The sequence below is a fragment of the Dipodomys merriami genome, unplaced genomic scaffold (assembly GCF_024711535.1).
Source record: "Dipodomys merriami isolate MVZ:Mamm:240054 unplaced genomic scaffold, mDipMer1.0.p SCAF_25, whole genome shotgun sequence".
In the NCBI taxonomy this organism is placed as follows: Eukaryota; Metazoa; Chordata; class Mammalia; order Rodentia; family Heteromyidae; genus Dipodomys; species Dipodomys merriami.
Genome location: NW_027203937.1, coordinates 20028374 through 20080789, shown reverse-complemented (window position 1 = coordinate 20080789; position 52416 = coordinate 20028374). Strand labels below are relative to the sequence as shown.

At 43.1% G+C, this 52416-nt stretch overlaps 2 protein-coding genes across 3 annotated transcripts; both read left to right on the top strand.

Annotated features, from left to right (window-relative positions):
• Window positions 1–1286: 1286 nt before the first annotated feature.
• LOC138836465 (tripartite motif-containing protein 5-like) lies at window positions 1287–18844 on the top strand. Of its 2 annotated transcripts, none has more exons than XM_070035174.1 (8): window positions 1287–1431; window positions 7529–8005; window positions 8959–9054; window positions 9581–9808; window positions 13961–13983; window positions 16561–16661; window positions 16921–16947; window positions 17190–18844. In XM_070035174.1, the coding sequence occupies exons 2-8, from the start codon at window positions 7589–7591 to the stop codon at window positions 17804–17806; spliced, it is 1509 nt and encodes a 502-aa protein (XP_069891275.1). In that variant the 5' UTR covers window positions 1287–1431; window positions 7529–7588; the 3' UTR covers window positions 17807–18844. The 2 variants fall into 2 exon arrangements, with proteins under 2 accessions (XP_069891275.1, XP_069891274.1); XM_070035173.1 differs by having other exon boundaries at window positions 9578–9808.
• A 10098-nt stretch (window positions 18845–28942) lies between these two features.
• LOC138836464 (tripartite motif-containing protein 5-like) lies at window positions 28943–47148 on the top strand. Its single transcript, XM_070035171.1, has 8 exons — window positions 28943–29094; window positions 34167–34641; window positions 35637–35732; window positions 36193–36423; window positions 42476–42498; window positions 44934–45034; window positions 45165–45191; window positions 45421–47148. The coding sequence occupies exons 2-8, from the start codon at window positions 34228–34230 to the stop codon at window positions 46143–46145; spliced, it is 1617 nt and encodes a 538-aa protein (XP_069891272.1). The 5' UTR covers window positions 28943–29094; window positions 34167–34227; the 3' UTR covers window positions 46146–47148.
• Window positions 47149–52416: the final 5268 nt, after the last annotated feature.

Genomic DNA, 52416 nt, shown 5'->3' with positions numbered 1-52416 from the left:
GTATGAGCTGACCTTGTCCGCATCTGTTGTTTGTGCAGTAAGAGCAAGCCGACCCTATCTGTAAGAAAAGAAAAACAATTTCCAAAAAACAGCCAAAAAGCAAGGTTGAGACAGGCCAGGTGGAGGTGTCCAATCAGTAAAAAGCACATATGTAACCCTTTTGTTTTAACCAATAAGAGTAAGATTAGCTACATGCTTACGGTTAGTTTATAATTTGTGGTTTTGCCCCATAAAAGCTAGCCTGTAAGACTAGGTGTCCTTGCTCTCTCCATAGACAGACAGTCCTGACCAGTTAGTTTAATTCTCTTGCTTGGCTGAAATAAAAGCTTTGCTTAACTTTTACTTTGTGTCAGCCTTTGGTCACAAATTGTATCATTAGTTCACCCCTTCCCCTTTCCACAGTTTAGCCTGCTCTCTTCCTAGGCAAATGCTAGGTAGGCCCACATAGTAAAGGCAGTAAATAATCAGCTACCAATTCCCTTTACCTTCAGATGGCACTTCTCTGGGGCAGCTACCACCATATAAGGCAACAAGAGCCCCTTAGAGTGACCTTCAGGTCTGGGCAGCTGCAGGACCCCTTATCTACTACTTGGGCAGCAGCCATAAATTCTAGTCTACCATGATGAAGTCCCTGGCCCACACATCCACGCTGGGGTCTTTGCCTCCTAGGCCCTTCTAGCCCCTCCTAAACCTCCTAGGTTATAGAAGTCACCTCAGACAATAGCTGGCGCTTCTTCTCACTTCTCCCTTGTGAGAAAGGGTCTAGTGGCCCCTTTCCTGGCAATAAATCTTTCTTTGTTCTCTGTACCTGGATGTCTGCGTGGTTTGTTGGCAAAGTCTAATAATCTTTCACTCAGCAAGATGGACTCCTTGCTCTTTGTGTTTTTCCAAGAAAACATTCCCAGCAAGATACAAAATACAGTGAAAGGAAGAGCAAAGTTACGAATAGTAACTATGTATATTTTTATTTGGGTCCTGTGGGAGAGAAAGTCAGTAAGAGATTTTTCTGTTTCCAGCTTTATAGCCGTTTAAGGGGAAGGTTTTACTCAACTGCTGAGCTTGCTGCCTCCTTCCTGTGAGTGTGGACAAAAACAACGGACAGAGAGGTACCAGAGCTGGCTGGGACTATCTTCTTAGTGGATCCCACCTGTGCACTGAACCAGACACCAACACCATAGAACTAGTCAAGCTGTGGCATTCAAGGGCCCAGGGTAGACACAGCTCATTGGTCCACAGTTTCTCTTCCTCTTCCTTCCCCGCCCTCCTGGGTGGAGTTTAGTTGTGCAGTGCTGGGGGATCACTAGGGACACTGGCTTCCTAGCATGCCTTTTCCCTCCTCTCCATCCATCTCCCTTGGCTTCCGAAAGTGCACTGAACAGTTGAAGCAGGACAGAGTTTGGGAACCTGGAGAAGAAAGGCACTGAAGTTTGGGTGAGTTTAATTATTTGTCAGGCCAGCTGCTTTGAAGGAAGAGGGAGCCCAGCCCACGGACTTCCTGCTGAGAGCGCAGACTGAGCAGTGCCTGTGGAGGGGAGGCCTAGGGAAAAGAGAGGGTTAAAGGTGGCCAAAGGCTGCTTCCTGAAGGGACAGTTAAAGTTACCTCCCCTTCCCTGATGCAGTCTGATTCTTCATCTGTCATTCGAATTTGTTCCTTAGTAAAAGGTACCAGAGCAGTCTCTTTTCCAGAAACAGATCATCCCTTCCTGCAGCAAACCCGGGCCTAGCCAAGCCCAAAGGATCTTTGGAAAGGCATGCATGAAACACAGCCTTATCTAGGAATTTATTACAGGTGGTGGTGTAGACCAAGCTGTCAAATAAATAATCACATAAATGAAATTCAGGGAAATTTCAAAATCAGAGGTTTTTAATTCCTGCTCAGTATCAGTCCAGGTTTAAAAATCAGTTCTGTTTAAATTGCTAGAGGAATTGTTCAATGTTTCCCTGGCCTTGCTCTTGTGAAAATGTGCATCTCCCCCCAGAAAGTAAATGGTGCCCTAAGAGCAAAGCTGAAATCAGTGTCCTTCATGTAAGTGATGTGAAACTTAGATTTGGCTTTTAGGGAAGTTGGGTAGCCTTTGTGGGAGGACCCACACGGCTTCCCATAAACAGCAAGGAAGAAGATGTAGTTTATGGTGAGAAGTAAGAAGGTGTACAGTAGAAATTTTGTGATGGTCATGTGACTAGTCCATGCAGTCTAGTTATGGATGCTTGAACTTACTGTACCTAGGGTGTAGGTAAGTGAGTAACTTCAGTGCTGAGGACTTGGTTAGCAAAGGTCTACTATCCATGTACTGCCTTTATGCTGTCTTGATTACTGATAACACAGAGGAGCTAGATAGACTTGTCTGCCTGCTTATCTGTCTATTCTAATCTATCTACCTCCTCCAGGCTTAAAGTCTAGGCCAAGCTTGTTTGCTCCTTTTTTGACTCACAACTGGCCCTATTGTGGTGGAGCCTTTTCTCCTGTCTTTGCTGATTAATTAGAGATAAAGTCTTGAAGATTTTTATGCCTGGGTGGGCTGTTTCTGAATGTGATCCTTAGATGTCAGCTTTCAGGCAGGATCAACCTGAGCCTGACTTGATACTCTCTGCTTTATTACAGAGTATAATAAAGCCCATGGCTGACTCTACCCCCACTGAATCTACTCCTCCAGCTTTTTGCTGGTTATTTTGTAAGCAGAAACTCCCAAATTTTCTTGCCAGGACTGAATTCCAACCAAGAACCTCTAGTCTCAGCCTTCTAACAATTCAGTCCCTTTATTTGGTAGTGGGTCTGTTGAGCTTTTACTCTTCCTAGTTCTTTTTTTTTTTTTTTTGCCAGTCCTGGGGCTTGAACTCAGGGCCTGGGCACTGTCCCTGAGCTTCTTTTGCTCTAGGCTAGCACTCTACCACTTGAGCCACAGCACCACTTCTGACTTTTTCTGTGAATGTGGTACTGTAGAATCAAACCCAGGGCTTCATGCATGCAAAGCAAGCACTCTACCACTAAGCCACATTCCCAGTCCCCTAGTTCATTTTTTTAAATATATATTTTAACGTAATCTATCCATTTCCTCTATGTCCCTTACAATCCCTGTGTCTGCTTTTGAGTCTTCTCTTTCCTTCCCTTCTTCCTTCCTTCCTTCCTTCCTTCCTTCCTTCCTTCCTTCCTTTCTTTCTTTCTTTCTTTCTTTCTTTCTTTCTTTCTTTCTTTCCTTCTTTCTCTTTCTTTTCTACTTAAAAAATTGAGTTTTGCTTTGTTTTGCTTAAAAGGAAATTTTGTTGACTAAATTGTCCTATGATCTTTCTTTTGTCTGATTGAAGTCTTTTTATTTCCTTTTTCATTTTTATGTAAGGACTAGACTTTGTCTAGGGCTTTGCATTCTTACTTGGCTTTTTTCAGCTCACCTGGCATTCTACTATTTGAGTCACATCTCTAGCCCTATCTGATGTGTTTCTATTCTGGTTTTTGTCAGATTTTTCTTCTACTGATATTTGGTTCATCTTGTTTCTAGTTCATTTTACACAGGGAGTGCCATTTTTAATCCCCTTTCCAAAGACTTTCTCTCCTAACTTCTTTTTGCTTTATAATCAGTGTTTTTTAATTTGCATTTAAAACAATCCTTAGAAAACCTTTTAACTAAAGTTTCTCTTTAATACAGTGTAACAATCCCTTGAGACATTTGGTTACTCCAAAATCTTTGTAGTCTAAGCTTAAACCCACCCATTTACCTTATTTGTAGTTTAAGTTTAAACCCACCTATTTTTTTCTCACACTATATTGACAATTTTTTATCTTGAGCATGTTCACACACACACACACACACACACACTTGTAAACAAAGATTTTAAAGCATGCAAAATTAAATATTGGCCACACATTTTCTGGAATTAAATATTTTACAGTTAACCAAGATCTGAGACAAAACTTTTTAACACATCACCTTAGCATCCCCCAGCCCCATTTTTCCAAGGCTTGCTTGTGTTAGCAAGGTACATTAACTAGGTACATTATCAATTGACATTTGAATACCTTCAGTTGGAGGAAGGTTGGATGGGGGTCACTGAAGCTAAATGTTTAGTCCACCAGGTTGCCTGCCTCTTGTCTTTTACTCAATACTGACTTGAGCACTTTACATACCAATTTACACTGAGCCCAAGATGAACCTAGGGTCAGACTGAAGCTGCCTATGCCCTGACTCCAACTGCCTTGCTGAGCAGGCTGCAGCTTCAGCCAGATTGCTAGAACTCTGACTTCCTCCCATAGAGACACCGAAAACAAGGATCCACATTACAAACTGGTACCAATCTTAAGAAAACAGAAGATAGGACAAAGATAGACAAAACTGAAGGCTGAGTTGGGGCCTAGTGGGCCCCCAGCTTAGCTGTAACCAGATCTCTCTACTGTATGAGAGCATGCTGAGCAGGCTCTGACCCACACATCTCCCACCTCAGATCCTACAGAAACCTCTACAGGATGAGAGTCTGCTGAGTGGGCCCTTCCCACTCAGCAAACCTCAACAGCACCTATTCTCATGTACAATAGGGAAGAAGGCAGGTCTCCAGCATGCTCCCCTTACCATTCCATTTCCAGACCGATCAATCCCCAGAAAATAGAAAAACAGACCAACAGAGGCCAACTCTGGAGGTCTCCCAACTCCAAAAATATTTATATGGCATATCTGGTGTCTATGAGCTGATTGTCAGAGCAGCAGAAAGACCATGGATCCCTGAGACATCTCAGGGAGTGCCTCCCCTGTGGGGGTTTCCATCCTGTGGCAGCCAGCTTGCAGGGACCCAAGCACACTCTTCGGCACTGGGGATCTTGCTGATTGGGATCCTGGATGAGACTCCAAATGTAGGAGTCTTTATTGGAAAGCCAGTGATTACAAGTGGACTCTTGTCACAAAGCCCTGAAGCCCCATGAATACACTTAACACTGGTAGAAAGCAAAGCCAGGACCGTAGTAAAGCAAAATAAAAAGAGCAGAAAAATAATACCAACAAACCAAATCAACTCCAATTGTGAGCTGAAGTGGGATGCCATGGTTATCAGAGGAGAAACAGGAGACACTAGACTGAGGCATGGTGTAATGGCCCTTGAACTAGTCTGGGCCTAAATAGTGTCAGGGTTGGGGGCAGGGTCACAAGAAATCAAAAGTCTTACATGTTTAAAGCACAGGACTGACAAGTTCAGTAGCCTGCCCCTGCCTCTAGGAATTCAGGCACACCCAACACCTGGGAAGTGGGACTTTACCTTCCTCCACAATGAAGACCAGATGGTGCCAGTTAAACCCTATCAACCACCATGTGGCCAAGATGGCACCAGTTATATCCAGCATCCCCCCCGCCCCTTCATTCCCCACTGGTTTTATGCACATGAAATCAAAGCACTGATTTCTCAGTGAGAGAGCTGTATTGGACCTTTAGGACCATGAGCCTGACCAAGTTACTTTCACCAAAGTTTCCGGGAAGGAGTTGACAGATGCGTGACACAAAAGTGTTAGTTTCAGCAGATCTGAAAGTGGCCTTTCACCAGAAATCAGTGATGTGTGTTGGAGCCAGGCAGGGGTCTCATCTACTTTCACCATGGTGGGGATGGTCAGAATGATGACATAGAGTCCCTTGCAGATGGCTGCCAGCTGTCCTTGATAAACTATTTAACATAAACAATCTCCATGTTGGAAAGGATGGGCTGGACCCAGGCTGGGAGCAGCAGTGTCTCAGGCAGCATCGTTCAGGCCAATTGCACACCTCTTGCTGAGTTGCCTGCAGGTTAACCTAAGGCAGAAGCCTGGTTTTAATGAAATCTCCCAGTATTTTCTTGGCTGCTTCCTGAGTACATAGGCATGGCAGGCTGGGGCCCCATTGGTTTTTCAGGACAGCTTCTTACTACAGAATTCCCTTTTGATACCTGGGATAATGTACCAGGGTGACCATTTTTTTAAACTAGACTTCCTCCAATAAGGCTAGGATTTGCTCACAGATAGAAGGCTTGGGCCTGTAACACTATTTTTCTATGCCTATTCCTCTAATTTATCCTGCCTCATCTTTCCAAAAATGACTTTGGTCCCTTGATCTTAAGGGACAGTTGATGGGTGAAGATCTATCTTCTATAACTTCTTCAAGCTGACTCAGGGGAACTGGCCCTACCTATTTTACCAAGGGGTTGCCAGGATCAGATGTCATTAGGAGTAGTGGGACACCATGCCTTGATTCTTGTGTTTCCTGTCTCCTAGGAGACATGGCATTCCACTTCAGTTAAACAAGGATTTTGCTTGTCAGGGGGCAGGGGGCTACTCCTTTGTGGTCCTGAGTCTTGAACTCAGATCAAGATCTGGTGCTGTGCCTGAACTTTGCTCAAGGCTGATCTACTTCTTGAGCCACAGCTCCAGCTCCAGTCCCAGGTTTTTATTGGCTAGTTGGATATAAGACAAATGGACTTTTCTTCAAACCTTTTTTTTTCCTTTTTTTTTTTTTTTGGTCAGTGTTGGGGTCTGAACTCTGGGCCTAGGCTCTGTCCCTCAGCTCTTCAGCTGAAGACTAGCACTCTACCACTTGAGCCACAGCACTACTTCTGGCTTTTTCTGCTTATGTGGTGCTGAGGAATGGAACCCAGGGATGCATGCATGCAAGGCAAGCGCTCTACCACTCAGCCACCTTCCCAGCCTCTGGCTTCAAATCTTGATCCCCAAATTTCAACTTCCTGAGTAGATAGAATATAGGCTTGAGCCACTTGCGCCTGACAATTTATTTTTTATTTTTTATTTTTTTGTCAGTCATGGGGGCTGAACTCTGGGCCTTGGGGCACTGTCCCTCAGCTCTTCAGCTCAAGGCTAGCGCTCTACTACTTGAGTCACAGCGCCACTTCTGGTTTTTTTTTCTGCCTATGTGGTGCTGAGGAATCAAACCCAGGGCCTCATTCATGCGAGGCAAGAACTCTACCACTGAGCCAACTTCCCAGCCCTGACAATTTAATTATAAGGTCTATTTCTAATGTTTAGTAAAACTAAGGAAAAGGCAACCATTACATATAGGACATTTATAGTATGTATAGCATGAATTAGTAGTAAAGTATTTAAAATTATTAAAAGTATTTAAAATTATTAAAAGTATTTAAAAATTTGTTTTACCATGTCACCAAACATTTTAAATGTTCTTTCTGTTTTCTTTTCCGTGTGTGTGTATGTGTGTGTGTGTGTGTGTGTGTGTGTGTGTGTGTGTGTGTGTGTTTATGTGTATGTGTGTGCTGATACTGGGGCTTGAAGTCAGGACCTTGCACTATTATTTGGCATTTTCACTTAAAGCTAATCCTCTACCACTTGAGCCATATATCTACTTCCAGCTTTCTGCTGATTAATTGGAAATAAATATATCTCAGATTGTTGTACCTTGGCTAGCTTCAAACTATGATTCTCAGAATCTAGCCTCCTATATAGATAATATCACAGCTCCTTTTTCTTCTGCTGCTTTCAATATTTTAGTTTTGACTCACCCATGATTGGCCTAACTTTCTAATTTTCTCCCTTATTATCTTGCCAATCATGCAGGAATCTCCGCAGAAGGAATCTCAGAAGTCAAGAAAAACAGTGACAGAAAAACAGACATCAATGGCTTTAGCAGTCTTGACCAACATAAAGGAAGAGGTGACCTGCCCCATCTGTCTGGAGCTCATGATAGAACCCATGAGCATAGACTGTGGACACAGCTTCTGCCAATCCTGTATCACATTAAATGATGATTCTACCATAGGCCCAAGAGGGGAGACCAACTGTCCTGTGTGTCGAATCCCTTACACCGTTGAGAACCTCCGGCCTAATAGACATGTGGCCAACATAGTGCACAGTCTCAAGGAAGCTAGGTTGATCCTAGAGGAAGAGAATGTGCATCACTGTGCAGAGCATGGTGTGAAACTCCAGCTCTTCTGTAAGGATGATGGGAAGGTGATTTGCTGGCTTTGTGAGAGATCTTTACAGCACCGTGGTCACCACACATACCTCTTAGAGGAGGTTGCCCAGGAATACCAGGTAAGAAATTGGAGATGAGAGAGGACAGAGCACAAAATAGTCTTGGAGGGAAATCTCCACTGAGCCGGCATTCATTGCAGTTTATATACATCACTATCCTAGAACTGCGAAGTGTGACTCATTTCTAATCTGTGGAGACTTTCTCAGGCCTAAAGGACATGTCTGTACAATCCACTGACTTACAAGAAAATGAGCCTAAGTATAAACTCTTGATAGCAGCAAATATTTCTCTACTATATCCTCCATAGATGGAGAGTTGGTGACCAACTAAGTTCCTTTTAGTGGAGCAGCAAATGAAATGAATTGAGATGTAGATTATTTTCCCTGATGCAGGACCAGAATCCTCTTCTGTTACAAAAAGAATTAATTTATCCAGGTGCTAATAGCTCATGGCTACAAAATAGCTACTCAGGAGGCTGAGATCTGAGAATCATCATATCCATGATACTCTTAGTTCCATTGAATCGGCAAAAAGCTGGAAGTGAAGGTGTGACTCATGTGGTTAGAAGACCAGCTTTGAGCAGGGGGACCAGGGGGAAAGCTAAGCCAGAGCAAGAATCCCTGAGTTCAAACTCCTAGACTGGCACAAAACAAAACAACAACAACAACACAGAATCAGTCTAGCTGGGGGTGATTACTTGCCTGTAGCCTATGGAGACTGAAGCAGGAAGATTCAGAGTTTTAGGCCAGCCTGGGCTACAAAGAGAGGTTGAGGCCAACTGGGGGCTACCTAGTGAAACTGTCTCAAAACAAGCAAACAGAAAGGATCATTCTGTTGTTGGTAAGAGGGTTGTTATTCATTACCTGAGACAGACTTAAAGAAGACTTTTGCCACCTCACTTTTTCTTCTTTAGGTAAACTCTAGTCTACCTGATTTCTTCCAGGTGATCCCTTATCTAGAAGCCGAGAAAGTTCATACAGTGACTCTCCTGTGGTTCCTTTCTTGTTCACAGAACAAGCTCCTGGTAGCTGTGAAGAAGATGAAGAAGAAGAAGGAAGAATCTGAGAAGTGGAAAGCTGAACTCCAAGAAGAGAAAATTTTATGGAAGGCAGGAAAGACACTTCCTGAGGGAATTAGCCAAAAGTCTGGGTGGGACATTGGGGTGGAGCTCCCTTCCTCTCTATTCCCAGAGAGTTGATAAGGCCCAAAGTCATTTGATTAGTCTTCTTCTTCCTTTCCCATGTGGGGTGGGGGCTGCAGAGTGAGGAAGTAGAAATGAGTCCCTGGTTTTTGAGGGAGCTGGACACAAGGAAGACCTCTGGTGAGAATGGCTGCTTGATCCTGTGCTCCATTCCTATGACTGATATTTCGCAGGGGATTATGCCTCTGTCTTCAGTTCAGGAATGGAATAAGAGTAACACCTGTAGTTAGTTGAAAGAGTCCTGGACACAGGGTAACTCTGGGAGAGCTAAGTCACACCCAAGCTTCCCATTTATGTCTTAGACTTGGTAGGCCTTAATAATATTGATTGAAAGTTCCTGGTTTGAAATGTCACAAAGGGAAAGCAATTCCCAGGGATTCTCCAGCCTTAGCTGATAAACTGAATGTCTCACTCTTTCTCTACCTTGAAGAAGCACATACAGGTCAAGAGAGAAAACGTTTGGGCCAAGTTTGAAAAACTGAGAGGCATCTTGGCTTCGGAGGAGGCAAAAGAGCTGCAAAGGCTGAAGGAAGATGATGAAAGTGTTTTGAATAGTCTGGAAAAGTCTGAAAATGAACTGGCCCAGAGAAATGAGTTGGTAACAGAGCTCATCTCAGAGCTAGAGCATCGGTTACATGGATCAAGGATGGAGATGCTGCAGGTAAGTCATTAAAATAGTCGGAGATTTGGGGGAAATATATAACTCATGCTTTATCTGTTGCTATATTTGTTCTAATGAAGACTGTAAATTCTTGGGTCACTTTCAGATGTTATGGGAATAATGAATATACATTTCAAAAAAGAAAACAATCTCATGTTTAGTAATTTCTCAAGTTCAGGAAAAATGCTGAATCTTGGAAGATATATCCAGCAATAGGCTCTTGTTCTCTGTAATCTAGTATTAAGCATTTTTAAAACACTGTGTGTGTGTGTGTGTGTGTGTGTGTGTGTGTGTGTGTGTGTGTGTGCGTGTGCGTGTGCGTGTGTGCGCACACTCGCGCGTACTGGGACTTGAGTTCAAGGGCTCTCCCTCTTGCTTTTCTCTTTTTGGGGGGGAGGGGGTCCTGTCATGGGGCTCGAACTCTGGGCCTGTGCACCGTCCCTGAGTTCTTCAGCTCAATGCTAATGCTCTACCACTGGAGCTACAACTTTACTTCTAGTTTGTTTGGAGTTTAATGGAGATAGGAGTGTTATATAGACTTTTCTGCCCATGTTAGCTTTGAACTGTGATCCTCAGATCTCAGCCTCCTAAGAAGCTAGGATTATAGGCATTAGCTACTGGCACCCAGCTTTGCTCTTGCTTTGCTCTGCTTCACTCAAAGCTGGTGCACTATCACTTGAGCCACCTTTCTACTTCTTACTTTCTTTTTCTGATTAATTGGAGAAAAGAGACTGTTGGACTCAATTGCCCAGGCTGGCTCTGAACCTCAATCCTCAGTTTTATACTCAGCCTTGCACTTGGAGTCAGGGCTGTCCCACTTCAGTCACACTCTTTTCTCCTGTAGCTATTTTTCTGGTAGGGTCTTTTCTTTTCCCCCAAGGTCATACTGAAGTCATTATCTTCTTACTTCAGGGTAATTCTACCTCTAGCCCTCTTCATAGGTGATACCACAGGTTCATAGCACCATACCTAGCCTATTTGTTTAGATGAGGTCTGCATTCCAACCATCAAAATCCTCTTAATTTTTTTTCCCAGAGAATCTGGAGCCTTTTTTTTGGGGGGGGGGTCCACTTGTGGGTCCTGAACTCTGGGCCTGGACGCTGTCCCTCAGCTCTTCAGTTCAAGGCTAGTGCTCTACCACTTGAGCCACAACAACACTTCCGGCTTTTTTCTTTTTGCTTACGTGGTGCTGAGGAATCGAACCCAGGGCCTCATGCATGCAAGGCAAGCGCTCTACCACTGAGCCACCTTCCCAGTCCAAGATCCTCTTAATTTGTACTTTTTGAATAACTAGAATTAAAGGTTAAACACAAAGTCTTGTTTGTGTATCTTCTTTCAAGAAAATTCCACTGAGGTCCTTTATCCATTTTATGACAGGCAAGTGCCTTGCAAGACCATAGTTTTTCCTAAAAATTGGAAAAGACTTTCTCCTTTTTTTTCTTTTTTTGTCAGTTGTGGGGCTTGAAATCTAGGCCTGGAAGCTGTCCCTCACTTAGCATTTCAGCTCAAGGCGAGCACTCTACCACTTGAGCCACAGCACCACTTCCAGTTTTTTGGTGGTTAATTGGAGATAAGAGTCTCACAGCCTTTCCTGCCTGGGCTGGATTTGAATCACAATCCTCAGATCTCAGCTTCCTGAGTAGCTAGGATTACAGGTGTGAGCCACTGGCACCCGGCTCTAGAATTTCTCCCTTCTGATAGGAAAGCCACATGCCCTTCATTTATTAGGAATACTCAATATAAACAAAAGGAAATGCAATTTAGAAAAGGACATAGAAGAGATCCTAAGGATAAATTTAACCTTCCAAATTTGGCTATGATTGAAGTTGTATTTCCATCCCCTCAGTTTTATTTTGTTAGTTGTGGGCCTTGAACTCAAGGCCTAGATGCAGTCAATGAGCTTTTCTACTCAATGCTAGTGTTCATTACATTAAGCTACAGCTCTACTTCTGTTTTTCTAGTGGTTAATTGGCAACAAGATTCTCACAGACTTTCCTGCCCATGCTGACACTGAAACTTCATCCTTAGATCTCAGCCTCCTGAGTAGCTAGGATTGTAGGCATGAGCCACCAGTTCCCAGTCCAAAATTCTTTTTTGTTGTTGTTGGTGGTGGTTGTGGGGCTTGAACTCTGGGCCTGGGCTCTGTCCTTCAGCTCTTTAGCTCAGGCTAGCACTCTACCACTTGAGCACAGCACCACTTTTGGTTTTCTAAGTGATTTATTGGAGATAAGAGTCTCACAGACTTTCCTGCCCTGGCTGGCTTTGAACCTGGCTTTGAACCATGATCCTCAGATCTCAGCCTCCTGAGTAGCTAAGATTATAGGCATGAGCCACTAGCACTTGGCCCAAAATTCTTTGAAGTATTGAATTCAGTTTTGTTTATTTTTTGTTATATGCAACACAAAAATGCAACTATAAAAATAAAAACTTGGGGGTTGAGAAATTGGCTCAGTGCTAGAGTGCTTGCCTTACATGCATGAGGCTCTGGGTTCGATTCCTCAGTACCACATAAACAGAAAAAAGCCAGAAGTGGCACTGTGGCTCAAGTGGTAGGGCACTAGCCTTGAGTTGAAGAGCTGAGGGACAGTGCCCAGGCCCAGAGTTCAGGCTCCACGACCAACACAGAAAAAAAAAAAAATAGAACTTGGCTGGGAATGTGGCTTAGTGGTAGAGTGCTTACCTAGCATGCATTAAGCCCTGGATTCCATTCCTCAGTACCACATAATCAGAGAAAGCCAGAAGTGGTTCTGTGACTCAAGTGGTAGAATGCTAGCTTTGATCAAAAGCTCAGGGACAGTATCCAGGCCCTGAGTTCAAGCCCCAGGACTGGCAAAAGAAAGAAAAGAAAAAAATCACAGCATGTGTGTGTTTTTGCACACACATGTATGCACATGTAGTGCAAACCAGATATTGACCTAGTTTTTCTTTATTTAAGAAACCAAACACATAGTCATTTATCTGATCATGTAAATAAGATGATAGTTGTGATGGTTAGACAAAAAAAAAAAAATAGAAAGATTAGATGGTTGGAAAAAATAAAGAAACAGCTGGGCGTCAGTAGCTCATGCCTGTAATCCTAGCTACTCAGGAGGCTGAGATCTGAGGATCACAGTTCAAAGCCAGCCCGGGCAGGAAAGTCCATGAGACTCTAATGTCCAATAAACCACTAGAAAACTGGAAGTGGCACTGTGGCTCAAGTGGTAGAGCACTTGCCTTGAGCTGAAGAGCGCAGGGACAGCATCCAAGCCCTGAGTTCAAGCCCCGTGACCAACAACAAAAAAAGGAAACAAACTAAATCAGGCTGGTAGAGACTAGAGTTCAGGAATAATATAATTTTTACAAAAATGGTTGAGTTATATTGGCCACATAATGAGAATGGGGTATATAAGAGATAAGAAAGCCAGACATGGTGCCAGGCGCTGGTGGCTCACGCCTGTAATCCTAGCTACTCAGGAGGCTGAGATCTGAGGATCACGGTTCAAAGCCAGCCTGGGCAGGAGAGACCGTGAGACTCCTATCTCCAATAAACTACCAGAAAACCGGAAGTGACGCTGTAGCTCAAGTGGTAGAGCGCTCGCCTTGAGCTGAAGAGCTGAGGGACAGCGCCCAGGCCCAGAGTTCAAGCCCCATGACCGACAAAAAAAAAAAAAAAGAAAGCCAGACATGGTGGTAAATGCCTAAAATTCTAGCAGTGGAGATGTAGAGGCAAGAGTTTAGATTAACTAAAGGAAGTCAGTTTGGTTGGTGTTAAATTATCAGACACCTAGAGTTTATGATACTTGTGGTGATTTCATTATGAAATATATGAAACTTTGTTGAAGTGAAAACTCAATAAAATAAATTTCTCAAAGAATTTCATATATATGTACATTGGGTCAATTATAGAAGAGACACAATTCATCTTTGATTCACTAAGGCCTACTGATACTAGGCAGACTACAGTGTGTCAGGTGTTTAGCTGTGTATAGTATGGTATAATTGAAACCATCACAGATAAGCTATGGGATAACTGTCTTTAGACTGTAGTCTTTACGTTTTTGTAAAAAATCATATCTAATACCAGAACAGTAAGGGCTAGTGAGAACTTGATGAAGCTTGATAAGATGGGAAAATTGAATCGTTCTTAAATCATGTTCTCTACTTTCTCCCTAGGATGTTAATGAAATCACAAAAAGGTATGTGTGCGATACCAGGATGGTCCTTTGTTTGGTGAGACAAGATTTATAGCTACTAGAATGATCTAACGGTCAATTAGAATATAACATCTTCCAGGCAAATTTGCTTACAATACTGTCTTTAAGTACTGGTTGCAAATCAAGATTTGGGTGCTTTTTGACTATTGAGGGATAAATTAGATCCTCTGGTAAGGAATCTGGGTTGAGAGGAATTAGAATGTGGGTCAGGAGTGGTATTGAGGATAAGGTGAGACAATAGCAGACCCTACTGTAAACATAATCATTTGCGACGGACCAGCTCGGCCGGAGCACTGGGACCCACGGGACAGGGATCTTGGGATAGGTGGGCAAGGAGTCGGCGAAGTGACAGACACAGACTCAAAAGAGTTGCATCTGAGTGTATCTTTATTGAGGAGAATTAACATTTTTATACAGTGTGTGATTGCGACATTGATTCTTTGTTTATTTAAGCACGTAATCAGTTTTTAAGAAAAGCAAAGCATTAATGGGTTACATGGAAATTAATGACATCCCACCAACTGTTTAAGCTAAGTGGTGCGAGACAAGTCTAGCATATTGTTTAATACAACACGTCATCTATTCAGCCTTTTTATGTTTAATAATTAACAAACCTAAGATAGGGCTGTACTTATATTGTACTCTTTTTATTTTTTCCATACATTTTTAAGTCCCTTTGTAACCATCCTAAAAACCACTCCCAGGTTGACTCAGGCATTCTCCGTTTTCTATGATTTCGATCCCAATATTTTTTCACATGAATTTCTAATTGTTATTTTAAACTATTTGTTGTTGTTTTGATAATAAATACCATAATGGTCTAGATCTACCTAATCTTTGCATAAAATCTAATGAATACCAAGATACCCTTTTTCCTTTTACATTAATCCATCTATTTCCATCTTTATAAACTCCTGTATAAGGCAATGGTTCATCGGTCGGCTCAGGAAATGTGATGCCACTAACTTTATATTTTGTGGGAAACCACTATCTATTCCCTATAACATAAGGTGGACCAAACTTAGTCATAACTGTTGGGGGAATCTTTCTTTTCCTTTTATTATCAGGGGTCCCTTTTTCTAGAACTCTCTGTGCTCCGGGGATAACTCCTTCTGGTTTAGTTTAAATCATTAATTCTGCCCGTTGCAACATATCTGGAAATTTCAAATTTCTATATTTACTATGAGTGAGCCACAAAACTGCTTTCAAAAATGGAGGGATATCTGGTGGCAGAGTCACATCAGGCAACATTGTTTCAGGAACTTTGTTTACATCTAGTCTTTTGTTTTTGTTCTTCATTATTAGAAGAAGGGGTAGTTACTGGACTAGAAAGGAACATTGTACCTTTTCCATGGACCAAGAAGAGAACAATAAGGATAAAAATAGAGGCAATAAAGGTGCAGCCAAGTATATAGGAAGCCTTGAAGCAGCACCCCCTTCCTGCAGGCATGCTTCCTTGAAGCTTATGCTTTGCCTGGCCTGATCTCTCACGCAGACTCCACAGGAGGTGGCGTGGCAATCATTTATTCATCTTATGTGCCTATATTAGCCCTGGTCCTAGATCTGACAGATGCTTTGTTTAGTTTATATGGAACAAATCTTCTTGGTTTTGTACCTAGAATTGTCCACCGCCAAACTTCCAATATGTTTGTATATTTCTCCTGAAAACAAAATGACTAGTTACATATTTGTTCTGAAAACCAGTCATCTTGACCTGTAGGAACAGGGTTTGGGCTCTGGTGCAAATGGTCCATTGGGCTCACAGACTTTAGAGAAATGATGGAAGGTGTCCCTATTAAGGATGCACAGCTACCTGGCAGCATCACCATCTCTCCTCAGTCGTAGATTTCAGAGCAGCATTGTTTCCATGGTTGTTTTTTGTGGGGTTTTTTTGTCGATCATGGGCCTTGAACTCTGGGCCTGGGTGCTGGCCCTGAGCTCTTCAACTCAAGGCTAGTACTCTACCACTTGAGCCACAGCGCCACTTCTGGCTTTTTCTGCTTATGTGGTGCTGAGGAATCGAACCCAGGGCCTCATGCATGCAAGGCAAGCACTCTACTACTGAGCCACCTTCCCAGCCCTGCTTCTGTGTTTCTGAACCCTGAAGGCTAAACTGTTCTCCAAGAGCCTCTGTAATGGGCAACTGGCTTTGAAGTTCTTGGATTCCTCCACATGTGATTTTTACACCTCCTATGCCTGGAATTATCCAGGATGATCCAGTTTTGCCAACATATTTTCTGCCTATTTTCCTAGGAACCAAGATTCATGGCAGTATGTATTTTTTTCTCCTAGGTATCCAAGTTTTGTTGTGATTTAAAAACCATGAGTGGGGCTGGTAAAGTAGCTTCAGGAAGTTTAATGTCTTCCCTATGTCCCACAGAAAGTACGCAGGAAGGTGAACATGAGTGATTTATTATGACTTTACCCATAGTCTATCCTTTCTTTTCTCAGGACCCCAAGGTAGGTACATAAGTGTCAGAAGGGTAAAAGAACAGGTAGGTTGGTGGCAATGAAGGTTATAAAGTCTGAGTTGTGGAAATTCATTCTTTTCATCCGTAGATGTGATATCTTGACAATGGAGAAGCCAATAACTTTCCCCAAGGAAGAACGGAGATTGTACCAAGCTCCCGACCTGACAGGAATGCTGCAAGAGTTTCAAGGTGAGGATAGATGGGTGAGAGTCAGATTGTGGGAGTCGAGCTGTGGTGGGGGCTAAATGCAGAACAGTATGTGGCTGATGGATATGGAGGGTGAATGCTGTGTTGATGATGTGATCACATGTCATAGGGAATGGCCATTCACCCACTTACCATGTCATGACCCTGTCTTAGTTCCTCTCCTTCCCCTGACCTGGGCAAGAAATGGATTCCAGAAGACTCTTTTCCTTACATTTAATAGTATAAATTCTTGTCATTTCAGAGCTGACAGATGCCCACCGTTATTGGGGTAAGGAGCAAAGTGTGTTACCATCTATCAGTGTTTGTTTTTCTGCTGGGTCTCATATTTTCAGACTCATATTTCTGTTGACTATATATGAAGAGAAGCTTTTGTTGTGGTCCACCTTTCCTTCTAACTTCAAAGTGCTTCCCGGTTCTCTGTTACATTCTTGTTATAAGTCTGCTTATAACATCATAAAAAAAAGCTACATTCTATCTCTCACTCAAACCTGTCATTTTTTTTTTCTACAGTTCATGTGACAATAAATGAGAACAATCATCGGGAAATGGTCATTTCTAAAGATCAGAGACAGATAAGATATAAAGAGCACTATTATTTTTCAGACTCACGAGGTTTCCATGTAGGTCAACTTTACTCACCTGGGGCCCTGGGGCTCCCTTTGATCACATCAGGGAAACATTACTGGGAAGTAGATTTGTCTAAGAAAGCATCCTGGCTCCTGGGGTTAAGTGATGGAAGACACTTTACTGGGCCTAATAAATCATCCTGCTGCATGGGGTTACAAAGTGTCCAATACTTCTCTTCCGTGGCAAAATTTAACGTTGAGAAAGAAAAACATTATCAACGCAAAAATGGCTACTGGATTATTGGGATGGAAAACAAGTATGAATATATGGCTTTTGAGCCAAGTCCTACTACCTATAATTCCTTAACCTCGAAGTTCTTCCCACCTACTCCTTTGAAGCGTGTTGGGGTTTTTCTAGATTATGAAGCTGGCACGGTCTCATTTTATAATGTTACATACCATGGGCTTCTAATCTATAAATTCACTAAGTGTTGCTTTACCACTGAAGTCTTTCCATATTTCAACCCTTTACAATGTTCAGAACCCATGATGCTATGCTGATCAAACTCTGTGCATGGCTCCTGGCCCTCTTGTGTGTTTTATGCATCTGAGCCTTTAGGTACACTTGAACCATCTTTTCCTCCCAACTCCAGTCTATTTGATTCAAATAGACTCATAAATCTTTCCTTGTGGTATATTCTTCCTGATATCTTGCTTGCTTGCGAGACAGTCTTATGCCATCTCTCCTAATAGTCCCAAGGAGAAATGACTGAATTCTCATTCAGGAAGAGCAGTATTGATGGAATACCCCTTCCAACTCTGTACAGCCCCTTTTCTCTCTGCTACTGACAGAAGATGGAGAATTGCTTATGCTTTTGCAGACTATGTATAGGAGTCACTCCCTAAGGAGTAAGCCCTTAGAAGTGTCTTAGCTTTACCCTGGTACTTCTTATTAATCAAGGAGCTAAGAAGAAAGTGTCAAAATAGGCAGCTGGGATTAATTTAGTCAAATCTCATATTTAGGCCAAAGTTACTGCCATCAAGAATTGCCCATGGGCTGGGAAGGTGGCTCAGTGGTAGAGTGCCTGCCTTGCATGCATGAGGCCCTGGGTTCCATTCCTCAGCACCACATAAGCAAAAAGAAAAAAGCCGGAAGTGGTGCTGTGGCTCAAGTGGTAGAGCGCTAGCCTTGAGCTGAAGAGCTCAAGGGACAGCGCCCAGGCCCAGATTTCAGGCCCCACAACCAGACCCCCCCAAAAAAATGCCATAAAGAATTGTCCAGATCTGATAAGTACCTGGCTCATTTTTTTTCTTTTCTACATTTAGATTTTTTTTGTAATCCTAATATAGCCACGTATTGATCCCTATCAACTAAACTACATTGTATTGTATTCAGATGACCATTTGTATAAAAAAATACTGATAGCAGTAATGATGAAAAGGCTTAATTTATGCAGTATGGTAAAAATTTAAAAAAGAATGTTCTCAGTAACATGTTTTGTCTGGCATAGAAGGAAGTAACTCAAATATGATGTCTATTAATTTTTGTCTTTTGTTCACATTCATTAAGCTAAACATTAAAAATGTCTAACAGTTCATTTCCAAGATTATTACTTCATTTGTTTTGCAATAGAAAAATGAAGTCATTGTTTTTCTTTTGTTTTCAACTAATTGTAAATAAATCATTTAGTAAAATTCTTGCTCTTAAATTTATAGATGTCCAGGATTTTTTTTTGTGAGAGTTCTGTAACAATTCCATCTCATTGGAAAATTTTATATTTCTATAATATGCATTGTGTACAGTGGTACAGCTAGAATCATAAGTACATTTTTGGGATTTCTCTGCAGTCATATTGTGTTGTTAGCTTTAGGCTCCTGAAATAAAAACACAACGTAGTTGACAAGTGTGGAAGAAAAAGTCTGCTGTTTTCCTTTAGTAGGAGGGCTGGAATTCTTTTTTTTTTTTTTGTCTGTTGTGGGTCCTGAACTCTGGGCCTGGGCACTGTCCCTCAGCTCTTCAGCTCAAGGCTAGTGCTCTACCATTTGAGCCACAGTGCCACTTATGGCTTTTTCTGCTTATGTGGTGCTAAGGAATTGAACTCAGGGCTTCATGCATGCAAGGCAAGCACTCTACCACTGAGCCACCTTCCCAGCCCTGGAATTCTTTTTTGACATATTTGTTTCCAGTTCTATTTTTTTTTTTTTTTTTTTTTTTTTGTCTGTTGTGGGTCCTGAAATCTGGATCTCGGCCCTGTCCCTCAGCTCTTCAGCTCAAGGCTAGCACTCTACCACTTGAGCCACAGTGCCATTTGTGCCTTTTTCTGCTTATGTGGTGCTGAGGAATCCTCCCAGGGCTTCAGGCATGCAAGGCAAGCACTCTACCACTGAGCCACCTTCCCAGCCCTGGAATTCTTTTTTGACATATTTGTTTCCAGTTCTTTTTTGTGTGTGTGTGTGTGTGTGGTTGTGGGGCCGGAACCCTGGGCCTGGGCCCTGTCCCTCAGCTCTTCAGCTTAAGGCTAGCGTTCTATCACTTGAGCCACAGTGCCACTTACGTTTTTTTTTCTGCTTATGTGGTGCTGAGGAATTGAACCCAGGGCCTCATGCATGGAGGCAAGCACTCATCACTGATCCACCTTCCCAGCCCTTGTCTAATTCTCTGATGGATAAACATTGCATCAGCTTTTTTTTGTAGCCACCTGAGTTTCACTAACTAGCCAATGTTGCTGGTAATGTGATTCTTTTGCTTTGATTGCTGTTCTAAAGATTTGGAACATAGGCAATTTTGCATCAGTGGCTATGGAGGGGTACAGAGGGTGTGTGTGTGTGTGTGTGTGTGTGTGTGTGTGTGTGTGTGTGTGTGTGTGTGTGTGTGTGTGTGTGTGTGTGTGTGTGTGTGTGTGTGTGTGTGTGTGTGTGTGTGTGTGTGTGTGTGAAGATTTGGAACATAGGCAATTTTGCATCAGTGGCTATGGAGGGGTACAGAGGGGTGTGTGTGTGTGTGTGTGTGTGTGTGTGTCAATTTCCTAATCCTCATCTACAGTTCAGATTTATCAAGGATTGTTGATCATGGGCCTGTGAGAAAAGGTTGGATTGGAGGTATTTGTGTTGACAAAGAAGTTGACTAGATTACTGTCGATCACTAGAGTCAAGGTCATGAATGTCACCAAGTCCCTCTTCCCAAATATTGTTTCATCCTTACCAGATTGCTGCAGTTTTACCACAGTGTGCTAACTCTTGAAACCTGTGCAGTCCAGGCCTGCCAGACTGCCAGTCACCACAATTCAGACAGATAGTCTCAGAAAGCCAACAGGAAACACACATCTGTCCTACCATGTAATTTATGTGTACTGTCTATCCTATAATGCATGTTGCATGCTTGTCACCCAAAATATATGTTGTTATCATTATAGCTCACTTAATGGAAGGTTATGCTGCTCTAAAACTCTCCTAAAATATAGTTCTTTGTTTCTTTCTTCAACACAATCTAAGCTAGTGTTTATGAATTAAAAGAGAAATTAAGGGATGGTAGGGGAAATATAAAGGAGGATGTAACAATGCTCGATAGGAAATGGACTCATTACCTTGCTCATGTACAGTATCTTTACAATAAAAATATATATTAAAAAATTATTTGTTGTTGTAAATTAGCTTTGTTTTCTGCCCATTTTGTATTGTCTGTGTTGTAGTTTATACTGTTGATACCATTTCTGATTTATAAAATTGTCTTCTTTAATTTTAATTTTGTCAAGGTGATGTACAGACGGGTTATAGTTACATACGTAGTTGTCTTATAAGGTTTTGCAGGTTTTACAAAGTTTAAAAAGTGTTCAATTGTAGATAAGTTATTGTGGCTTAAAGAATTATGCCACTAAGGAAAAAGCTTCTAGATTTATTGAGCTTTGAGTTCTGCCTAAGCATGCTTGACAGGGCCAAACCAAATGATTTCGTGTACTTTATATTACCTGCACACTGAATGTCCCCTATTCCTACCTAGAGTCTCAATTAAATCGCTTTGAGGTCCAATTAAGAGACTCACTGCTTTAATAATCATGAGTTTTACAATGTAGAGGACTAACTACAAACCCCTTCTTGAGAATGCTCTGACATCAGCAGCCACCAAGACAGCAAGTAATAGTAGGAGCAGAAGCAGCCAAAGCACCCACATCCTGAGCAATGCCAGCAAAGCCCAGGCTAGGCCTGGACTCCATTCATACCAGCCTTCCCTGCATAGCACCCTAAACAGATCCCCACCTGGGCCAATGCTCCACCCTGCTATCCATTCCTTCTCTCCTCCCCAGAAAACATGTGTTCAAATCCTACCTGGTGGCCTCTATTACTCAATCAGAATTCTGTTCCCTCTGCTCTTGCCTGTGCCCTGCCTATATCCAGTGTCTATGTACCACGGTAGAACAAATTCCTTCATAAGTACCTCTGTTGCAGGGTCTCTGTTTTGAAAACTTGAACCCAAGCCAGTGATCAGAGGTTTCTCTATATGGGGAAAACTATAATGCATGCATTGGGAGCTAATGGTGATACTTAATAATGGTTAGAGCTGGGTGCTGGTGGCTCATGCGTGTAATCCTAGCTACTCAAGAGGCAGAGATTTGAGGATCGTGGTTCAAAGCCAGCCTGGGCAGGTAAGGCTGTGAGACTCTTATCTCCAATTAACCACCAGAAAACCAGAAGTGGCACTGTGGCTCAAGTGGTAGAGCCCTCACCTTGAGTCAAAGAGCTGAGGGACCGCTCCCAGGCCAGAGTTCAAGCCCCACCACTGACAAATAATAATAATAATAATTAGATTTGTGTACCTTGCTGTAGTTGGCTGGTTGGAGATAATATTCCTCTACTACATTGTTACTTAAACTGTATAAGCAAGAGCTCTTACTCATATGAGTAAGCCTGATTTGAATCATAACTACTGGGAATTAAAAATCTCCCATTCAGTCTACAGCCTTGAGGAAACTTACAGACCCAAAATCTCTTGAAGGAGCTGGACACTACATTTCCAGTTAACTGGCAAAATGCAGGCTAGTGGTATGGCTGTATCAGTAGAGAATCAGGTATGAGCAAATAAGCGCTAGAACTAGAAAAAGAAATACACAAGAATCTAGAGAATGGGCTGGGAAGGTGGCTCAGTGGTAGAGCACTTGCCTTGCATGCATGAGGCCCTGGGTTCGATTCCTCAGCACCACATAAGCAGAAAAAAGCCGGAAGTGGCTTGTGGCTCAAGTGGTAGAGTGCTAGCCTTGAGCTGAAGAACTGAGGTACAGCGCCCAGGCCCAGAGTCCAGGCCCCACAAGCGGACCCCCCCCCAAAAAAAGAATCTAGCGAACAAGACCTGAAACAACAGAAGGCAAGTGACCTGATTTAAGACTGCAGATTTTGCAGCATGATTAAATGGTATTTTCAATAGGCCTTGCTGGGTTAATTAGAGTTGAAAAATAAACCTGTATTTCCTCTGACTTACTTCATAAAACAAATAATTCCTTTATAAACTCTAGAAATAATTGTGAAAGCCAAAATGCATAGCTTCCTTGTATTTGCAGTAAGTACAGTTTTGGAGGCAAGACACAAAATGTATTCCCCACACACAAAAATACAGATAGAATGAAATTAAATTTTGGGAGGTAATAGAAACTTTAGAAGATCGGACACTCCAGAAGAAGTAGGTTACTCAGGGTAGGCTTTTTGAAGGGTATATTTAGTCCCAATCACTTGCCCTCTCTTTCCTTCCTGGTTCCCAAGAGACAAACAGCCTGTGGCACACACCACCACTGTCATAGCAGACTACCTCCTTCTATAGGTCCAGAAACACAGAGCCAAGTGGCCATGGACTGAACTCTGAAAATACGAGTTCAAAGAATAAGTTCTGTCTTCCTTGAGTTGTATAGGTAAGGAATTTTGTCATGGCCACGAAAAGATTGCAAATTGAGGGAGGAAAACTGGAATCTTTGCCATAATCAAGTCCAGTATTGGCTGGTCTTCTAATGCTCACAGCTAAATATGCAATTCTTGCTCCAATAGGATGACAACATGGCTGTTGATGCTTCAGCAAGATTTGGGAAGGCAGAGTGTCTGGTAGGCAGAAGGTAGACTACACCTTGTGGGCATAGACTTATCTATAGCATACACACCAAGAAAGTTCATCTCAGTGAACAAAAACTTAGTTTTATGAGATCGAAAGATTACAAACAATAAACAAAGCACAAGTATTTAAGCATCAGGGAAGTGTCTAGGGGTTGTTCATGAGGCCATTTGGAGGGCACAAAATGCACAGTCCGCATGCCTTTGCTGAGGTCAGGGTGAGGCATCTGGACTGTTGCCCGGACTTTGGTTTTCTCCTTCTCCCTCCCCTCCCCTTGCAGGCTGCAGCTAAGTGCAGAGACTGTTGCCAGGGATATGGAGGAGTTTTCTCCTCCCGTGGCAGCACACGTTACCTCACACAGTACACAAATCCTCAGGTGGGGTCACGTTAGCAACATGGCTTCGGGGAAAATCACACACCTTATCACACATCTCCAAGAGAGAATTCTCCCTACAGAATTGGGACTTGAACAATGTCAGCTTTCTAGGGCCATGCTGTTGTCTCATCTAGCAGAAGTTGGACTTGCCAGTATCCAATATTTTTATCTTTTGTTCTGGCCATTTCTCATAGAAGCCACTCCTACCACCACCACGATCACTGTCTTTTGGTGAAGCCCAACTTAATTCTTGAACTCCAGATCCTCCCAACAATAGCTTCACAAGGGCTGGGGTTACAAATAAAACCCAAAGCACTGAGCAGCTACTAGCATCTATTGAGTTTGTGTCACTGGATGGAGGTGAAGTTTAGTGAAGATTCCTTTTAAACATAGGAACTCTTCACTTAGGGTCCTTGACTTTGATCACAGAATAAGAATTTATGTCCTGTAATCCTAGCTACTCAGGAGGCTGAGATCTGAGGATCACAGTTCAAAGCCGCCTGGGCAGGAAACTCCATAAGACTCTTATCTCCAATGAACCACTAGAAAACCACAAGTGGCTCTGTGGCTCAAGTGGTAGAGTTTAAGAGCTCAGGACAGCGCCCAGGCCTAGAGTTCAAGCCCCACGACTGACAAAAAAAAAGAAAAAAGAATTTATGGACATGTCACTATGGTAAGAAAACTTGGCAGAGCTTTATTGAGTTAGTAAACAAGCAAGCAAGCAGACAAACAGGCACAAAAGGGTAAGGGCAATCCCCCAACAACAAATCCTCAAAGAAACAACTGCCTAATAAATAAGTGGACTAATGACTTAAAGAGAAACTTCTCTGAAGAAGAAAGAAGGATGGCCAATAGACACATGAAGAAATGCTCAACCTCTCTAGCCATAAAAGAAATGCAAATCAAAACAACTGTAGTAGGAAGACCCCCTACTCAGGCAGGCAAGCCCACCTAGTCTTCCGGAGTGACAGAGCCCACCGCAACAAAGTTGATATTAAAGAAGCAACTTTATTGAGAAGGTTCCTACACTGACCGGCCAGGGCCGCAGCACAGGCTCGGGAGCTGATACTGCGACCCCGAGTGGCCCACGTACTTAGGTTTTTAAAGGCAAAAATCACAAGGTGAAGCCTGGTCACATAGGCAATCAATGAGATTTTCACACACCCAAAAGATTGCACTGTCATACCAGACCACACGCAGGTGGCCAATGAGGTTACACTTTGTCACATAATGGCTGTTTAAACCAGCCTATCACTTTTGGTTTAAATGACTTATGAATTCAAAGGTAAAGCTGAGCTTAAGGTAAACATACACAAAGGAGGTTAGTGGAGTTTAACATAAGCATGTGAAAAAGGTGGAGTTTATAGTAAACTCTGGACGTTGCCAGCATGCCAGCATTACTAGCCAGATTACTGGCTATCTGTTTAGTGGGTCAGTCATTAACAGAATAATGAAGGTGGGTTAAATTAAGGGGAGGGGGACCCAGAGGCATTCTTTTCATTCCAAAAACTGGGCTGGTTGGAGCCAAGGTTTTTGTTTTTGTTTTTTCTAAAATCCCTAAAACAAAAACAAAACCTGTAAAGAAGCTGTCCCAGCTCAAGTCTCCTCTCAGGGACTAATTCACAACATTGAGATACCACCTCACCCCAGTTAGAATGGCAAAAATCAAGAACTCTAATAACAACAGATGCTGGAGGGGATGTGGACAGAAGGGAACCTTACTGCATTGTTGGTGGGAGTGTAAACTTGTTCAACCACTTTGGAAAGCAGTATGGAGGTTCCTCAAAAGACTTCACATAGAGCTCCCCTATGACCCAGCAATCCCACTTTTGGGCATTTACCCAAATGTTTACAAACAAGACCATACTACCAGCACAACTATGTTTATTGCAGCATTATTTACCATAGCTAAGATATGGAACCAACCCAGATGCCCCTCAGTAGATGAATGGATCAAGAAAATGTGGTATATATACACAATGGAATTCTATGCCTCCATCAGAAAGAATGACATTGCCCCATTTGTTAGGAAATGGAAAGGCTTGGAAAAAATTATATTAAGTGAAGTAAGCCAAGCCCAAAGAAACATAGGTCCCATGGTTTCCCTTATCTGCAATATCTAGTATATGTATGAATCAAGCAGAAAAGGTCAGATAAGGTGATGTTAGGAAAATGAACCCTAAGATATGTATTTAAATGTTTTTTTTCTTTCATGCATTTGTTTCTAACACATTTATAAGATTATTTCTTTGTTGCTTTGTATGTCCCTCCCCCACAGTATAACCCCTGCTTTCACTCTATTTGATGTCGGTATAATTTGTGGAGGAGAAGGGGAAAAACAAGTGGTTTAAGGATACAGGTGGACCCGTTGCAACAATGAGATGTACAAGTTGTCATGTCGAAAACGAACTTTACAACTTTGGGGGGGGGGATTGAGTGGGGTGGCGGGGGAAGGCTGGGAAGGGATGTGAAGGGTAAACAAAGGAGGAGGCTGCAATGCTTGATAAGAAATGTACTCATTATTTTGCCCATGTAATTGTAACCCCTCTGTACAGTATGTTCACAATAAAAAAAATAGAAATAATAGAATTTCAAAAAAAAAGGGTAGGGGCATACTCTTAACAGTGTGGGTGCTCTCATGAGAAGAGACAGAGACACAAACACGCAGACACACACACACACAACATATCCAAGGAGAGACCCAGAGTAACACACAGCATCTTGAGATGTTGGGTATTTCTAGAGTAAAGGGAGGGTGTTTGGCTTTCAGTTATGTAAAGCTAGGTGCTCTGTCTTTGCTCTAACCATACCAGATGATATTCTCTGAGTTTCCAGGCAAAAATGTGTCCTGTCATAAAACAGATGCTTATCCTTGAAGCAAGGAACTCCTGGTTATCTGCATTTTGGGGCTTCCTGTGTTGGGAGCTAAAAGTTAAGTCTCTCAAACTTGATAGGCTTAACTATCTCACTGGAACAACCTGAGGTTGAGTTTACAATCCCACCTTTTCACCACGCCCTAAAGTAAACACCCTGCAGCTACTAACGACCACCTTTTCACCCCACCCTAAATCTACTAACGACCACCTTTGCACCACGCCCTACGTCCAAGCATATAAATACCCTTGTGTGAAAAATAAAAATTGGCAGCTTGATCAGAATCCTTGTCTTGCTGTCCTTCTTCGTGTCTCTTGTCCCTTCATTCCTTCTAGCTTAGGTTCACCGCCCTCATTGAAGTCCTGCGGTCGGGACATCCTGTCAGGCAGTTGTGAATTCTTGGGTGAGAAATGCATCCCTTAGAAAAGAATGCATTCAATTGTCTCTCTTTGAAACAAAGATATCATTTTTAAGATTCTAAATACCATATTTCTGAGTTGCCTTCACCAGGCCTCAGTTTCCTTAAGTGATCCTGTGTCAAAGTGAGGCCATTTCTTTAATTTCTTTGTCTATATATAAATAAGTTATTGGCTCTACTGCTATGGAAGCATTGATAATTTAAGGGTTAATGCAAAGAAACACACAAGAAGTGTATTGGGTTTATTTACTTATATCTATATGCCTTATTGATATTTGTAGAGGAGGAAAGGCTTCATGAATGAATGTGTTTATGAGTAAAAGGTGGGGGTGGGGGTAGGATGGGGTCTTAAGGAAAATGGAGTTGCTTAGGTTCCTCAGTGGCTCAAGTGGTAAAGCTCTAGCATTGAGCTGAAGAGCTGAGGGACAGCGCCCAGGCCCAGAGTTCAGGCCCCACAACCAGCAAAAAAAAAAAGAAAAAAAGAAAAAAAGAAATGTAGATATCTACCACAGCCACCCAGGTGCTTAACTACTTTACTCAAGCCTGTATCTTTGAAATTTTCTTTTAATGACTAACGTGGAATTTCTTTCTACAAAGAGGTTCTGCCTTGGATGTTTGGCCCTATTTCTGCTAGCTACATTGAATTTTCCTCTTATTTTTTCCCCTTTTAACACTTGGTCTTTGTGTTTTTTCAGGAAAAGATTTCTAGTAAGATACAAAATATAGGTAAGGTTATAGCAAATTTTTTTGTTTTTGTTTTTGTTTTGGCCTGAGCATTGTCCCTCAGTTCTTCAGCTCTACCACTTGAGCCACAGCACTACTTCTGGTTTTCTGGTGGTTTATTGGAGGTAAGAGTGTCATGGACTTTCCTGCCTGGTCTGGCTTTGAACCATGTCCTCAGATCCCAGCCTCCTGAGTAGCTAGGATTACAGGCGTGAGCCACTGGTGTCCAACTATAGCAAATTTTTTAATGAATAGTACATTTTTATTAGGGCTGTCTTAGAGAGGAATCAATATCAGACTTTTCTATGTCTGGTTTTATAGGAGTTTAAATGGAAGGTTTTAGTTCTAGCCCTAGGTGGGCTCCAACTTCTGATCCTGCTGACTCTTGCCTGTGAGTGTGGACAAAAACAGACCTGGAGTTTAAAGACCCCAGACTTCTGGGATACTTTCATCTACGGGAGGGCGCCCCAGAGACCAAGACTCCAAACCAGTAGATGCAACAAGCAAGAGGAGTTTATTCAGCATTTGTGCAAATGGTCTCTCTGCCTAGGCACAGGAGAGAGCCCTGAACCGTGGTTACAGGCATTCTTAAAGGCAAAAACCACAAGATTAGCATATAACACCAGGTGTCCCCGGGATTGGCCCATTTAAAAGTCACTATGTACTCCAGCAATCATTTGTACTAAGCGGGGAAGTTTATAACACTCTTTGTAAAACAGTTGGCTCAGGGCAAGTCTAGGGGGAGCGGTCACCCTGGAGGGAAGTTTACATAGTTACAGGCTTGTGATCGATTAACATTTGGCCTAGTTTGCTGGACTTGACAGGTGGTCCTTATCTTGGGTCCCATTTGACCACTTGGGGAATTTACTTGTTTCTTCTTTATTTACGACTACAGAGCTTGTCCCAGGGCCGACATCTAGGCTCCAAAACTTTTTATTTATCTCCAGGGAGGGGAAAAGGGTCAGTGCTAGCGCAAGCAAGTTTACAGAAGCAAAACCAGCAGTTAGCAATTGTAAAATGTAACTCTAATTTTTAATCTTTCAGAGGTACCAGAGCTGGCTAGGAATGTCTTCTTAGTGGATCCCACCTGGGCACAGTGGCAGACACCAGCACCTTAGAACTAGTCAAATGTGCCATTCAAAGGCCCAGGATAGACACAGCTCATTGGCCCACAGTTTCTCTTCCCCTTCCTTCCCCGCCCTCCTGGGTGGAGTTTAGGTGTGCAGTGCTGGGGGATCACTTGGGACACTGGCTTCCTAGTCTTTTCCCTCCTCTTCATCCAATCTCCCTTGACTCCCAAAGGTGCACTGAGCAGTTGGAAGAGTCCAGAGTTTGGGAAACTGTAGAAGAAAAGCACTGAAGTCGCTTGGGTGAGTTTATTTTTTATCAGGCCAGCTGCTCTGAAGGGAGGGAGAGCCCAGCCCACAGACTTCCTGCTGTGGGCTGAGTGCAGACTGTGAGCAGTACCTGTGGAGGGGAGGCCTGGGGAGAAAAAGAGGGTTAAAGGTGGCCAAAGGCTGCTTCCTGAAGGGACATTTACCTCTCCTGGTGCAGTCTGCCTCCTCATCTGTAATTCTGAATTACTGCTAAGGAAGTGTATTGGAGCAGTCTCTTTTCCAGGAACAGATCATCCCTTTCCCCAGCCACAGGGGCCTATGAGGCCAGACAGATCATTAAAAAGGAATGCAGGGAACACAGCCTTATTCAGGATTTTTTTTTTTAAATAGCAGTGGTGTCGATGGAGTCTGTCAAATAACTGAACACATACATGAAATTCAGAGAAATTTCAAAATTGGAAGTGTTTAGTTCCTGCTCCAAGTCAGTGCTGGTATAGTCATGAGAGGATTTGCTCAATGTTTTGCTGACCTTTGGTGAATTACTTCTCAGGCACTTTGCAAATATGTGTTTCTTTGAAATTAGTAACTAGAGAATTGTTCTGTTCCCTTGCAATGTCCTGATTCCTTTCTTTTCCTCATGGTTTGCTTCCCTGTGTTGGTGATGTCTGCAGGTGCAATGGAGCAGTCATGGCTCTCAAGCTTTACCTATCACTTTCAAAGGGGAAAAGCTTGTAAGGAAAGTGGGCTACAATAGTGATTGAGCAGCCTGTGATGGCTGTGGTTCTTGGTTGGCACAGTGGTTTACTCTCCATGCAGCTCTCTGAGCTGTGCTCATGGATGGCCGAGCATCTTACAAAAATAAGAGTCTCACATGGTGAAATTTTAGCAAGAATGTACTTTTAGTAAAGCAGGGTTAAAGTGGGGGAGAAATAGAACCATTACTTGTTCCCTATACAAGCAGTGGGAGTTAAGGACTCAAAATGGCAGCTGTTACTTGCTGCCTTTGTTTTTTCTGAGCTGGGAGAATACAAGTGGCTTTTCAGCCCCCTCCCCTACCAATAGTTAGGCAATGCTTCTGCATGGGTCCAGGGATGAGCCTCCTCTCCCCTCACAAACACGAATGGTAACATTCAGAAGTTCTTTTGCAAGGCCTGCTTTTCCTTTGCTCAGTCATTAGTGGGTGCCAAGCCCATGGAAGATTTAGTGAAAACTTCTCTTCTCAAATACTTGAGTGTAACAGCATAGAAGTCATTGCAGGTGTAGACATGAAGGCAGACTGATCTCTCAGGGCATTGGCTTGAGGAATCAGTCAAGAACATGAAAAGATAGGGCTGGGAAGGTGGCTCAGTGGTAGAGCGCTTGCCTTCCATGCATGAGGCCCTGGGTTCGATTCCTCAGCACCACATAAGCAGAAAAAAAAGCCGGAAGTGGCGCTGTGGCTCAAGTGGTAGAGCGCTAGCCTTGAGCTGAAGAGCTGAGGGACAGCGCCCAGGCCCAGAGTTCAGGCCCCATGACCGGACCCCCCCCCAAAAAAAAAAAAAAAAAAGAACATGAAAAGATCATGATGAAGAACGAACATCCATCCCCATCAGACTGCCTTGATTTTTTTTTTTTTTTTACCATTTCTTTTTTTGGGGGGGAGGGGTCCAGTCGTGGGGCCTGAACTCTGTGCCTGGGCGCTGTCTCTCAGCTCTTCAGCTCAAGACTAGCACTCTACCACTTGAGCCACAGCACCACTTCCGGCTTTTTTTTCCTGCTTATGTGGTGCTGAGGAATCAAACCCAGGGCCTCATACATGCAAGGCAAGCACTCTACCACTGAGCCACCTTCCCAGCCCAAAACTGTAAGGCTTTTTTTTTTTTGTCAGTCATGGGACTTGAACTCTGTGCTTGGGCGCTGTCTCTGCGCTCTTCAGCTCAAGGCGAGTGCTCTACCACTTGAGCCACAGTGCCACTTTTTTTTTTTTTTTTTTACCATTTCAAAGGGTAAAATACCTCCCTAATTTCCTGAAATCCCAACTTGAGTTTGTCCTGCCCCATTTCTTCAATTTAACCCAGGGCCAGATGGCTGAAGACAAGTAGAAGTGCTATCTTCCACTGACATCATGCCATATAATCTAGCACTTGTCAAAAATAATTTAAGTCTGGCTGGTAAGGTGGCTCAGTGGTAGAGCACTTGCCTTTCATGCATGAGGCCCTGGGTTCGATTCCTCAGCACCACATAAGCAGAAAAAGCTGGAAGTGGCGCTGTGGCTCAAGTGATAGAGAGCTAGCCTTGAGCTGAAGAGCTGAGGGACAGCGCCCAGGCCCAGAGTTCAGGCCCCACGACGGACCCCAGAAAGGAAGGAAGGAAGGAAGGAAGGAAGGAAGGAAGAAAAGAAAGATTGAAAAGAAAGAAAGGGAGGAAGGAAGAAATGAAGAGGAAGGAAGAAAGGAAGAAGGCATTGTTGGGTACCAGTGGTTCACGCCTGTAATCCTAGCTACTCAGGAGGCTGAGATCTGAGGGTCCAGTTCAAAGCCAACCCAGGCACAGGAACATCAGTAAGACTTTTATCTCTAATTAGCCACCAGAAAACTGAAAGTTGTGTTGTGGTTCATGTGGTAGAGCCTTGAGCTGAAGAGCTCAGGTACAGGCCCAGGCCCAGATTTCCAGCCTCATGACTGACCCCCCACCAAAAAAACCAAAAAACCAAAACAAAAAAAAATTGCAAATGTATTGCTAGAAACAGTATTGTTTATACTGTAGTCACTTCAGCCCTTTCTTATAAGTTAACACTTAGGGAAAGTATTAGAATGAATAATACTGATACAAAAAAAGGAACATCTGTGCAAAGATCCTGAGGCAGTAATGGTCTGGTGGGTTTGATTCTAAGGTTGTGCTTTTGGTCTGGATAAGAAAAGAAAGATTGTGTGTGTGTGCATGTGTGTGCGTATATGTGTGCACTGTGTCCTGAGGCTGAATCAGGTGAGGATCTGGATATTATCCCTGAGTTTTGCTCAAGGTCAGAGCTCTACTGCTGGAGTCGCAACTCCACTTCTATCTTTGTAGTGGTTAATTGGATATAAGACACATGAACTTCCATTCCCCAGGCTAGCTAGAATACAGACTTGAGCCACTGGTTCCTGGCAGTTGTTTTTAAGGTCTACTTCTGGAAGGATCCACCCCCACACTGTTTTCCCAGGTGCATACAGACATCAGGCAAGCCACAAAGATATGGGCAGACTACCTGATGTCGGCAGGGCAATCTATAAGCCTGGCTGTAAATATTTCATTGTGGGTCCAACTGAAAAGCCCCCCCCCACCTCCTAACATCTAATGGCTTTTTCTTTTTAAAAAAAAAATTTTTTTTAATGTTTCTTTTTTTTTATTGTAAAGATACTATACAGAGGGTTACAGTTACATGAGCAAGGTAATGAGTACACTTCCTATTGAGCATTGTTACCCCCTCCCTAATGGCTTTTTCATCAACCTCTGCTTCCTTGCTCGGATCTCATAAAAACCCAACTCCTGTCCCACTTCTTTGGACAGTCTTCAAGTCCACAAGAAGGTTGTGCCCCTCACTGACATCTCAATAAACAGTCCTTGCCTGTGGAAGATCAGGTCCAGGCTCTTCCCTTTCCTTTCTCCTCCATTTTCTTAATGCTTCTAAAGTTGCCACGCCTACTCCAGTGGAGTCTGCTTAGCATGGGAAACCATCTATCAGACCTAAGAAAGGGGCTTCAGAGACCTATCTCTGAGTTTTGGGACTTCACCGAAGTCTACCTCAGAGAATGGGGCTTTATAGAGACCTATCTCCGAGTTTTGGGACTTCACCGAAGTCTACCTTGGAGAATGGGGCTTCTAAGAGGCCTACTCCTGGAAAGGCTGGCAAACCCCTGGGAAAGATGTGTTTCTGCCTTTCTTTTCCTCATAGGAGTGCCTATTAATCTTTTACTGTTTCTACTGCTCCTTGTACTTACTCATTGTCAACGTTCCCTTATTCAAAGCTCTTTCTTAAGAGTATTGATGACTCCAATATCTGATGAGTGTCTTAAAAAATATGACTGACTCACCAGAGTTAAGTGCTACCCTGAAACCCCTCTTATGGAGGCTAGTAGACAAGTTATAAGTAAATATAAAAGTATTGGGGGTTTCACAAAGTCACTTCAGCAGAAGGAATTGTTTGTAAGGGATTTACAAGAAGCTGCAGGCTCAGCTAGAACAGAAAGAATGTATGGCAATTGCTGAGATAATTATTTAGGAGAAAGAATTTCCTGCTATTTACTAAGAGACTTGCTAGATCCAGGTCTCCTTGAGGTTTACTATTAAAAAAGGAACAGGAAAGATCTTATGGGACAGTTAAGGCCTCTATAAAAGAAGGTAATGGTTAATTGGTGACAAACCCATTGTATTTCTTAGAGATAAGCAGGAAACAAGTGCCTATCATGTGACCAGCTGGTGACCACCCAAGAATGAAGCCCTGCAGCAAGATTGTGTAACCTTTTGCCCTTTCTCATGGAGACTTTTGCTGTAAAAGTTTGTTATCCTCTGCATTAAATCGCACTCAGCATCCACTCCTAATGTGTGTGAGTTGTCTGTTTGCCATCTCCCCATCCTATTCCAGGTTCCTCCCCTAGGTGTCCTCCGTCGTCCCGACAGAACCTGGTCCGAACCCGGTCCGCGGCATAAAGTTTAGTGAAAAACAAGGAAATGGCAATCATGACACACAGGAAATTGATTATAGTGCATGAACTAGGAGTAGAGTGTTTGAAATTATTATGAAAAGTTTATTTTTCCACATTCCTAAGCATTCTGTTTTCTGTGTGTGTGTGTGGGGGGGAGTAATAGTACTGGTACTGGAGCTTGAAGTCAGGACCTTGCACTATTGTTTGGCATTTTCACTTAAAGTTAATCATAAATCTACTTCTAGCTTTCTGCTGATGTATTGAAAATGAATGTATGTCAGATTGGTTTACCTGGGCTGGTTTCAAACCATCCTTCTCGGGTAGTTAAAATTAGAAGTGCGAGCCAATAGCAGCCAGCTCCTTTTGTTTTTCTGACTTTTGATATTGTAGTTTGGCCTATCCTTTCTAATGTGCTCCCTTTTTATCTTGCCAATCCTGCAGCTACCTCAGCAGAAGGAACTGCAGAAGTCCAAGAAAGACAGGAACAGGAAAACAGCCACCAATGGCTTCAGCAATCTTGGCCAATGTAAAGGAGGAGGTGACCTGCCCCATCTGTCTGGAGCTCATGATTGAACCCATGAGCATAGACTGTGGACACAGCTTCTGCCAAGCCTGTATCTCATCAAGCTATAAATCCACAATAGGCCCTAGAGGGCCTGTGTGCCCCGTATGTCGATTCCCTTATGCCTTTGAGAGCCTCCGGCTTAATCGACATTTGGCCAACATAGTGCAGAATCTCAGGGAGGTCAAGTTGAACTCACAGGAGCAGAATGTGCATCACTGCACACAGCATGGTGAGAAACTCCAGCTCTTCTGTAAGGACCATAGGAAGGTGATTTGCTGGCTTTGTGAGCGATCTCAGCAGCATCATGGACACCGTACATGCCTCTTGGAGGAGGTTGCCCAGGAGTACCAGGTAAGAAATGAGGGATGAGGGAAGATAGAGCACAAAATAATCCGTGAGGGAAATATCTACTGGGTGGGCATCTGTTGTAGTTTAAATACCTATCATTCCAGGACTGAGAAGTATGACTCCGTTCCACTCTGTGGGGACTTTCTCAGGCCTAAAGGACATGTCTGTGTAATCCACTGACTTATAAGAAAATGAGTCTTAAGTATGAACTGTTGACAGCAGCAAATATTTCTTTACTATATCTTCCATCTATTAAGATCTGGTGACCAAGAAAGTTCCTTTTAGCAAGAAGTAAATTAAATGAGTTGAGATGTAGATTATTTTCCCTCACACAGGACCAGAATCTTCTTGTTTCAAAAAGAATCCATTTATCCAGGGTCTGGTAGTTCATGCCTATAACACTAGCTACTCAGGAGGCTAAGATGTGAGAATCATCATTCCAATTCAGCCTAAGCAAAAATGTCCATGATATTCTTAGCCCCATTTAATCATCAAAAAGCTGGAAGTGAAAATGTGGCTTATGGAGTTAGAGGACCAGTTTTAAATAGGAGGAAAAACTAAGGAGGAAAGCTAAGCCAGAGCAAGAGGCTCTTGAGTTCATTCTGCAATACTGGCACAAAACCAAGAAAGAATCAATGTAGCTGGGTGTTTTAGTACAGGCTTGTAACCTATGAATTACTGCCATAGGGAGACTGTAGCAGGAGGATTCAGAGTTTTAGGTCAGCCTGGACTATAAAGAGAGTTGGAGACTAAGTGAGACTGCTTCAAAACAAGCTAATAGAATCATTCTGTTATTGGTAAAAGGATTGTTACTCTATTACCTGAGACACACTTAAAGAGGACTTTTGCCACCTCAGTGTTTCTTCCAACTGTTAGACTTAATTCTCACCCTTTCTGTAAACTCTAGTCTCTCACCTGATTTCCTTCATACTATCCCTTATCTAGAGGCTGAGAAAGTTCAGAGAGTGACTCTGTCATGGTTCCTTCCTTGTTCGCAGGGCAAGCTCTGGGCAGCTCTGGACAAGCTGAGGAAGAGCAAGGAAGAATCTGAGAAGTGGAAAGCTGAACTCCAACAAGAGGAAATGTCTTGGAAGGCAAGCTCCTGAGGAGCTCCTGTCCTCTCTTTTCCCTGACAGTTGATAAGATCCAAAGTCATTTAGTTAGTCTTCTTTCCTTTCCCATGGGGGTGGGGGCTGGGAGTGAGGAGATCACAGAGGATCCCAACTTTCTGGGGGTGGCCATTGCTGTGATGCTGGTAAGGGAAGGTATTTGGCAATGGATCATACTCCTGTCCTCAGTATTTGAGATCTGACGGGGAATTCAGGAATGGGATGAGGAGTGACACAGATAATCATGAGTCTTGGACACAGGATAGCTGTGTAAAAGCTAAGTCAAACTCAGTCATCCAGTTTTGTCTCAGGCTAGGCTTTGAAATGTCACGAAGGGAAAATATAGCTCACTAAGTACTTCTCCTCTCCTTGAGCCTCCCTCCTCTATGAGACCTCCCCACCTGATAACCCTGAGTGTGCCTCTCTGTCTCTTTCTGTTTCAAAGACTCAAATACAGGGCAAGATACAAAATGTCCAGGCAGATTTTATACAACTGAGAGGCATCCTGGACTCTGAGGAGGAGAAAGTACTGCAAATGCTGAAAAAGGAAGAGGAAGATGGTTTGAAAAGGTTTGCAGGGTCAGAAAACAAGCTGACCCGGCAGAACAATTGGGTGACCAAGCTCATCTCAGATGTGGAGCGTCTGTTAAAAGGGTCGACAATGGAGATGCTGCAGGTAAATCTCTGACTAGTTCCCTGTATCTGAGATTCAGAAAATCTTCCCTTCTCTTTTCTTTTTACTGTGGTGTGTGTGTGTGTGTGTGTGTGTGTGTGTGTGTGTTTTGTGTGTGTGTTGTGTGTGTTGTGTGATGAGTGTAAAGTTCTTTAGGCTCCATAGGACCTCTTTTTCTAGTCACTTGCAGATGTTATAGAAATAAAGAGTGTATGAGTGCCAAACAAAACTTCCATGTTAAGTAATTTCTCACATGTGGTAGAAACATTGAATCTTACAGAGAGAAGATCTCTTATAGTTAGTAATAATTTATATGCTCCCATTTGGTGTCATCTGGTATTGATTTCTAAGCACCATTTTTTGTGTGTGTGTGTGTGTGTGTGTGTGTGTGTGTGTGTGTGTGTGTGTGTGTGTGTGTGTGTGTGTGTGTGTGTGTGTGTGTGTGTGTGTGTGTGTGTGTGTGTGTGTGTGTGTGTGTGTGTGTGTGTGTGTGTGTGTGTGTTTATACTAGGGCTTGAAACAAGACCTCTCACTCTTGGCTTAGGTCTTTCACTCAAATAGAATACTATTTCAGCCACCTGTTTTTGGCTGGTTATTGAAGATAAGAGTCTCTTGGATTTGTCCACCCAGCCTAGCTGAAGCCACCAGCTTCAGTCTGAGCCTCCTTGAATAGCTAGGATTATAGGTGTGAACGAGCCACTGGTCATGTGATTTGGTCACTAGTAAACAAATGAACTTCTGGGTATAAGTGATGTTTCTACTTTTTGTCTTATAGAATGAATATTAATACCTCTCCTTTATTCCTTTTTTTTCCCCCCCAGGCCTAGGGTTTGAACTCAGGGCCTGAGTTTTTTATTTATTTATTTTTTTAATTTTTTTTGCTTAAAGCTACAGCTCTACCACTTGAGCCACAGTGCCCCTTCTGGCTTTTTCTGTTGATGTGGTACTGAGGAATTGAACCCAGGGCTTTATGCATGCAAGGCAAGCTCTGTACCACTAAGCCACATGTCCAGCCCTCCTTTATTCTTTCTACCTGAAAATATTGTGAATGACAGGTATTATTTTTCCCTTAAATATACTATAAGATTTTTGTCAAACAAAGCCATCATACCTATTTTTTTCCCTTTTGATTATGTATCATTCCTAAGTCAGTTTTAGGCAATATATGTCTTCTATCCTTTAAGAAATCTCTGTTCTGCCAACACTGGTGGCTGTGGCTCATGCCTGTAATCCTAATTAGTCAGGTGACTGAGATCTGAGGATTGGGATTCAAAGCCAGCCCAGTTAAGAAAGTCTGTAAGACTCTTATCTCCAATTAACCACCTGAAAACTGGAAGTGGCGCTGCTGTGGCTCAAGTGGTAGAATTTTAGCCTTGAGTTGAAGAGCTTGGGGACAGTGCCCAGGCTGAGAGTTCAAGCCCCATGACCGACAAAAAAAAGAAAAGAAATCTCTGTTCTAATTGACCTTTTCTGTCTTTGATCCAGTATATCTGTTCCCTTTTCTCTGTCCCATAGTTCATAAGGACCTCATTCTACTCTATGCCTCTGGGAGATCAGCCTTTGTACATTCCACACAGTTAATGTTTATCATAAGTTGTTTTTGTGTTTCTGTGCCTGGCCTATTTCATTTAATATAATTTCTTCTCAGTTGATCCATTTTACCCCAATGAAATGTTTTCCTTCCATTTTTTAAGTCTGATATGTATTTTATTGTGTTTATCCCATTGTTATAATCCCTTCATCTGTTGCTGGATGTTTAGACTGACTTCATATCTTAGCTTTTATGAATAATGCCCCAAATGAAGCTTACCATGTAGACAGCTCTTAGATATGCTGGTCCAGATCTTGTAGGTAGATTCAAAGTAGCTGGATTTCTGGATCAAACAGAACTTCTGTTTAAATCTTTGGGGAACCTCTATAGTGCTTCCATAATGACTATACTAATTTACATTTCTTTAAAAATAATTTTTTCTGCCAGTCCTGGGGCTTGAACTCAGGGCCTGGGCACTGTCCCTGATCTCCTTTCACTCAAGGCTAGCACTCTACCTCTTGAGCCACAGCACCACTTCCAGCTTTTTCTGGTTATGTGGTACTGAGGAATTGGACCTAGGGCTTCATGCATGCTAGGCAACCACTCTACCACTAAGCCATATTCCCAGCTCACGTTTTCTTTTCTCTACATCCTTCCCAACATTTGTCTTTTGCCTTTATGAATAGGTATTCCGCCATGTCTGAAGTCAAAACGCAACTGCACTTTTACTTTGCCTTTCTCCAATGATTAGGAGTATTTTTTTGTATGTTTACAGGCTACTATTTTCCTCTCCTGTGTGTGTATTTGGGTTTGAAAGTGCTTTGTGCTTTCTAGGCTGCTTCTTTACCACCTGAGCCATGCCTTCATGGCTGAATTTTTTTTTTTTTTTCAATTTTAGCTTTTCAGTGAACCACTTTTTGTTTCCTTGATTTTTATATTTCTTAGACTGTCACAATTTCTGCTCTAATCTTTATTACTTTGTTCCATTTGTTCATGGTGTTGTTTTTAAGATGGACTTCTTATTTATTGCAGATAAAAGCCATGTAAGATCAGAATTCGTGTGTGTGTGTGTGTGTGTGTGTGTGTGTGTGTGTGTGTGTGTGTGTGTGTGTGTGTGTGTGTGTTTGTGCCAATCCTAGGGCTTGAACTCGGGGTCTAGGTACTGCCCTTGGACTTTTTTTTTTTTTTTTTTTTGGTTCTGGTCATGGGGCCTGAACTCTGGGCCTGAGCGCTGTCCCTCAGCTCTTCAGCTCAAGGCTAGCGCTCTACCACTTGAGCCACAGTGCCACTTCCGGCTTTTTTCTTTTTACTTATGTGGTGCTGAGGAATCGAACCCAGGGCCTCATGCATGTAAGGCAAGTACTCTACCACTGAGCCACCTTCCCAGCCCATCCCTTGGACTTTTTTTGCTTATAGCTACCACTCTAACACTTGAGCCACAAGTCTACTTCTGACCTTTGGGTGGTTAATTGGAGATAAGCCTGTCCTGGGCTTTCCTGTCCAGATAGCTTCAAACTGCCATCTGCAGATCTCAGCCTCCTGAATGGATAGGATTATATAAACCACCAACCCCCAGTTCTATTAGGATTTTGTTAGGAGAGTAACATTTCATGCATGTCCTATGAATAAAGTCAGCGAAGAACAATGTGATTCCGAAAAAGACATAGACCAGATCCTGACAAGTTTGGGCTTAAAAATTTGGTTATGACTGAAGTTATGTTTGTTCCCAACAATTCTTTTTACCATTTTTTTTTTTTTTTTTTTGTCGGTTGTAGGGCTTGAACTCTGGGCTTGGGTGCTCAAGGCCAGTGTTCTACCACTTGAACTACAACGCACTTCCTCTTTTCTAGTAGTTTATTGGAGATAAGAGCCTCCTGGACTTTCCTGCCTGGGCTGGCTTTGAACCGGGATCCTCAGATCTCAGCCTCCTGAGTGCCTAGGATTACAGGCACAAGCCACTGGTGCCCAGCTCTTTTTACCATTGACTGTAGTTTTGTTGTATTTGTTTGTACAATTCAAATACAAAAAACAGAACTCCATGTTTATGTGTAAGAATCCATCCCAGCCAGGCGCAGGTGGCATACCTGTAATCCTAGCTACTCAGGAAACTTTGATCTGAGGGTTGAGGTTCAAAGCCAGCCCTAGCAGGAAAGTGACTCTTATCTCCAGTTAATTACCAGAAAACAGGAAGTGGTGCTGTGGCTCAAGTGGTAGAGCCTTGAGCTGAAAAGCTGAGGGACAGTACCCAGGCCCAGAGTTCAAGCTCTAGACCAACCAAAAACAAAACAAAAAAAACAAACAACAACAACAAAAATCCATCCCAGGCTTCCCAGGGGACCACGCAGAGACAATCCCAAAGGGAAGAGGGGGAGGGGGAGGGGGAGGGGAAAAGGGGGGATTATAAAGAGGTTTATTGGGAGGAGGGGGAGGGGGAGGAGGAGGAGGATTATAAAGAGGTTTATTGGGAGGAGAATTATAAAGAGGTTTATTGGTGGGGCCATCTTCCCTGCAGGAGAGGGAGACAAATGGCTTCTGCCCCTATCCAGGTGGTAACTGGTCACTATGGGGCTAGTGGTGAGAGGTATTCTGCCTGTGCCAGTAGGTCTGGGTGGAGAGTGGGCGTGGCCAGCTATCCTGGCTGGGGCTCTAGGGCAGGGAGGGGCTCAGGGTGGATGGAGCTGGGGGCTACCAGCTGCCTCAGGAATGTAGTGGCCTTGGCTGAGGACCTGCGGTTTTTTGTTTTTTGTTTTTGTTTGGTGCTGGGGTTCGAACCCTGGGCTTTGCCCTTTCTAGGCAAGCACTTTTCCACTGAGCTACATCCCAGCTCTGCCCTTGGTTTTTACAAGGAAACCAAGTATATTACCACTTATTTGTTCAAATCAATAAAAACACTCCATCTGCCATGATAAGGAATAGAATATGGCTTAAAAGAAAGCAAACAACAGATGGGTGCCAGTGGCCCCAGCCTGTAATCCTAGTTACTCAGGAAGCTGAGATCTTAGTGGTTCAAAGCTAAGCCAGGGCAGAAAAGTCTTTGAGACTCTTATCTCCAGTTAACCACCGGAAAACCAGAAGTGGTGCTGTGGCTCAAGTAGTAGAGCACTCACCTTGAGCTGAAGAGCTCAGGGACAGTATCCAGGCTCAGAGTTCAAGCCCCAAGACCAACCAAAATGAAAAAAGAAAGAAAGAAAACAAACCATGTAACACCTCAAGGTGTAGACTAACCCAACCAGGTAGACACTGAAGTTCAGTGTAAATACAATAGTATTTTATGACAGTGAGATGGTAACAATACTCCTCTGGAATACAAAAGAGAGGTGGCAGCCTTTACTTGTGGAATAGGGGTGTGATCTAGGCAGGATGAGGAACTAAGAGCTCAGGGTCAGTTTGGGCTACACAATAAGGCACTGGAAAGAGACCACACACAAATATAAATGCATAGAAATAGGCATGGTGAGAAAGACAGGGAGAAGGCGGGGAAGGTGGCTTAGTGGTAGAATGCTCGCCTAGCATGCATTCCTCAGTACCACATACACAGAAAAAGCCAGAAGTGGTGCTGTGGCTCAAGTGGTAGAGCGCTAGTTCTGAGCAGAAGAAACTCAGGGACAGTGCCCAGGCCCTGAGTTCAAGCTCCAGGCCTGGCAAGAAAGAAAAAAAAAAAAAAAAAAGGAGAGAGAAGGGGGGGAAAAAGAAACCGGTATTTAATATCTGATAACCAGCTGGTAGATTCCTCATTATTGAGTATCTTAAATTATATTAAAGTGAAAGAGGTATTTGTAAATGAATTTGGAAAATAACTTCTCGTACACGTGTGTTGAATCTTAGGGAGAACATTTTAGTTGGTGTCTAGAATAAGGACAATTGTGAGCTCCATTTATGCTGTAAGGTAAATCCAGTTAGTGAGATGCAGAGAAGCCACCTTTTGAGAGATCAAATCTTTATTAAAGATGGAGTCTATTAAAAAGCCAGAATCTCCATGGCAGACTCTTATCTCAAAGACCAGCAGCTTGCACCAAGTGTACAAGGACAGCCACATTTGGGGTAGAGAGCAAACCTGGCACGAGGTACAGAGCTGAAGCTCATCAACATGACATATGGAGCTAAAATTGCATCTGAAATTGGAAGGATGGCTAGTGTCACCTCTGGGCATTTCAGTGCTGTCTGGAGAGCAGCTACCAGGATGTCTGTAAGAACAGGTGATATTACTGAGACTCAGTCTTCTTACTTTATAACAAATTATTTAGAAGAAACAGCTTTAGGTCTCAAAAGCAGCCAGCCTAGTACTTGGCAAACATCTATCAGTTTATATTTGTGTTTTAAAAAAATGGAAGAACCATGTAGTATTTAAAATCATCTCCTAGAGAGCCAGGGAATGACTAGACTTATTGAGTCTTCTCTTTCTGATTTTTGTCCTCGTGGGTTCATCTCTAACCTTAGCACCACAGAGGTTGGTACGATTCTGATGACACTTTATAAGAAAGGACAGTCTTATTTCCTTAATCATGTTTTCTGCTTTCTTTCTAGAATGAGAATACCATCATGAGAAGGTATGTGTGGGATACTAGGAGGGTCCTTTGTTTGGTGGGACAAGATTTGTAGAACTAGCTAGTACTCAAATATAGTATAACATCTCCTAGACCAGGGAAATGAACTTGTAGTATTGTCTTCAGTTCTGGATAAAAATCAGGGTTTGGGCACATTAGGACTATTGGGACTAAATTAGATCCTTTGGTAGCGAGTAAAAGTTATGAAAAATTAGAATGTGTCAAATTATATTGAGGATCAAGTGATACAGTAGCAGATTCCTTGTGGCATACCATTTATTTACCCAATATTCCTATATCAGCTCTGGTCCTGGATCTCAGAGGTGTTTCATTTATTTATTTATTTATTTGTCAGTCATAGGTCTTGAACTTTGGGCCTGGGTGCTGTCCCTTAGCTCTTCAAGGCTAGTACTTTACCACTTGAGTCACAGCACCACTTCCGTTTTTCTGCGTGGTTTATTGGAGATGAGTCGCATAGCCTTTCCTTCCCCAGGCTGGCTTTGATTCAAGATCCTCAGATCTCAGCCTCCTGAGTAGCTAGGATTACAGGCGTGAGCCACTGACACCCGCCTCATTTATTTTCAAATACAACAAATCTTCCTTGTCTACCTTGTACCCATAATTGTCCACTGACAAACTTCCTATGTGTTTGTACATTTCTCCTGAAAACAAGTGATCAGTCGAATATATGAGTTCAAAAACAGTTATCTTGACCTGTGGGAACAGGATTTTGTCTCTGGTGTAAATGGTCCATGTGGCTCACAGACTTTACAAGAGTGATGGAAGATGTCCCTGTGTCTAAGGATGCACAGCCACCTGGCAGCATCACCGTCTCTCCTCACCAGTGGATTTCAGAGCAGCATTATTTGTTGTTCATAAAGCTCCCTTTTCCAAATGTTTGTTATTTCCCCCAGAGAGCCTGAAGGCTGAGCTCTCTCAGAGCTCTGTAATGGGCAACTGGCTTTGAAGTTTTTGGGTTTCTCCAGATGTGATTTTTTTTTTCCTTTGGCAGTCCTGGGGCTTGAACTCAGGGCCTGAGCACTGTCTCTGAGCTGTTTTTTGCTCAAGGCTAGCACTCTCTCAGCCTCAGTTCCACTTCCGGTTTTTGCTGTTTATGTGGTGCTGAGGAATGGAATCCAGGGCTTTGTGCATGCAAGGCAAGCTCTACTGCTAAGCAAGCTTCCCAGCCATCCAGCTGTGATTTTTATACTATGTATCCCTTGAAAATCCAGAATGAGCCCAGTGCTGGTGGCTCATGCCTATAATCCTAACTACTCAGGAGGCTGAGATCTGAGGATCATGGTTCAAAGCCAGTCTGGGCAAGAAAGTCCAGGAGACTTTTATCTCCAATAAACCACTAGAAAACCAGCAGTGTGGCACTGTGGCTCAAGCGGTAGAGTGCTTGCCTTGAGCTGAAGAGCACAGGGACAGACAGTGCCCAAGCCCAGAGTTCAAGCCCCACGACCGACAAAAAAAAGAAAAAGAAAATCCAGAATGATGGGCTGGGCAGGTGGCTCAGTGGTAGAGCGCTTGCCTTGCCTTGCATGCATGAAGCCCTGGGTTTGATTCCTCAGCACCACATAAGCAGAAAAAACTGGGAGTGGCGCTGTGGCTCAAGTGGTAAAACGCTAATCTTGAGCTGAAGAGCTGATGGACAGTGCCCAGGCCCAGAGTTCAGGCCCCATAACCAACCAAAAGAAAAAAAAAAAGAAAAGAAAATCCAGAATGAGCCAGATTCTGTCAACTTATTTCCTGACCATTTCCTAGAAACCAAAATTCATGGCAATTTAGGGTCTTCCATGAATCATGCAGATAGCAGGAAGGTAGACCTGAGTGTATTTATAATGACTTCAGCCATAGTCTATCCTTTCTTTTCTAGGAATCTAAGGTAGGTACATCTAATTGTCAGTAGTGTAAGCAACAGGTAGATTGTTGGCGATGAAGGTTATAAAATCTGAAGTTTAGGGCTGGGAAGATAGCTCAGTGATAGAGTACTTGCCTTGCATGCATGAGACCGTGGGTTCGATTCCTCAGCACCATATAAGCAGAAAAAGCCAGAAGTGGCGCTGTGGCTCAAGTGGTAGAGTGCTAGCCTTGAGCTGAAGAGCTGAGGGACAGTGCCCAGGCCCAAAGTTCAGGCCTCACAAATGACTAAATAAATAAAATCTGAGGTATTTCCAAGTGCTGGTGGCTCACACATGTAATCCTAGCTACTCAGGAGGCTGAGATCTGAGGATCATGGTTTCTGATCCACGAGACTCTTATCTCCAATAAACCACTCAGAAAACTGGAAGTGTCACTATGGCATTGTGGTAGAGCACTAGCCTTGAGCTGAAGAGCTGAGGGACAGAGCGCAGGCCCAGAGGTCAAGCCCCACAACTGACCAATAAATAAATAAATAAAGCTGAGGTATAGAACCTTGTTCATTTCATCCCTAGTTGTGAGCTATTGACAATGAAGAAACCAGTAACGTTCCCAAAGAAAAAACAGACTGTGTTCCCAGTAACTGGTCTGAGAGGAGTGCTGCACATTTTTCCAGGTGAGGAGATCTGGGTTAGGGTGTGGTTGTGGGGGTTTAGCTGTGGTAGGGGCCGGTGTAATTTCTAGATATGGCTCCTAGCTGTGAAGGGTGGACACTGTGGTGATGTGGTCTCCTGTTGTCATTTCAGAGCTGACTGATGTCCACCAATACTGGGGTAAGAAGCAATCAGTTCCTTGCCATCTATCAAAATGTTTTCATTCTGACTTAGGTTACTCTTTCCTACACACAATGATGCTTATGCAGTATTCTACCTTTCCCTGTTTCATTATGATTTCAAAGTTCTCTCCAGGTCTCTCTCACATTCCTGTTATGCTTTTGCTTATAACATCACAAAAAGAGTTTCTTCTGTCCATTACTCAAACCTGTCATTTTTTTTTCTACAGTTTACGTGATAATGACTACAACTAATGATTCCAGAATTGACATTTCCCCGGATCAGAAACAGATAAGATACCGGAGTTCTCCAGTCCCTCCCAATACATTTGCCTTCGGGGCTTCATATGAATCTTTTTATGAAAATCCTTTTCTTGATCCAGTTTTCGGTTATCAACAAAGTTTTTCTCAACTTCAAGAATATAATTTACCTCTGCTAGGGGCCCTGGGTGCCCCTGTAATCACATCAGGGAAGCACTACTGGGAGGTAGATGTGTCTAAGAAAACATCCTGGCACCTGGGATTAAGTGATGGAAGATATTTCACTATTTATAAGAAAGAATTCCAGCCCCTAAGCAGACGTGGTAGAAGACAATTCAAACCCAGTCTAAGGTGTAGTCATACTGATAATGGAGTTCCTCAACCTAAAATTGGTTACTGGATTATAGGGATGGAGGATAAATCTGGGTATAAAGTTTTTGGGGAGGATCCTACCACCCATTCTCCTTTGTCCTTGCCCCTGTCTTTGCCTGTCGCTCTTGAACGTGTTGGGGTTTTTGTAGACTACCAGGCTGGCTCAGTCTCATTTTACAGCACTACATACAATGCATTTCTCATCTACAAGTTCACTAACTGTGCCTTTCCCCGTGAAGTCTATCCATATTTCAATCCTTTACAATGTCCAGAACCCATGACTCTATGCGATCCAGCTCTTAAGCCTTTTTACCCCTTTTGACACTTCTGTGCACTGTCCCTGGCCCTGGTATGTGTTTCATGCATCTGATTCTCTATGCCACTTGAAACGTTGTTTCTTCATGATTTGAATCTTTCTGATTAAGTGTTCTTTGCTCATAGCTAGGACATAAACCTTTCCTTGGGCCATATTCTTCCTGATACTGTGTTTGTTTTGGGGAGACAGGGTTTTTGTCGTTGGTGATGGTTGTGGGGCTTGAACTCTGGGCCTGGGATCTGTCCCTGTGCTCTTCAACTCAAGGCTAGCTCTCTACCACTTAAGCCACAACACCACTTCCAGTTTTCTGGTGGTTAATTGGAGATAAGAGTCTCACAGACTTTCCTGACTGGGCTGGCTTTGAGCCACAATCCTCAGATCTCAGCCTCCTAAGTAGCTGGTGTAAGCTTATTCACCTCTATTTTGGGTCAAGCACAAGCCAGGCCCAGCCACAGTTGCCTATTCCCACCGGCCCTGACTGCATCAGCAACAGAGTCCAGATGTCAGTCCCAGTCATGCTGGTTCTAGTGTATAATCCCAAGGTGCCTACTATAGAATGTATTGTCTTTGCTCTGAGATGTTTCCCCTGGCTACATGACTTTGCTACGCGCTGGGTATAGAATGTATTGTCTCTGTAATAGAATGTTTTTCCTGGTTGCAAGCCAGCTACAGAATGTCCTGCCCTGGCTTCTGATATCTCTAGTGTCCAGCTGTGACTACAAAGATTTCCTGCCCCCAGCTCCTTCTGCCTTCAAACTGCTGAGACTACATCTACCTCTAAGGCTGCAAGAGCAGTTTGCTACTCTGTATCTCATGAGAGATAGCCTGTCAGCTTCAGCTCATAATAAATGCTTCTTTCTTCTATGTGTCTGTCCAAGTGACTTTCTGGGTCAGCGCTTACAGTTAGTATTACAGGTGTGAGCCACCAGCACCCAGCTATACATTGTGTTTTAAATTCATATTCCTGCTCTCTATATGCAATCTTGAATAAAATCCTGAAATGCCTGTGCTTATTTTCTTGCAAGTTGCACATAAACAGTAACTCATTTTTTTTGGGGGGGGGGGTCCGGTCTGGAGCCTGAACTCTGGGCCTGGGCGCTGTCCCTCAGCTCTTCAGCTCAAGGCTAGCACTCTACCACTTGAACCACAGCGCCACTTCTGGCTTTTTTTCTTTTTGCTTATGTGGTGCTGAGGAATTGAACCCAGGGCCTCATGCATGCAAGGCAAGCGCTCTACCACTGAGCCACCTTCCCAGCCCTCAGTAACTCATTCTTTAGATAAGTGTAACAATAAGTTATACATTAAACATCTACTGAAGTCTCAATAAATATTCTAGTCATTACTAAAAAACATGGGTTGTATCAGTGTCCATAAAATGGGTGTGTAAAGTTAGAATCTGGAAATGACTTTACTCAAGTATCCTATTTAGGTTCATTGGGAGACAAAGCAATTTTTTTTTTAATTTTCCTTTTTTTTTTGATTGGTAGTGGGGCTTGGGCACTGTCCCTCAGCTCTTCAGCTCAAGGCCAGTGCTCTACCGCTTGAGCCACAGCACCACTTCTGGTTTTTCTAGTGGTTTATTGGAGATAAGAGTCTCCTGGATTTTCTTGCCTGGGCTGGCTTTGAACTGTGACCCTCAGGTCTCAGCCTCCTGAGTAGCTAGGATTACAGGTGTGAGCCACTAGCACCTGGCAAAGCAATTTTTTAATCCAGACTCCATAGAGGAGAAAAAACTAGTGAAGTGATTTCCAATGTCCAAAAGAGAGTTTTTAGTTGGCCTAAGTTAGGGGCAGGAACTGATATCTAGTGGGTAGATGCCAGTAATTCTGCAGGACATTCTACAAGGCATAGGATAACTCTTGCTGCAATGTTACTCAGTTCAAAATGTCAGAAATACTGAGTTTAAGAAACCTTGCTTAATCCTTTTGACTTGCAGGGTCAGTGAAGTACCCAGTGTCTGCACTCCTTCCATTTTCATAGCTGTGCAAGGACCTCCCAATCATTCTAACAATTTGTATCATCTCTGAATCTCCACAGAACAGTATTCTACCTCCTAGATGGGAGGGGGTGGAGGATGAGCAGAGGAGCAGTTGATGAGAAGAGCTGGCTTATGCAGCTCTTTGGACTGGTGGAAATGCTCTACATTTCTTTTTCTGTACTAGTTATACAGTATAAAACATTCCAAATTTGTCAGTTTCTGCATTCTCTAAGGGGTGCAGTATTGCGTGTAATATGTGCCTCAATAGCACTGATTACAAAAGAAGATTAAGTTTTCTAGGTGACTCCTAAGTGAATCTGAGCCTAAGGGCCATTGTTTTCTTTCTTTTTTGTTTGTTTTATTGGTTGTGAAGCTTGAACTCTGGGCCAGATCAAGGCTAGCACTTTACCACTAGAGCCACAGTGCCACTTCTGGTTTTCTGGTGGTTTTAGAGAAGTCTGGGCTGGCTTTGAACCGTGATCCTCAGATCTCAGCCTCCTGAGTAGCTAGGATTACACAAGTAATCTGGCACCCTACTGGGCCATTGGTTTGAAGTAGTACCCTAGTTAGATAAGAAAGGGGTACTTAGGGCTGGGTTTTGGAGCCTTATGCCAGTAATCACAGCTACTCAGGAGGCTGAGATCTGAGTGAGGACTGTAATTCAAAGCCTGTCAGGGCAGGAAAGTTTATGAAACTCTTATGTCCACAATAACCACCAGTAAACCAGAAATGGTGCTGTGGCTCAGGCTAGTAGAGTGCTAGCCTTGGGCAAAAGAGCTCAGGGATAGCCCCCAAGCTATAAATTCATGCCCCATAACTTGAGGGAGGAGTACACAGAAATTGAAAATAACCTTCGTTTCTTTCTTCTCTCCTTCCTTCTTAGCTCTCTCCCCCCCACCCTGCATCAATATATATCGATATATTGATATTGATATATATTGATATACTGGTATCGATATATTGGTGAATCTCTGTCTCTCTCTCTCTCTCTCTCTCTCTCTCTCCCTCCCCCTCCCAAGTCCTTAGGCTTGAATTCAGGGCCTGAACACTGTCCCTCAGTTCTTCAGCTCAAGGCTAGTGCTCTACCACTTGAGCTTCAGTGCTACCCACTTCTGGCTTTTTCTGCTTATATGGTGGTGAGGAATCGAACCCAGGGCCACATGCATGCTAGGCAAGCACTCTACCACTGAGCCACCTTCACAGCCCTGTGAGACTCATCTCCAATTAACCATCAGAAAACCAGATGTAGTGCTGTGGCTCAAGTGGTAGAGCATTCACTTTGAGCTGAAGAACTGAGGGACAGCACCCAGGCCCAGAGTTCAAGCCCCAGGACTGACAACAACAACAACAACAACATTAAAATGAAACTCGGTGCTAGTGAGTAACACCTGTACCCTAGCTACTCAGGAAGCTGAGATTTGAAGATCACAGTTCAAAGACAGCTTGGGTTGCCACCCGCAGTGTGCTCCTTAATCTGCTGTGACAGGGAGCAATGCAATAAAGGAGACCAGACCAGGGAACTGAGCTTTGGGGTACCAGGGGACCTGTAGCTTTCAGCCAGCAAAATATCCCAAGGTTCCATTAATGATTTTTTTTTTTCCGGTCATAGGGTTTGAACTCTAGGTCCAGGCACTGTCGCTCAGCTCTTCAACTCAAGTCTAGTGCTCTACCACTGGAGCTACAGCACCACTTCTTGTTTCCTGTTGGTTAATTGGAGATAAGAGTCTCAGGGACATTCCTGTCTGGGCAGGCTTTGAGCCACGATTCTCAGATCTCAGCATCTGAAGTAGCTAGGATTATAGGTGTGAGCCACTGGCATGGGGCTTAATTAAGTTTTCTGTTGGTCTTGTGCCAGGAAGTAAGGTACAAATTCAACCTGTGATAGTATTTTGATTACAAGTATTAGGTGACCTTATTTTGGGAAGGAGAGTTAAACAGTAAACAGCCTGTAGTTTGCATAAACCTTAGTCTTCCTTGGAAGCCCTGGACTGATTGATCTTTTTAGGAAATTCTCAGCATTCTGAGAGCATATTGGGAAAAGGCATTTCAAACTTCCACTCTTTTTGGCCTCTCACAACTTGAATTTTCAAGCTCTCACAAGCTTGGGGAGGAAAGTCTGAGACTCTTATTTCCAATTAACTCTTCTCCAATTAACTTATCTCCAATTAACTCTTATCTCCAATTATCTCCAATTAAAGCCAGAAATGGCACCGACTTGAAGTAGTAGAGCACTCTTAGCCTTGAACACCAAAGTTCAGGGACAGTGCCCAGATCCTGAGTTCAAGCCCTAAGACTAATGCAAAAGACAAACAAAAAGAAAAGTAAAATGAAACAGGTGAAATGAGTAATAAATTTCATTTCACTCAATATATCCAGGGCATTATAGTTGCCATATACAATGCAAAAGCTGTTAGTGAGGTATTTTGTGGAAATCCACTGTGTACTTTGCACCTCCATTCAGTCACAAAACAGTAATCAACAGCTTCCATTTCCCCTTACATCCACTCAAGTTTAATAGTTGGCTCAGAAAGTACACAGAACCTCTCCACCAACAGCAACTCATTCACTGCTGTTGGCTCTTGGGCAGAAAGAGAATGGGTGTCAACAGGCATGATGGGGTTCCTGTGACTTCAACTACTTGGGAAGCAGACATTGGAAAGATGGAGCTTCAAGGACAATCCAGGAAGCTGGCACTGGTAATTTACTTGGATGATTGTAGTTACTCAGGAGGCTGAGGTCTTAAGATCATGGTTTGAAGCTAGCTGGTATGTAAGATTCTGAATCTTACTTCCAATTAACCACCAAAAGGTTGGAAGTGGACCATGGCTCAATTAATAGAATGGCTCAAGTAGTATGACAACAGCCTTAAGCAAGAAATCCAAGCTAGAGTGTGAGGTCCTGAGTTTAAACCCTAGCACTGACACAAAAAGGAAAGCAAGAAAGATTAGCAAATCCAGGTGTTGTACTACTGGATGCAAGCATTTCAGGTCTGTAATCTCAGGTCTGTAATCGGGAGGCCATAAGTAAGTAGAAAAATCCTGGTCTCCAAAATATTTAGGGTCCAGGATATGGTTCAAGCCCAGATTTTAAACCCCCATCTAGTATCAAGCAACCACATTGTAAGGTCTGCACAGGGACACCTCCCTACCTCTTGGCTAAGTTTCTGACCAGTATCTGTTACCTAGGTAACTAACAGATCTGGAAGCAGTCACCTTCCCCTCCGGTTGGGTCATATCCTAAGTCACCTCTTGTCACATGCCTCCCATCGGTCTTTAGGAGGGTCGCAGACCCTGAGGTCACATCCAGATCCAGTGTGGCCACACCTTTCCCCCACCAGGCCACACCTCTTCCTGTCTCTGGCCTAGATAAGTCCTGGCCCAGGGGTGCCCCCCTTGCCCCCCCTTCCTTTTTTAGCCATGCCTCTCCACCATGCACAAGAGGGCAGCAGTTCTGTAAATAAACTTATTTTCCTGCCTGAATAGCATGTGGTGTTCTCTTCATTGGCTACCTAATGAAACCTATTTAATATACCTTACAAACATCAAGGAAAAATGAAGGTGTGGACAAAGAGGCAAAGGAGTGGTAAGGTGGTGAGTGTCCATAGTTATCTGGAAGGATGAAACAAGAGAATATGAAGTTTGAGGCAGGCCTGGACTAAAATAAGAGAGTTCAGGTTCAAGGTCAGTGTGGGAAACTTAGTGAGGACCTGTATAATAAGAGCTGGAAGCCAATGGTTCAGGCATGTAATTCTTGGCACTCTGAATGCTGGGGTCCAGAGAATCATGTCTTGAAGCCTATGCTAGACAGAAAGTCTAAGACTACCTCTAACTAACTAGCCAAAACCTAGGCTAGAGGTATAGCTCAGGTGGTATTATGCCATCCATAGCAAGCAGGTCTGAGTCTCAGGGCCTGAATTCAAGCCCTAGAACCAGCACAAAGAAGAAAGGGCTGGGATGGGGTGGTAGCTCAATGGAAGAGTTTTTGCCTGGGATTCACAGGACAGGTCCTGTGTTCAATCCTCTGTAGCACAAAAAGGAAAAGGATGGAAAGAGAAGTAAGGAGCAAGCAACAAGGAGGGCTGAGACAGGTGTCCTAATGCAAAGCTCTGTCTCTACCTGAGACAGAGCTCAGGTAGACTCATGAAGTTGGGCTCCTTGGTCTCTGTGTTTTTCCAAGAAAACATTTCCAGCAAGATACAAAATATAGGGAAAGTTAGGGCATAAGTTTATTAGGAATAGTGAATCTTTATTAGGTTGTCTGAGAGAGGAAATCCATAACCAAGACTTTTCTGTGTCCAGT

What these genes read in the sequence shown, in the direction of transcription:
- LOC138836465 (XM_070035173.1), top strand. Translation starts at nt 7,589, where the DNA reads ATGGCTTTAGCAGTCTTGACCAACATAAAGGAAGAGGTGACCTGCCCC. An exon ending in GTTAATGAAATCACAAAAAG is followed by an intron (nt 13,984 to 16,560) that starts GTATGTGTGCGA and finishes TTTCATCCGTAG; the next exon opens with ATGTGATATCTTGACAATGG. An exon ending in AGATGCCCACCGTTATTGGG is followed by an intron (nt 16,948 to 17,189) that starts GTAAGGAGCAAA and finishes TTTTTTCTACAG; the next exon opens with TTCATGTGACAATAAATGAG.
- LOC138836464 (XM_070035171.1), top strand. Translation starts at nt 34,228, where the DNA reads ATGGCTTCAGCAATCTTGGCCAATGTAAAGGAGGAGGTGACCTGCCCC. An exon ending in CGACAATGGAGATGCTGCAG is followed by an intron (nt 36,424 to 42,475) that starts GTAAATCTCTGA and finishes CTTTCTTTCTAG; the next exon opens with AATGAGAATACCATCATGAG. An exon ending in TGATGTCCACCAATACTGGG is followed by an intron (nt 45,192 to 45,420) that starts GTAAGAAGCAAT and finishes TTTTTTCTACAG; the next exon opens with TTTACGTGATAATGACTACA.